The sequence below is a fragment of the Peromyscus eremicus genome, chromosome 17 (genome assembly GCF_949786415.1).
Source record: "Peromyscus eremicus chromosome 17, PerEre_H2_v1, whole genome shotgun sequence".
Lineage (NCBI taxonomy): Eukaryota > Metazoa > Chordata > Mammalia > Rodentia > Cricetidae > Peromyscus > Peromyscus eremicus.
Genome location: NC_081433.1, coordinates 26,668,355 through 26,740,443, shown reverse-complemented (window position 1 = coordinate 26,740,443; position 72,089 = coordinate 26,668,355).

Here is a 72,089-nt window from a genome sequence, read left to right as displayed (position 1 = left end):
CCCACCTCATAGTAAGCACTGGCCCATTGGTAACTGCGATTTTCATTGCTAACAAAGTCAAATTGCCCTGCCTGTAATAAAGACTCATGGTGTATAATAAATACATGAAGGACACTCTCATGGACTTGGGACTTCATTGTTATCATCAATGAATAGTACTAATTTGCAGGAAACAAAATAAGAGTAATTCAGGCTGTACCTACTGGTATACAGAAATCATATTTAACTTCATAAATTGAATTAATCTCCTATTTGATTAATTATTGTAGCCATAAAGTACTGTTTGGCATTATGTGATGCCTGTAATGCCAGCATCTAGGAAGGTGGAAGCTGTGAAATCATGGGTTCCAGGGCAGTTTGTGTTACATCGTGAGTTTCAGGTCAATCTGGGCTATAAGATCCCTGTTAGTGTTCAAGGAATCCAGAAATATCACTGGATATTAGTCTTCTTCCAGAAGCCCTTTTAGACGCTGATATTGGGGGTCACATTTCTATGATACCAAATCAGCAAGCAGCAAGAACGTTCCAATGTCAAGTTAATCAAGGATGGATGGAGCATTTCCATGGTAACAAGGATGGGTGGGGCGTTTCCATGGTGACGAGAAGAAGAGTATTCCACTGGAACACTGCAGAGGGGACTGGAGGGCTGGGAAATGGGTTGCACGGATGACCTTAAGTAAATTGGGATTCTGAATAAGCACAGACCCTGAGATTCCAAATGCACTCTGCAGGTCACCAGTGGCCGTAACAGTTCTTGACTTTTGCTTAACTTTCTTTGGTCTTAGAGATCACACATTAAGTAACTGACTCTATGAATCCATATTAGGAAGAATCCCCCAACTCGTTCATTTTTCAGGTTTCCCTGGGTGTGTTGTCTCGATACTCAGTTCCCTCCTTGTGGGAAATACCTCTCCCTGGTTTTTTACAGGAAGATAGCAGATGCTTCTACACCTATCCTGAGAGCTGCAAAGTCAAGGTGAGTGGGCACCAGTACTTTGTAGGCATGAATATTTTCAGAGCTACCATGTCCAACCTACCAGTGAATAACTTCCCGTCCACATAGGAGGGGGAACGGATGACTGCTAGGCCTGTGCACTTAGTGGGACTGCTAGGCCTGTGCACTTAGTGGGACTGCTAGGCCTGTGCCTTTAGTGGAACTGCTAGGCCTGTGCCTTTAGTGGGACTGCTAGGCCTGTGCCTTTAGTGGGACTGCTAGGCCTGTGCCTTTAGTGGAACTGCTAGGCCTGTGCCTTTAGTGGGACTGCTAGGCCTGTGCCTTTAGTGGGACTGCTAGGCCTGTGCCTTTAGTGGAACTGCTAGGCCTGTGCATTTAGTGGGACTGCTAGGCCTGTGCATTTAGTGGGACTGCTAGGCCTGTGCCTTTAGTGGAACTGCTAGGCCTGTGCATTTAGTGGGACTGCTAGGCCTGTGCATTTAGTGGGACTGCTAGGCCTGAGCCTTTAGTGGAACTGCTAGGCCTGTGCATTTAGTGAATCAATGCCAGTTCCAGGCCTCGGGGGACTGTACTCTTAGATGCTTCGTTTGGATTGCTCTAATATTGACATGGCCTTGGAAACTTGGAAAGTGCGCCTCTTCAAAGACTGGAAAGAAACAGGGGGTTTAGAAGAACGTTTACATGAAGCTTTCCCTTGGGTCCCAGCTGCCCAACTGCATTAGCATCAAACCCTGGCCCTGGCATAGGGCTGTGCGAGTTGATTTTCCTGGCCCCACACAATGACCACAGTCAATATGGATGCGGCCTGGTTTTCATCTGGAAGAAATTTACATTTGATCCCATACCTCTGCTTGACTGGATCAGTGAGGCCCACATATTTGTACAAACGCCTCCACTGTTCTTTCCCCTGATGACTTGGCCATTAAAAACTCCCTCCCTCAACATTTCTTCCCTCCCATGCAAACCTCAGTTTTTGAGTTCAAACTTGGATCCATAAGGAGTTTGAAGGAAAAGGCTGAGTGGCAAGAATTCATACTCAAGAGTAAACATCTGATCGGTAGATGGTGTGGTCCTAGCTTGTTTGTTTGTTTGTTTGTTTGTTTCTTTGCTTCTTGTTGTTGTTTTAATACAAAGTCATCATAGCTGGACATTTGAGGGTATAAAGGTCAAATGAGGCCAGCAAGTTAAATCAACAGGTATTGACATGGCCTTGGAAACGAGGAACGTGAGCCTCTTCAAAGACTGAGAAGAAAAAGGAGGTTTTGAGGAACATTTACATGAAGGTTTTCCTTGAGTCCCAGCTGCCCAACTGCATTAGTGTCAAACCCTTGCCAAGCTTGATGACCTGTGTTAGATCCCCAGGACTCATATGGTGGGTGCTGATGGCACTGATTGTCTTTTGACCTACACACACACACACACACACACACATACACACACACATGCACGCACGCACGTACTCACACAACACTAACATATGCACACACACACACACCTAAAATAAATAAAATTTAACAATAATCTTTTGTTTCATTTGAGACAGGGTCTCTCTACATAGCCCTGACTGTCCTGGAATTCACTATGTAGATCAGGCCGGCCTCGAACTCACAGAGAGCCCCCTGCCCCTGCCTCCTGAGTGCTGAGATTAAAGGCGTGCACCACTGTGCCTGGTTACCATTTTTTTTTTTAAGGTTAACTGGGCTAATTGTTTGAACTGCTTCACTATGACAGAGGACAAGGAAGATGGGTACACCTTGTAAGAGGTACCTCCTAGCCCTTGTTTGTTATACTGTGCCTGGGAGGGAACTGCTTGGTGGTAAGAATAATTGTGCCTGGAAACAACAGGCAGCATTATTAATCTCCAGATGGCCCTTCCAGAATGGCTATAAGAATGGTGGTATTGGTACTGTCCCTGTGGGCTGAAGCAGACTACTATTCTCAAGCCTGGCCCAGGGTTACCTCTGATCCAGCCAGTGTCACGACTGAAGGCTGCATATGTAAAGGCTGTTGATATGCGTCATGCAGATTTGTGTTGAGGCTTTCTTGGAGGACAAGATAGGCTTCAATGTAAACAATGTGTCTGTCCTGTCTAACTATAGCCATCATGAACAGGGGCTGTGCCTGTCATTGGCCCCACACAAGTTGGGTGTGCCCAACAGTCAGCTATGGATGGCAAAGGGGCTCACAAGGTCTATATTAGTTAGGGTTCTCTAGAAAAACAGAACTGATCAAACAAATTTATATATATACATATATATATGTATGTATATATATATTAAATTTATTAACTCAGCTTATTCAATATAGTCAAAATAGTAACAACAGATGTCTCACATCTAAGAGACCGAGAAACCAATAATAGTTGCTCAGTCCTTTTTAGCAAGCTTTCTTGTTGGACTATCTTTGGACCGCCAGCCTGCAAATAATGACCCAGAGACTTATTATTAATTATGAAATCTTGGCCTTTAGCTCAGGCTTGTCTCAACTAACTTCTTCTTGTTGTTGTTGTTGTTGTTATTCGAAGCAGGGTTTCTCTGTGTAGTTTTTGTGCCTTTCCTGAAACTGGCCTTGAACTCACAGAGATCCACCTGCCTCTGCCTCCCAGGTACTGGGATTAAAGGCATGTACCACCACCACTTGGCTCAACTAGCTCTTATAATTTAAATTAACCCATATTTTTTTAACCCATGGGGTTACCTTTTTTTCCATCTTGCGCCTCCTGTCTCCTGTCCATGTCTGGCTGGTGACTCCATCTTTCTTCTTCCCAGAGTCCTCTCTGTCTCTGAAAGTCCCACCTAACCTCTTCCTGCCTAGCTATTGACCATTCAGCTCTTTATTAAACCAATCCAAAGAAGCCTTGGCAAAGACACCTCTTCACAGTGTAAACAAATATTCTACAACAGTCCTTGATGCTGGGTATCTCAGTAATCTCAGTGTGGCAATGGAGACCTGGGAGTTTTCTAGAGAGCTGCTGGTCTTCTCAGTCAATGATGGAAGCTTGGAAATACTGATTCTCATATCAGCAAAGGGAATCAGCAGCAACAGGGTAAATTAGCTTGGTGGCAAGAGAGGTCAGATAAGCAAAAGGCAAATAATCTTTCTCCTTCCTTGTCCTAATCTGGGCCACTGCCTGAATGTGCTGTTGGCATTAGCAGTAGGCAGGTCTTGCCACATCAATTAAGGCAATCAGGACAATTCCACAGCTGACGATCCTGCTCTGGTTGATTCTAAACTCTGGCAAGCTGTTACTTAAAACCAGCAGCCACAGGGCCCTGCTACTTACTGCTGAGCTGTTGGCTGCCAGCAGACTTGAGGAGTGATTGAGGCACAGCATCCAGTCATAAGCCCACTGGTAAACCCACTCACCTCTAATGGATAGTTCCAAATCCATCATCACACGTATGACCCTATTTATACCATGCAGGACACAAAACAAAACAACACGTCATGAATGTGGGAAAGAGGCTAAGGAAGAAGAAAGGCTGGAGGAGGAAGGGGATGGAGGGAAATAATAGAGGGAGTGTGTGTGTGTTGGGGGAGTAATGAGAATGCATTATATCTATACAGAGAATTTCCAAAGACAACATTTATTAATAAAAACACAAGAATGTTTCTGTCAAAGACGTTCTTTGTGGCAACATGCTGGTGTCAGCAGACATGATCTACCAATCAACAGAAGTATCTGGCTTCACTGCTCAATGACTATATGGAACAATCCAAGTCAGTGCTGCTGTGACTCTGCTGGATTGTCACACAGCTCACATAGCCTGCAAGTTGGCCAAGCTGAAGAAGGAGATGCATCACCATTCTGGTAAGACGCTGGAAGCTGGCCCTCAGTTTTGAAAATCTGGTGGTTCCTCCATCATTGATAATGTTCCAGGCTGGCCCAGATACATCACGAGCTTCTCTGGCTATCTTCTGGGTCATTCTGCTCTTCATATTAGACACACAGTTGCCATAGGTGCTATCAAAGCTGTGGACAGGAAATCTATTGGAGTCGGCAAGGTCATCTTTCTGCTCCCCAAATCCAGAGTGTAAATGAATCTTAGCCCTAAGACCTGCCACCCTAGGCTGACCAGCAGAGGAGGAACAAGACTAAGCCATCAGTCAAACAGACTGGTTCATGGTAGCAATGCACTATAAAACCTCCAGAAGGGATGGAGAATGCTCTATGGACGTGTGTGTGTGTGTGTGTGTGTGTGTGTGTGTGTGTGTGTGTGTGAGTTTTAAGTTGTTAGTTTTTAAAATCAGTATTTTTTTTTCAGAGCTGAGGACCTAACCCAGGGCCTTGCGCTTGCTAGGCAAGCGCTCTACCACTGAGCTAAATCCCCAACCCTAAAATCAGTATTTTTTTAATGAAAAACAACTTTACCAAAAATCTGCCGCAGAATTTTGAAACTCACTAAGACAAGGTTAATGAGGAAAAAAAAAGTTACCAAAGATTCACATTCAGAGTCACCATGGGAACTTCAGAAAGGACATACAAGAAGCGCACCATTAATGTTATATATTTTTGGTCTGCCTCTTCCTGCTGCTGGAACTTGGCCTTTCTGGGTCCTGGGGATTCTCAGGAACACTCCCCACCCCAGCTCTTCTACTTTCCCAGCTTTCTCTGCCTCCTACTGCCAGTGTGGATTGGGAGCTTTGGGCTCTGGGAGTTGAAAGGAAACTCCTTTAGGGTGGAGTTCTAACATATGAACAGTAAATGTGAGGGTGTCTTGATGTCTTCCTATGTTCTGTTACTGTTCTGAGCATTTCATTTATGTGTCTGTTGAGGGCATCCTACATGCCCGTCATTTCTGAATGCTATTTTTTTCATTTATCCAATGCTTCTTCCCTCATGTGTCAAGTATTGTTTTAACTGCTTTCAACCATTCATTCAGAAAGAACTTACTAAGTGCCTATGTGTTCGATGTATTTGTTCCATTATTAACTTAGTTGCCTGTCAATGGGCATTTACTGAGAGTTTCCTGTGTGTCATACAAATTTAGGATCTGGAGATAAAACGTGAGCCAATAAGAGACTCTGTCTTTATGGAACTGGCACTCCATTGGTGGTTGCCAGGCAATACAGAATTAGTCTATAGTATATTAAATGTGATTAAGTTGTATGGAGAAAAAGAAAGTAAGTGAAGGGAACACATATCAGATGGTATAAGCTGCTGGTAGTTACTTGTTTGTTGAGACGGGGTCTCACTGCGTAGCTCAGACTGGCCTGGAACTCACTAAGTAGCACCAGCTGGCCTCAAACTCAGTCTTCCTGACTCAGCCTCTCAAGTGCTGGGATCATAGTCACGTCCTCCTTGCCTGGCTAGTCCTGCTGTATTTAGGCATCATCAATGAAGTGGCATTTGAGCAGAGACCTGAAGGAAATCAACAAGCAAGCCAGGGCAAAATCAGGTTCAAGAAACAGTTTGCACAAACCTGCTGGAGTGTGGGCACACCAGGTGTACCTGAGAAAGAGCAATTGAGGAAGGTGGTCATGTGACCAAGGGGCCATGTGGAGCATGAGAACAGGCACAGCTAGGAGGGACATGGTGGTGGGCCATGGAAGACTCTAGAACACAGGCTTTTATTCTGAGTTGGATGAGGAAGACACATTAGAGCATTGTGACCCTAGGAATTAAAAGCCTTTAAAAAGCATCCACTAGTGATGGATATGATAATTATCTTGATCAATAATTTTACAATGTACTCATATATATATATGAATATGCATGTATCATGAGATTGTATCAAACCCATCAATGCATGCAATTACTGTTTGCCAATAAAAATGTTAGCTAGTCTTTTGTTGGTGTGTCGCAAATAGACTATGGAAGAGCAGATGAACACCAGGGGACCAGTTAACTAGCCACCGCAGTGCTGGTGACCAGAGGAGAGGGAGGTAGTCAGTATCCAGTCACACTCTGAAGATCCAAATTTGTCGATGGGCTGGATAGGGTACATGAGAGGTAAATGGGAGTCCAAGATGGCCTCAAGGATATCGCCTGAACAATTAGTAGAATACAGTTGATGTTTACTGAGGTGGGAAAACTGCCTGAGGAGCCACTTAAGTAAACAGGCACAATGGGAGTTCAGTCCAGTACATTTTTAAGACCAAGATACTTCTGACCGTCTGCAAAAAACCTTGAGGCAGACATAGGTCAGTCTGTAGTTCATGTGAAAATCCAGGCTATACAGAGGTGGGTATAACATTTAATGTCTTAGGACCGACAGACGGACCACGTTTGGAGTGTGGTTGAAGACGTGTCCACACTGAACTCTGAGCTTTGCTACTGTTTAGAAAATGATGGGACACCAAGAACAGAGCTAAAGATGGAAGAAAACCACTATAAGCTTTTTCTGGAAGCCAAGTGCTGTGGTCTCACTGTGTCCTCCAGATGTTCCTGTGTTGAAAACTTAACTCTAAACTCAAGTATGAATGGTATTTGAAGGTGGGGCTCTAGGGAGATAGTCAGTACTAGATGAAGTCATGAGAGAGAGGTCCCACAGTGGCATTGCTGGGTCCGTTAGTGGAAGTGGGACCCTCAAAAGCGTCTGTCTGCCTCGGCGTGTAGTGTCCTCCAGCACGTTATAATGTAAGTTTCTCCCCACGTGTTAGGTAGGCTTTGGTGTCATGATCCTGAGCTTTTCAGCCCCCAGAACCACAACCAAGATAAATCTCTGTTCTTCAGAAATTTCCAGACTATTGAGTTATGCTATTCAATAACTGCAGCAGAGATTGAGTGGGACATCAAGCAAAGAATTGAACAAGAGAGAGCGGGACAATCAACCACACCAAATGTCACGGATAGCCATTTCCAAACTGGCAGTAGCCTTAACAGCTATTCCAACAAGTGCTAAGAGGGAAGATGGGTTATGTCACGTCGGGAAAGACACACTTTATGTCCTTAATTCTCAGGGCTGTTTGATGGGTGGAGAGAAGTATGGCATGGGAAGGACTGAATGCCCCTGGAGCTAGATGATGTGGCTTTCTTCCTCCATTTTCCCCTTGTAGGCTTATATTTCCCAAACAATAATGCAAGAGCTGGACTCGTGGCTGAAACCTGTGATGACCTTAACATCCCCATGGTCAGCAGGCAGCCTGCGAGAGTCAAAGCCACCTTTATTCTGGATTTGCCAGGACTTCCGACAAGATGGGGACACCCAGTATACTGGGGGTCGCTTACCTTGCAGACTTGGGAGACAGGCACTAGCTCACCAAAGTCCCTGGCCGGGGCCCCTCAGTCCAGAGTTATTGTCCTGGAGTCAGTGAGTTCTCCCTGTGGTAAGTCAGTCTGGGGACCTGGGCAGTTGTTAAAAAGGTCCCGCATCATCATGGTGAACACATGTGTGATAGTTAACCTCGGCTGTCAACTTGACTATATCCGGAATCAACTGAAAGCCAAGCTGCTGGGCACTCCTGTGAGGGAATTTTCTAGATTGGATTCTTTGAAGCAGAAAGACCCACCCTAAATCCGGGCCACCCCTTCCAGTGGCAGCTCCCATAAAAGGACACAGAAGAAGAAACTCTGCATTTTGCTTGCTTGCCTGTCACTCTTGCTGGCAAGTTTATCTCTCCAATTTCTTCGGGATTCCAGCATAAATGGAAGACCATCACAAGCCCTCCGGGAATCCCCCAGGACCCCAGCACCAGACTGAGATTGCTCTGACAGGCAGCTTCGTGGGCTGAGCCGCAACCTTATTCTCCACCCTTCCGTCCCGAGACGGCCATTGTTGGACCACCGAGACCCACATCCTGTAAACCATTCTAATAAACCCCATTCCATGTGTCCATCCATCCTGTCTGTTCTGTTCCGTAAGAGCGCCCCAATATCACACACATGTCACAGTGATTTTGTAGAACAGTAAGAGTGGCCACGCATGCAAATGATGGACCTCACAGGATGTGCCAGTGAGCCACTCGGTGGGGATGCTGTTGAAGTGATGAGTTGGAGGGTCGGAGGGACAGAGGGGGTAGAGAAAACCTCAGTGCCTTCTGCCCGATTTTGTTAGGAATCCAAAACGACTCTAAAAATTACAGGCTTAAAAATCCTCTTCACCCCCAGCTAAGGAGTTATTGGCAGTTGATAGCTGCTGGGAGAGGGAAAGCCAGCTTTCTTTAAGATGTAGCTGCTGGTAAGTCAACCACACTCCAGTGGAAGACCACACGGCCAAGAATATTTGGGCAGCACAAATTGGGCTTGATTTTTTTTTTTTTTTTTAGAAAAGGACACAGAGTTGGCTGGGTAGGGAAGTGGAAATGGATGTGGGAGGAGTTGGGGAGGGTGCATATGAACAAAACACATTTCATGATAGTCTCAAAACTAGTTTTTCAAAAAGTAAGGCTAAACAAAACAGACACAATCTTTCAGGATCTGCCCAGATGCTCTTTTGACCTTTTAGCCTTAGCTATCCTGCTCAGTGCTCATCCTACACACGCACAATGTAAGGATCTTGCTTTCTTCGTCTCCTGCAAGAAAAACTTTGCAGGAAGGGAACGTAGTTTCCGAAGTCATTTTGAAATAATTTCAATTGTTAAGTAAGTATTAATGATGCACACAGAGCATCTCCAGGAGTCAAAGTGAGTATAAAACCAGGGCTCAGGCTGGGAATACAGGTCTGTTGGTAGAGTTCTTGTCTAGCATGAAGGAAATCCTGAGCTTGATCCCCAATACAGCATAAACTAGGCTCAGGACTGTAATTCTAGTACTCTGGGGGTAAAGGCAGGAAATTCAGAAGTTCAAGGCCATCTTCAGCTACATAGTGAGTTCCAGGTGGCATCGTCTCAAAACAACAAAAAGCCAGGGCATTATTTGAAGCAGTTGAGGGTTCTATCAACCTTTCTCTTCTCTGTTCTCATCTACACAACATTCTCAGGAGGGTTTCAGCCGCACCAGAGTACCCCAAACCAGAGCTCTGTAACCCTCAGCACACAGAAGAGCCATTTACTCTGCCTGCTACTCTGTGGCTGGACACTTCAACTGCAAGTCCAGCGCTTCCGCTGGCAGAGAAAGAAGCAGCAATGGTAGCTGGGAGGAACTGTCGGACTCGCCGTCCGTCACGGAGCTCATTTTAGGAAAGACTAGTCCTCCTTACCCCAAGTTATTCACTTTTGCTGCTGTGTACCTCAGATCAGTGCCTGACTGTTCTCTATGCAGAAGCCATAAATGAACGAGTGGGGGCGGGGCCGAGTTCAGATCACCAGCATCAAGTGGGTGGGAACATGTGAATCCGGGCATTTTAAAGGACCGAAGAGCTGGTCTCTGAAACTTAAGAGAAGGGAGAACTTGCTTAGACCTTTAAGAAAATGTGGATCTGATCGATCTAAACAGCAGAGCTGGGAACTGTTAGGAGAGGCCCAGGGAGGCTCAGGAGACCCAGGAGTCCGGGAAACCCAGACCTTCTTTCCATAAAGCCCTGCCTTGACAAATCGGTGCTTCAAGGGAAATTGTTGGAAGATGGAATCTGTTCCTGCTGCTTAGAATCCCTTGGTTATTTCTTCTAAAAGACGTTCTACAGTGGGTGTAAAGATTTGGATGTTGTAACTTACATACCTGTAGTTTAGGAAATGGCCAGTGTGTCATGGGCCCTAAAGTTTTTGCTGAATGAATGCAGGTTGTTTGTGATGAATTGATATACTGATAATAAATTTAAGTGAAACCAAAAATCTTCTAGGTGCTATATTGGGCTAAAATGAATGAATTTGATTATAATCATTTATTCGGTTAAAAGAAAAACCAGTTGGGGACAGTACGGTAGCCTCTCATTCCAATAGCTTTCTACATGAAAAAGTCTTGGGAATTTTAGTTTGTAAATTCAGTAAGAGCCAAGTGGATGGCATGGAGACTGTTTTAATAGATTTATTGATCCTCACTGGGCACCATTACACTGTGTATTCTTAAATGTTCATATTAGCCACCTTTCTGTCACCATGGCCAAGCCTGTCAGAGGCCCCTTAAAGTGGATAGGCTTCTCCCTCCCTCCCTCCCTCCCTCCCTCCATCTCTTTATTTAAAGCTCTGTCCAGACTCACTTCCACAGTCCTGACTGGCCAACTCTTTGTTTCAGAGTCTACCCTTGCACCCTCCTCAGCCGTTGGTCCTATCTTGTCTTGTCTCATGGTTCCCATACTCCCTAAAAACTCAGGTATGAGCCCCTCTGCCATTGACCCCACAATCTCAGGTGGACCTCACTCATTCCTACCCTGGACTTGTCCTGACCTTCTTTCCCATACTTACACACATTCCTTCATGGAGAGGGAGGCCCACGGAGTGACCTTGGGCATGCCATCCTGCAAGTGAGAGCACTTTCAAACCGTGAAGAGCCTGCCTCTGCACAGTAACCTATCATTACAAAATAGTTTCGTTTTTTAAAAGCGCAATATATTTTAAGAGAGTATAAAACTAAAGACATTATTTTAGGGGAATATAAGTGATGTGCCCTTGGATTTCAAAAGTATTAAAATGTTTTCTAAGAAAGAAAGGAAAAGTGGTCTCCAGGCATACCACCCTCAGTGAACATGATCTGGTCTCCTCCTGGAAGCTAAGCAGCCTCGGGCTGATTAGGACTTGAGTGGAGAAAGAAAAGTGTGTCTGAGAATCGAAGAGATGCAGCTCTGTTTTAATATGCTTTCCACCCACTGGGCCCCTGCCACCTCTATTGTACAGATGGTGGGGTAGCCTGTGTTTGGTAGGACAAAGAGGAAATAACGTTGTTTCTCCCATGATGCCCTCCACCCCAACCCCATTCCGTCTGCACTCCATTCACCAGCCCATGGTCTCATTTGGGGTAGTACTTCTGGAGCTCTGTTCACTTTTCTATGTTGTAAAGGCCAATAGAACCCAAAGCAAAGCTTTGCTCTGTCACGTAGCACAAGGTCTCCTTCCTCTCCTACCTGTCAGCCGGCTCCAGTCAGATGCACTCGGTCTTTCTGCCCCTGCCCTTGCCCAATCTCTCAGCTGAGTAGTCCATCCGGCCCTGGTCTTGTTCTGGTAAGCATGTGTAGCTTGAGTTTTCCTGCCTGGCCCACAGTCAGGAAATCTCTCTCACCTGCCAGTCCCACAGCCGCTCAAACCCGACCAAGTAAACACAGAAACTTATATTGGTTACAAACTGTATGGCCATGGCAGGCTTCTTGCTAACTCTTCTTACAGCTTAAATTAATCCATTTCCATTAATCTATACCTTGCCACATGGCTCGTGGCTTACCGGCATCTTCACATGCTGTTTGTCATCGTGGCGGCTGGCAGTGTCTCTCTGACTCAGCCTTCCACTTCCCAGCTTTATTCTCCTCCTTGTCCTGCCTACACTTCCTGCCTAGCCAATGGCCAATCAGTGTTTTATTTATTGACTAATTAGCAACACATTTGCCATACAGAACATCCCACAGCACTTCCCCTATTTTTTTTTTCAAAAAGGAAGGTTTTAACCTTAACAAAGTAAAATTACATATAATTTGGGAATTTGGGCGTAGCTTCTCTTACTACTTCCTGCTGGAGGGGGGCGCTGCATCTTATGGGGACACAAAGAAAATTTTAGGATTATGGAATAGTCCATGAGGGTGTACCGTCTGAGCCAGTTGCCTTCAAACCATTCTGGATGTTGGATCATCTGGGCCATGGTGTCATCGGAGACCTTTCAGGAGGTCTTGGTTGGTCAAACCTGATGTATCTTAATCTGGAACAAATCCATAGCCTCTGGCTTTCTGTGGGAACAAAAGCAGAGTCTCCTTTCCAAAGCAACATATCCTTACATCCAAATTTTGAAGTCAAGGTATCTTTAAAGTATACATATTGGTTTAACTCAGCATCTTTTACTATCAAATGTTTTTCTGCAGTTAAAAATCCCAAAGACAACACAATCCAGATTCTCTGTGTAATATTCATCTTCACATGGCTTATTTTTTATATTAATTTTACTGTCTCTTTAAAGACTTTAATTTTTTAAACTATGTATTTTTTTCTATAACTGTATATATCACCTTTTTTGTCTCTTTCAAGCCTACATATATTTTACACACATTGTAAACTATTACACCTGAATCTGTCTTATTGTGAATCTATTGCTTTAAACTGCAGCAGCTGTGGCTGCTGGCTCCACCCACCTCAGCTTCCCAACATAGCGGTGGTACGTTTACCACCAGCTCTGGGAGCTATCGTGGGTCTCTATGCTTTTATCCAAGCAGCGTGTAGCACAGAAACCTCTTTTTTTGTTTTGTACTAGCAAAGGCTAAATCCACCACGCAGCTTAATGTGCCACTTGCAGAGGCCTCATTCCTGCCATACTGCAGGTCGAGCACGCACGCCAGGAACCCGCCAGTAGCTCAAACCGGCAGCTGCCGCTCATTTGAGAGAGACAATTAGGAACTGTTTTTAGCTCCATTTTAGAATCTTTTTTCTCAGTTTTTAGGTGGAAACTCTTGCCACCACATTGGATGCCATTTGTAGCTAGAGTTTTCCTGGCTGGCCCACAGTCAGGACAAATCTCTCTCACCTGCCAGTCCCACAGCCATTCAGACCCAACCAAGTAAACACAGAGACTTATATTGGTTACAAACTGTATGGCCGTGGCAGGCTTCTTGCTAACTCTTCTTACAGCTTAAATTAATCCATTTCCATTAATCTATACCTTGCCACATGGCTCGTGGCTTACCGGCATCTTCACATGCTGTTTGTCATCGTGGCAGCTGGCAGTGTCTCTCTGACTCAGCCTTCCACTTCCCAGCTTTATTTTCCTCCTTGTCCCGCCTACACTTCCTGCCTAGCCAATGGCCAATCAGTGTTTTATTTATTGACTAATTAGCAACACATTTGCCATACAGAACATCCCACAGCAAGCATGGGTTTCTCCAGTTTTGAGTTTTATTCTCTCTCTCCTCTCTCTCTCTCTCTCTCTCTCTCTCTCTCTCTCTCTCTCTCTCTCTCTCTCTCTCAATGCTGGTATACACATACTGGAAATTTCTTATGGGACCCTATTTAAATTCTTTCGGGACACCTCTTCCCCATTATTCCTCTCTGTACATCACATACAATACAAACATGTATATTCCTGCATGAGGACATATCCCCAACAGAGGCGGTACAATTTTAGGTGACGTCTTAGGATGCTGCCCAACTCTGCCTATCTGCAGTTAGCTCCTGGGCTCATGCACCCTCTGTGGGACTTCCTAGCTGCAAGTCTTTCCAAACTGGGGAATTAGAGGATGCTCACACAGCCATCTTCCTACCTCCCCTGGCCACCAGTGAGAATTTGGCAGGTCTCTGCCTTCAAGAAGCTTCGTGTGTGTGTGTGTGTGTGTGTGTGTGTGTGTGTGTGTGTGTGTATGTGTGTGTGTGTATGTGTGTGTGTGTATGTGTGTGTGTATGTGTGTGTGTGTATGTGTGTGTGTGTATGTGTGTGTGTGCGTGTGCGTGTGCGTGTGTGTGTGTGTGTGTGTGTGTGTGCGTGTCTTTGTAGTCTGTATAGCTCAGCCCACCTCTGGCTGGTGTGTGAGACACCATCTTTCCTTTTCAGCAGACAGTGTCTGTTTGCAGATGTCCTTCTTCGCCTGTCCCGGTAGAAATTGGAGGAGTCTGGAGACGGGGAAGATGAGAAAGGCCACAGTGCTCAGTGCTTCTACATGTTTGGAAGAAATCTTTCTTTTTGTCTAAAAGCACGAGCCTCTTGTGCCTCGTTGGTTTCTCCCCAAACCTGGACAGCGCTCTTCCGCCTAGATCCAGGCGTCTGGCTCCCAGGTGACTGTGCCCAGCCCATCTCATTAGAATGTGGAAGATGCTTTTCCTCCATTATCCCCAAACAACACAACACGGGTGTCTTGTTTTGCCTGCTTCACTCAGTGGGTTCTACAGACCGACTGACATGCTGCAGTTACAAAGATGAACAAAACCTACTCCGGACATTCAAAGAGTCAGAGCTCCTGGAAGGACTCCACAGGATGAGTTAACCGGAAGTCAGTGGAGTGCTGTGGTTCAAAACCACATCTGCATCCCCGGTGATGGGCTTGGAACTCTCCCTTAGCCGTTTACTTACCGTCCGACTCTGGGAAATCTATTTTAACTCTCTGCACCCCCCTTTCTTCCTCTGGAGTGGAGGTCGTTGTATTATCTAGGTTTTGTGATGACCAAGAGTTCAAACGCAAGTGCTGAGGTTGGAGCCCTACACTCAGCACCAAATCCTTGCAGCTTGCCGGCTGAAGCTAACCTGAACTTCACTTAAACACACACACACACACACACACACACACACACACACACACACACACACACCTTCCTCCTACAGGCATGTGGTCTTCTCCATTTGACTCATGTTCATATCCTTGTAGCACCCACCTTCATACAAAAGATGACCATGGGGCTTTCTTTAAAGACCCGCCCCTTTCACTTTTACAGACCTATCCCTTTCACTTTTGTAGACTTGACCCTTTCACTTTTGTAGACCCGCCCCTTTCACTTTTGTAGACCCGCCCCTTTCACTTTTGTAGACCCGCCCCTTTCACTGTTGTAGACCTGACCCTTTCATTTTGTAGACCCGCCCCTTTCACTTTTATAGACCTCACCCTTTCACTTCTGTAGACCCGCCCCTTTCACTTTTGTAGACTCGCCCCTTTCACTCCTCTAGACCTGCCCCTTTCACTTTCGTATCAGCATATTTACCAGGAAAGTTGATGTTTCTTAGTGCTTTGAACCCTGCTATTGAGCTTTGTCCTCTGAAAGTTCATGTGGTGTGGTAGAAACTTAATTCTTCAACTGATGGGTACAGGATGTCTGAGTCAGCAGGGCTCATAAATGGCTTCATGGCTTTTTCCTGGCTAAGGATGATGGGAAACTGTCCCTTTTCTCTTTGGCATTTCCCCACTTGCCTTTCCACTTTCCACCCTAACTGAAGCAACACAAGATTTTCACCAAAACATGGCTGTTCAATCTTGGACTTACCAGTTGTCACAGTTAGGTTTCTATTGTTGTGACGAAAACATCATGACCAAAAGCAACTTGTAAAGGGAAGCATTTCTTTCAGCTTACAATTCCACAGCACAGTCCATCACTGAGGGAAGTCATGCAAGGAACCCAAACAAGGCAGGAACCTGGAGGCAGGAGCTGACACAGAGGCCACGGAGGGATGCTGGCTTGCCTCTTGAGGCTTGCTCAGCTTGCCTTCTTGTAGCACTCAGGACCACAGCCAAGGGGTGGCACTGTCCACAATGAGCCAAGCTTCCACAGCAGTCATTAATCAAGAAAAAAAAAAAAAATGCCCTATAACAGTGGTTCTCAACCTGTGGGCTATGACCCCCTTGGGGATCATATGTCAGAATCTTGAATATCAGATATTTACATTACAATTCATAACAGTAACAAAATTACAATCATGAAGTAGCAATGAAATAATTTTATGGTTGGGAGTCACCACAGCATGAGGAACTGATTTAAAGGATCGCAGCATTAGGAAGGTTGAGAACCACGGCCCTATAGACTTGTCTACAGGCCAATCCTGTGGAAGCATTTTCTCAATTAAGATTCCTTCTTTGAAATGACCCCAGCTTGTGTCAAGTTGACATAAAATGAGCCAGCACACCTGCCTCCGAAACTATAAGCCAAAATACCCTTTTTGTAGTAAATTGCCCAGTCTCAGATGGTCTGTTCCTGCAACCAGAAACAAATGCGCGCAACGGCCTTCCCCTTTCCTGTCTCCCTGTGGGTACATGTTAAATGTGTGCTTCACCTTTGGAAACCATCACTCCTAAAGCCCAGAGAGCACATCTGAACATGCCCCAAGTTTCCTCCTGAGTTCTCATACGAGGTCCAGAGCAGTTACCATCACACCATCACTGTCCTCTCCTGAGAAACACACTTGTGAGTAAAACTCATCAACCGGTAACATATTTAAGTTCTGGATGCTCTTCAACTACAAAGGAAACTCCAACATTGCCTAACTTCTCTGGTGGTCCCCTAAGCCATAACGGTGAAGACATAGTACAACCATCATTCTTTCTGCAAAGTTTAGATGAGGTTGTAGATGGAAAGCTGGTAAGCACTCGGAAGGAAGTGACCGAGCATCCTTGTGGGGCCAGCTGCAGGTGGCCCAGAACTTTTCTGCCACCCACCTCAAGAGTTCAACAGAGGAGTCTGGGAATTTATTACTAAGGGAAGCAGCTTGGCAAGGGTTAATTGAAGAGGTTGGCAAAAGCTGGGTGTTCCCACTGCTTGCTCTCACTACTCTGGCACCGGGGGGGGGGGGGGGGGGGGAAGGATGGAAAGGGTAACTTTCTGTTGACTTCAAACAAGGGGAGGAAGGCTTCAGAGGCCACTCAGAGAGCTTCACGTGTGTGTATGGGGGTGGCGGGGACTGGCACCTGCCTTCCATTTGCAAAGCCCCAGGTAAGAGTGTGGTTGGCACCAGGAAAGAGTGTGATTGCCAGGAGCATTGCAAAGATGAAGGCACCTGGCATAGGGCACCTCTGGAGCCCACAAAAGTACTGTGCACAAGGAAGAATCGGCCTGTCACCAACTGGCACGGTGACAACCAGGTATGTTCTTTCATGCTCCCTTCCTTCGTCTCACCCTTTCTCAGTTCTGGAAGATCTGGAAGTTGGGGCGCAGTGAAGAGAGGGATGAGGCCCGCTGTGACTCCCTACCCCACCACTGGCTCCATGGCTTGGATTGGGGCCAATGTGTTAGGGCAGAAGGGGTTTAAATTGTATGATGAATCTGAGTTCGGGACTGAACCGGACATTTTTATTACGTGATAAATGAGGCTATTTGTTAATTTTGTAGGACCTGCCTGGGAATTCATCCAGGATCCAAGCGGCAGCGTTGGATTTAGCACAGAAAAAAAAAAATGGTAACAATTACTTTTTGCTTGGACTGTATTGGGTCCAACTCATTTGATGGAGCAGAAACTCGGTAATGAGGAAGTAGAGTCTGTAACCTTCCTAGACGGGCTGGAGATCCCTGGGGTTGTTGCTTTGAAACAGTCTTACTATGTAACCCAAGCTGGTCTTGAATTCACGAACCTTCTGCTTTGAGCTTCCAAGGAAACTGGGATGAAGTGCTACCACGCCTAGCTAAACACATAATTACCTAGTATTCCTTGACAGTTTAATCCAGTTCTACGCGAACCCCTGTGCCTCTTTCTTCTGACTTTCCAACTTGTTATACAGCCTACATTGCCCTAGAACTCAGGGTTTTCCTGCCTCAGCCTCTGGGATGTTGGGAGCGTGGGCATCTATGGACTTGGAACGTGGGGGTTGGGGAGGGAAGAGAGGGGGAAATAGGAAGTAGGGAGAATTAGGTCTGAAAGGCTAGGAGCATTCTGTGGAGGGTTGCCAGACCCAACAAAGCTGAGTACACACAGCCGGTCCCCCTTTGTTTTTTCCAGCTACCATTCCCCCAAAGGTCTGTTGGAGGGGGAAAGAGGAGCAGAGTAACATTTTCTGTTCCATCTAGTAGAGTCATCCAAAATGAAGAGAAGGAAGCTGTGGACGTAAAGGTGTACACGTGAATGCTAGAGAGAGAGAGATTGATGCTTTGACAATTCTAAAATGGATCCGCTGTTGCCGCCAGGAAACTCGGCTATGGTAAACACACTGCATGCTTTGGGGATGGGAAGGTCATGAGAGATGACAAATTTATATTTCTTTCTTTAAAGAAATGTGGGCCTACACCAGGATGATTGAGTGATTAAGGCCCTGGACTTTTAAAAAAATGTGGCTTAGATAGAATAGTGGAAAGCATATTAGAAAGTAGGAGCATTCAGACTTTAACTTTTGAACCAAATAATCAGGGTGAATTTATTCTTGGTGCAACACATAATTTTAAGCTTTTATTATGCAAAGCTGACAGTTCAATTTAAGTCGCGAGAGTTTGTTTGTTTGGCACGGTTAATTTTAATGATATTTACCATTTGCCGGATCTCCTTAAATGCAGAGCATCTTGCACAATTTGCTCAAGTTAGTTCGAACCACTTTTGAATCCTTACTGTCCCAGAAGAGTCTAGGAGCCATCAGCAGAGGCCTTCGGGAAACTGACAGGCACGGTGCTGAGGTGGTGGCAGGGACAGAAGAGGACATTTTCACATCAACAGATCCATGCACTTCATGATGGAAGCATCTGCTGCCATCTCCGGGGTCCCATCACCAACACCTCCCAGCTGTAACCATAGAAAGCCAGCACCAGGTACGTCCTTACGGCAAAACGACATGCCTTGTTTCCTCAGTGTTGGAAGGTGTAAGGTGATGCGTCAAGTAGGGCCTTCATTATCCCCACATTGTCCCATCTCAGGCGAGCTGTGAGCACCCTGGGGAAAGATGCTGAGTATTCTCCGATAACAGGGATGAATAAATCAGTAAACACTCCAGAAAGCAAATGCAAATGCCGCAGTGAAGGAGAGAGGAATATATCCTGGGCAGCTAAACAGAAACCGGAAGACCAGACATATACAGAGATTTTCACAACGTGGATGAGACAGGCTGAGAGGAGTTCTTAAGATCTGGACCTTAGGCAAAGCCAGATTTTGAGTGAATCTTAACATCCGATTTCAGAGTTCAGGTCCTGCTTTATTTTGATGTAGAGTTTTCTGAAACCTTCCTTTCGTTGGCAACAGTTCCTTAAATTTTAAGATCTTGCATGAAAAATAGAAAATGTTGATTGCTTTTGAAACTCCACCCTGGGAGTCCCAAGCCTCTGGCTCTTCACGACTCCAAAGTCACTGGGTGGGGTACTTCTCTCCGTAGCGGCTTTGTCCAGCCTGGCCTGCCGCTCTTGCCCTCTCTTACACCCCAAACCCTCTGAAGTAGGGCAGAGGTCGGGAGAGCAAGCCTTTCTCCTTCACCCACACGTCTTCCTTTGGAAGAGACTACACCTTGCTCTCTTCTGCTTGGGACCCCACGTCAGGTCAGGAGCCCACCTTAGTCAGCCCCGTGCACCAGCCTGGAACAGAGAGGCCCTACACTAGGAAGTAAGTGCCCACGGAGGCAAGAGCCATTTCTTCCGTTACAATGACACGTAGATCTGACGTTTGTCAAAGTCTGGGGTTGGGGTCCTAATATGAAAGAAAGTAAGAGGACTTGTAGGTGGGGGAAACCACCCAAATTCTGGTGAATTGGGCTATCTGGCAAAGAACACACTGGCTGTTGATCACCTCCTACACGGGACTCCTCACTACTCCCTGTGGTACTCTGGGGGTCATTCACATTCCCATTTCCCTGTTTGGTTCCTCTCCTTTTCTCCTTCCTTCCTTTCAGTCTTCGTGTTTGGTTTTACAGTCTAGTTAAAGGCTGGATCATGCAAGCACATGGGGAAAAGGGGAAAAAATATGAGAAGAATACATCAGAATTCTTCTTCCATGCTGTCCCTTCACAAAAGCTCCTCTCTGAAGAGCCAGCCATGGTTTCATTTCCTGGATATCTTTTCAGAAAAGTGACAGTCCGACCCCATCAATAGTGTCTGTGTTATCAGTAAATGCAAGTAAATGCTTTCACACATTAATAACTACTGCATGATAACGCAGCCCACACCGAGGCTGCTATATGTCCAGCACTGTTTTAAGTAAGTCCTTTATACATTCAGACGTACTGTTACGATCCCCATTCTCTAGGGAGGGTGAGGTCCTGAGTAACGAGGAGCCTCTTCTGCCATGGCAGAACTCTCTCCGGGTAGAGACAGTTCATACCCCAGCAGTCTGGTTTGGAATTCATCTTCCCTAACATCAGGCTCCACCACCTCTTCCCAGCTGCAGTAGAAGGATCTTCAGCAAGCTCCCTGTCAGGGCCAGGAACCGATGACTCACTGTCCCAGAAAGCACGCTTGCATATCAAAAGCTGATGGATGATAGGCAAATCCGTGCCTGGCCTGCCCTTGGCACCCCTTTTGTCTGGAAATAACAATTTGCAGAGTTTAATTAACAGCACACTTGCAGGAAGGCCAAGAACAACAGGAGCTCCGTGGGTACATGCCTTGGGGTTGAAAATCAGAATTGAAGGCCTTGGTTGCCACCTTTCAGACGACAATGATTAGCAGCAGGCGGAGCCGGGCTAGCTCGGTCTGGGCAGGAGAGGGGTGTAGATTAATTACACAGATGGATCGCTTTGCTCAGAAAAAGCCGGTGATGGTTTGAAGGAGTGGCTTCTGCAGCCATAAAACCAGGAGATGGATGGCTCCCTCTGAGCCAAATGGGAGCCCTGAAGAAATTGACCTTATGTCCAAAAGCGAAAATGAGCTGGATGCATTTCACCAGGTGGAGGGAGACTCCTCCTGATGGGCTCACACAGTGATTCCTTGCCAAAGACGCTGGACTCAACTGTCAAACCAGGGAAGAGTTCTCTTGACAGACTGCCTGTGGAGCTGTGGGAGAAGCACTGGTTTGGGACACACAGAAGATTAAAATGGGGGGTCAATACCTTGAAAAAGACCTTGGTGTACCCGAGTCTTAAAGGGGAAGTCTGTGGAGGGTGTCTGTTTAGTTTCTAGTCAAGATACACCTTTGAGCCGATTTATCTCATGTCCTTTTCCAGAAGCAAGCTGTGAGCTGCTCTGCACCGTGGGGGATTTGAATAGACCTACTGGGGATGCAGAAAGGTTACTGTCCCTAGGGCCAGAGCTTCTCTCTGGCATTAGCTGTAGGTGGAGTTTTCCTGTCCTGGAAAATTCAGAGTCTTAACATTAATTATAAATGCTCAGCCAATAGCTCAGGCTTGTTACTTACCTAACTCTTACACTTTAAATGAAGCCATATTTCTTATCTACCCTCTGCCACGTGGCTCATGGCTTGTTACCTCATTTTCTACACGTCCTGTTTCCTCTGCTTCTGCTGGCATCTCTCCTGACTCCGCCCTTCTTCATCCCAGCATCCTGACTTTGGTTGTCCTACCTATACTTCCTACCTGGCCAGTCTGCTTTTTATTAAACCAGTTTGAGTTAACAAATCTTTCCAGTATACAAAAAGGATTATTCCACAGCAGTCAGCCTTACCTGGATTGCTGGGAACGTGCTGTGATTTTTACAGTATGTACGGAGGGCACTGACGTGGGGCATTAACTCAGATGCAGCTCTGTGCGAGTGAGGACCCGGGTGAAGGCCACAGCTGGCTCTTCTACTGCGGAGTGACAAGAACTCAATGAGTCAGAGCCTCTGAGCCTATTTAAGTCAGGTTTGTTTTGTTTTTTGTTGGTTTTTCGAGACAGGGTCTCTCTGTGTAGCTTTGCGCCTTTCCTGGAACTCGCTTTGTAGATCAGGCTGGCCTCGAACTCACAGAGATCCGCTTGCCTCTCTCTGCCTCCCAAGTGCTGGGATTAAAGGCGTGTGCCACCACCACCACCACCACCACCACCACCACCACCACCACCACCACCGGCTTAAGTCAGCTTTTAGGAGAGGTAATAATCTGCCCCCCCCCCCCCCCGGCAAAACATGATATCAAGATGGAGACAGAGATTGGATGGCGTTTGTAAGCCACGATGCATGCAAAGTCATTAGCAGAATGTTGGGGCATAGCATACCTGATATGCGTCTTCTGCCTCCAGTCCCACACATACTCCTTCTGGATTTATTGTTTGTTTTTGCTATGCTAATGAACATATGTTCAACAATGTTTAACACTGTGACCGCCTTTTCACCCGTGGCCCAGCCAGGTCTTGTCAATTCCGAGAAAGATCACATAGGAACCCGAGTTTGTAGCATTCCTGTCACCGCATTAAAAATTATTAACATGTGTTATGGTTTGACCATGAAACAACCTGGGTAGGCTAGTGTGCTGAACTGCTGGGCTCTAGCTGACGGCACCATAAAAGGTGATAGATAGTTTAGAAAGTGCAATCTGGTTGTTGGAGGAGGTAGGCCACTGGGGGAGGAGCCTTTGAACGTGCTTGTCTACAATCCCTACCTCTCTCAGCTCACGATGTTCTCCTCAAATGCACGGGGCCAAGAACCAGAAACTAAAACTTTGGAAACCATAAAGCAAGCAAACTTTTGCTTTTTAAAATCTTGCTCTTTAAAATGAAGTTTAAAAATTTGTGTGTGTGTGTGTGTGTGTGTGTGTGTGTGTGTGTGTACGTCTCTGTGTGATAAGCCATGTGTCCACACGTGCTCACAGAGGCAATCAGAGGGCATCAGAACCCCTGGAGCTGGAGTTACAGGCCGTTGTGAGCTGTCTGATAAGAGTGCTGGGCAAGGCGGTGGTGGCGCACGCCTTTAATCCCAGCACTCGGGAGGCAGAGGCAGGCGGATCTCTGTGAGTTCGAGGCCAGCCTGGTCTACAGAGCAAGTTCCAGGACAGGCTCTAAAGCTACACAGAGAAACCCTGTCTCAAAAAACAAAACAACACCACCAAAAAAAAAAAAAAAATGCAGGAAACCAGATCCAGGTCCTCTGGAAGAACAGCAAGGACTCATAACCACTGAGCCACATGTCCAGCCCCATAAACTAGTTCTTCGAGGTATTTGGTCATAGCAGCAGGAAAGAATGACTGACAAAGTGCTTGCTAATTGTCCAAAACAATGGTTTGCATCTGATTTCAGACGTGTGCTCATGTTATATTCACTGGCACTTCATTTCACTCTCTTTCCTCCCTCCCCACAGTCCCTTACCTCTTCTGTAATAGACTCCACCCACTTTCACATCATCTTCGTTTATCTATTTTCCCTCTAGATTCCACATATGAAATAACAGTATAATATTTATGGGAGTCTAGCTTACTTGCCTTATATGAAGGCTTCCAGTCCAATCCATTTCCCTACAAATGGTGCCATTTTATTCTCTGTTGCTCAACAATGCTGCGTGGTCTGCCCATTCATCTGTGGATTTCATCACTTCAGTATTGTGCATCGTGTCACAGAAAGTGTGGGTGCTGTCAGTCTCTCTGCTATCTCGCTGACTTTGAATTCTTTAGGGATACACCCAGGAGCAGCAGAGCTGCATAGTACAGTAGTTCTATTTCTAGCTTCTTGGGAACCACCCCACTGGCTCCATAGTGGCTGATGTACTTTACATTCCAACGAACAATGTAGAAGGCTTCTTTGAACCCCCATCTCCTACATTTTTCCAGGATTGGTTGTTATTTATTTTCTATATTTTAAAACGATTGCTGGAATGTGTGCAATTCTTAATATTTCAAGAATCTGTATCTTCAAAGATTTATTTTTAATTATGTGTATGTGTGTGGCTGTGTGGGGATGTGGGCTTGTGAGTGACGGTACCTTCAGAGGCCAGGGAAAAGCATTGGATCTCTTGGAGCTGGAGTCATAAGATGTTGTGGGCCACCCAGTGTGGGTGCTGTGAACTGAACTTGGGTCTTCTGGAAGAGCAGTGTGCTTTCTGAACTACCGAGCCATCTCTCTAGTCCCCCATTTCTTTCCTTTATGACAGCTGTTTCAACGGGTGACATGGAATCTCAATTTAGTTTTTATTTGCATTTCCCTGACAGTTAAAGAATTCGAACATTTCTTTACAACAGTGGTTTCAACCTTCCCAAGGCGGTGTGGCCTTTAATACTGTTCCTCACACTGTGGTGACCCCAGCCATAAAATTATTTTCATTGCTACTTCACAACTGTAATTTTGCTGCTGTTATGAATGTAATGTAAATACCTTCTATGTGGGATAACTGACATGTGATCCCTGTGAATGATTGAGAACCATTGCTTTTAGATTATTAGATTATTATCACTGTGTGTTTCTTTTGAAAACAACTTATTCAGTTCATCAGTTCATGTGCCCATTACTGACAAAACTGAGTTTTTTGTTTTGTTTTATTTATTTATTTATTTATTTATTTATTTATTTATTTATTTATTCATTCATTCATTTATTCATTTATTCATTTATTCATTTATTCATTTATTCATTTATTCATTTATTTTTAGTGCTGTACTAACTATATATTTTGGATCTTAAGCCTCTGTCAGTTAAATAGGTAGGAAATTTTTCTCCCATTTTTTCAGCAATCTTTTCACTCTGTTGTTTTATCTGCTGTGCAGAAACTATTTAACTAATGTAACCCTAGTGACCAGTTCTTACTATTATTTACTATGTTCCTGGAGTTCTACTTAGGAAAATTTTTCCAGTGCCAAAAGTTTGATGTGTTTATTATTTTCCTGTAGCACGTTCAAAATGCCAAGTTGTACACTAAGATCTTTGACCCATTTAGTTGATTAATGTGCAGGGCAAGAGTATGGATCTAGCTCCCATCTACTATGAAGATGTACAGATTTCCTACCGTCTTTTGTTGAAGAGCTCCAGTGTGTGTTTTAGGGACCTCTGTCTACAGACACACTCGTGACTGTAGATGGTGAGTTTATTTATTTTTTATTCTATTGCATTGTTTTAAATGTCTTTTTTGTGTGTCCCAGAACCACAATATTTTTGTTATTACCACTCTATAATTTGAAGTCCAGAGCATGAAATGTATCCAGGATTATGGCTATTTTTTTCTCAGAATTGTTTTATCTGAGTATTTTATTTATCTTTGTGTCTTTTATGCTGCAAAAGCATAAATTTTTTTTTCCAGTTCTATGGAGAACTTAATGGGTTTTGACGGATCTCACAGAATCTGCACATTGTGTCTGGTGGTGTGACCATTCTAACAACAGTAATTCTGAGAATCCATGAACATGGGATGCCTTGCCATCTCCGATTCGTCAAAATCTTTCTTCAGTGCATTAGAGTCTTGTCAGTGGAGATCTTTCATCTCTTTAGATATGCTTGTTCCTAGGTATTTTATTTTAGAAAGGAAAATGGTTATACATGGGGCTTTTAAAAGTTCTAGGTAATTTCATGGTCAGTGTATTTTTTGAAGTTCCGGATTTTTTAGGTTGATGACCTTTACACAGTGTTTCTAGGTGTTTCCTCTCTAAGTGTTTGTAATCATCTTCTACTCAGAAGATCATATCATCTGCAAACACAGATGTTTTAACTTCTTACCTTTGTATTTGTATGCCCTTTTGCCTGGTTCTCTTGCCTGATTTCTCTCACTGAATCTTAACTACATAATCACTGTTAAGTCTACAATTCCACGACACTGAGTGTCTTAACTGTATTGTGCAGACATTACTGTTATCCACACCCAGAACCCTTCATAATTCCTAACTGAGACTCTGTAACCATCCAACAATAGCTCCACCTTTTTTTGTTAGCCACTATTGAACCATCTGTGACAATTTTCCTGTGCAAACACCTTATATTAGTGGGATCATATAATATTTGTTTTTATATGCCTGGTTTATTGCATATATTATGTTTTTTCAAGGTTTATCTATAACATAGCATGTATGATAATCTCCTTTTAAGGCAGCATAATATTCCATTGCATACACAGAAACAGAGGGAGATACAACTGTGTGTGTGTGTAAACATGTACATACACATATACAGACTTTTTTTTTTCAGCTACTCAACTATTGCTGGATACTTACCTTGCTTCCACCTTTTGGCTATTGTAAATAATGCTGTCAGGAACACAGTACAAGGAATCTGCATGCATCGCTCTCTAATTCTTCTGGGTAACCAGGAGTGCCAGATCGTATGTTCATCGCTAGATTCTATATTTAACTTTTGGGGGAACTGCCAAACTGTTTTCCAAGCAGCTGCACCATTTCACATTCCTGCCAGTGATGCACAACTTCTCCATACTCTCCGGACCAGTTGTTAATTTCTCTCTCCCTCTTTTTTTTTTTTTTTCCTTTTGAGAATAGCCATCTTAGTGGGTGTGAAATAGCAGCCCCATTTGTTTGGAAGGATATCAGATACAGCTCCATGTGCTAAGGTACACAAGAGTAGATGAAATGGGATGCTTACAGCTAGACCTTGAGCACATTAAGAAGTAGACTTGACTGGAAGTTGTTTTTGCAAGACCTTTCTACAGAATAAAGTGCTTTTCTAGAGAGGACCCGGGCCCTGCACCTGGGAACGTACACATTGACAATTTTAACTATGTGGCCAATTATCAATCCATTTATTCTTTCCCTCATCAATGAGTCCACATTTATTGAGCACCTACTTAGGGTAATAATAAGTAGGGGGGGGAGTTTATTAAATACTGTGCCAACATCATTGCCTGGGTTCCTCCAAAAGGACCCTTAGAAATGCTCTTGTCCAATGCCTGCCCTATTTGGGGACGTTTTCTAAACCTAGAGAAATAGAAATAGGATCCAGGCTTCAAAATCAGCAACCAGTCAGAAAGGATGTAGCCCAAGCCAGGAGACAAAACCCATCTAAGTCATGGGGGGATGAGTCCAAACAAGGGCAAGCTTTTGCAAGGTGGCTCTCTTTTCTCACAGCTCACTCCATAGTCCAGTCACTTGATCAGACAGCAAGATTTGAATGCAAGGAGAAAAAAAAAGTATCAAGTAGACCTGTTCAGATACTCCCAGAGCACTCACTCAGACATTCCTCTGAGATAACCTCCCACAAACATGTGACACACAAACATGTGACTGCATGGAAAGGGGGGTACCACTGACTTGGAGTTTGAGAGCTGTGTGCAAGTGTATTTGATTTCATGTTGTGGAATAAGCTTGTTGTATACTGTGAAGATGTGTCCCTCTGATTGGTTTAATAAAGAGCTGAATGGCCAATAGCTAGGCAGGATTTTCAGGCACAGAGGATGCTGGGAAGAAGAAGGGTGGAGCCACAAGAAGACACAGAGCAAGCAGGATGAGCAGTCCTGAGATGAGGTACTAAAGCCATGAGGCAGAAAGTAAGTGAATAGAAATGGGTTGATTTAAGTTATAAGCGCTAGTGGGACAAGCCTAAGCTATAGGTTGAGCTTTTGTAATTAATAACAAGTCTCCATATCATTTTTTTGTGAGCTAGAGGCCCAAAGAAAAATCCGTCTACAATTTCATTCTGGGAAAATTCCAAAGGACAGAATTTGGAGGATTTATGAATACCGTAATGTCTTTGCAATTAGATTTCATCTAGAAACACAGACTCATTTTCTGGCTCATGCTAGGATCTTTCAATTATATTAAGCGGCAAAGAGAAGGAAATGGAAACGGTGGCTGGAGAGCCATTTAGAGATAGAATTTCCACATATGTTTACTTTTTTCTCTGGGTTAGTGCTCAGACCCGAAGTAAACTGGACTGACAAGCAGCTCCATTCCCTAACGTCACGTTCTCTTCTGATGCCTGGGAACATTCCAAAGCCACACAAGGGAAGAAGACCGACCCCACCCACTGCCATCAAGGGGAGAGTTGCATTTTCCTAGAGCTGGGTGGGGACCCGCAAGAATTCTCTCTCTCTCTCTCTCTCTCTTTGCGTGAGCCATGCCAGCATCTGAGATGACAGCTGGAACATAAGATTAAGTACAATTGCACTGAGCTTTCTGTAGCTTGGATGCCAACAGTCTCAACTCCCATCCCATCTGTATTCTCGATGCTCCATCCCAATCCATATTTTAATGTCACTTTACGTACCTGGAAGTACTTTGCAGAAGTAATTAATGTCTTCAATATATGTAAGGGCTTCTGCATAAAGATTATTATGCTCAAGATTTTTTTTTTTTCTCGGAGTGCTTTAAGACTCTAGCAGTGTGCCAGGACTTTGAGGGAAGCAGTGGGCTGCAGATCAGTCAACAGCCGACGTCCAGGCTAAGTGCATCATCACACAGGTCTCTCTGTGTCGTCGTCGTGTCCTGCATCCTGGCTCGGGGCCCCATTCGGAAGCCTTTCCCATCCTCCGTCTTGTCCCTTTCTTAGCGATCTGGATCTGTCCCTCCGATGGGCTCTACCTGGCTTCCAGGTGCAGCCCCACCCAGCAGCTCCATGGCAACCCTGCTCTCATCAGCTTCATCCAGTCTCAGGTTGACCCCACTGCAAGGGCTGATCGAGAAGAGCCCCGGATGCCTTCTTTTGCACAGTGACGGAGCCTACATACTTTAGAAGTATTTACATTTAAAACAATGAGTCTGCCAGTGGCTAAGCTTAATATTAAATGAAATACAACCCTGATGGAAAACACCCAGCCGATTGAGATCACTGTCTCTCAACTAATGCAGGATTCAGCAGGCTTAGTAGAAAGCGGAGCAAACACATGAAAGCAATTGGTAAACAGCTCTTGCAGGGGAGTTGGAGATTGTGTAATGCGATCTAACTAGGGGTCTGATGCTTGCTATCTCCTTCAGGATCAGGAGCAGGGGGAGCAGTTATGATCTAGCTCGGCCAGTTTGCAGCATGCAGAGGCAGGTGGGGGCCAGTCACTGAGCCTTGCTTACATTTGAGACCAGGGCCATTCTGGGAGGGACTGCTGTTCAAGGCTTAGGAAATTTCTGAAATAGAGGTGAATCACTTGGGAGCCTGGGACATGCCGGGAGAACTTTGGGGTGCCCTCTTGACCTGCACAGGCAGGTTTCTTCTGGTGTTGTTTCTCAAGATTCGTCTCTTAGCCTGGAAAACTCAGTCCTGTGGCAGTGGTGGGAACAGTGGTATTTGGAACCTAATCTATGGAACCTAACTGCTTTTTTTTGTTGTTGTTGTTTCTATGCATCTCAGAAGAGTGTATTTTACAGCCCAAGAAAAGATCCAAGTGGTACCTCTAGAAGGAAAGAGAAGAACTCAGAAGATAAGATTGTTCTTTCCTCTTTTGGATGGTTCTGCGGGATTGGACCCGGGACCTTGAACACGTGTGAGGCAGGTACCCTGACACACAGCCACACACTGGCTCGCACACACATCGGCCACATGGAGCTAGGCACACGACAGACTGATTCAGGCAGGTTAGTGATGGGTAAGGCTCGGGCCTCTGACCCTGAGGCCATCCATATTGATTCAGAATCACAGAAGAAGGGCACTTTGTCAGGAGTAATTACACAACAGATTACATCACTCTTTACTTTGGGAGTTCCCTGGACACCTCGTGTCAGCCATTTTGTGCTGGCTCAGAGTCTCCCTCCCCCAGCCTGTGTCAGTCACATTTTAGCTGACTCACATCCCATAATCACATCAGCACCATGTGGTCTAAACATAAATTGGCCCTTAGGTCCTCCTGTTTCTACAATACGTGAGACAAGTGTTCTCCCACTGAGCAGTGTCCCGGCCCTCTGAGGGTTTCATGCTTTGTCCCTGTATTTGTATTCCATGGAGGAGAAAGCTCACTCAAAAGACTCTCCTCTCTCTCTGTCTCTCTGTGTCTCTCTGTCTCTCTGTCTGTCTCTGTCTGTCTCTGTCTCTGTCTCTGTCTGTCTCTCTGTCTCTGTCTCTGTCTCTGTCTCTGTCTCTCTCTCTGTCTCTCTCTCTGTCTGCCAGCCTCCTCTGTCCTCGCTCTCGTTCTCAGGAGGGAGTCGCCTGTCTGGTTACAGCCTAGAGAGGACCAAGAGCAACCCTGTCTGGATGGGCTGGCTCAGCACCAGATGGTTTCTTCTGGCTGTAGGTCAGCCTTCAGGCGGAGTGGACCCTTCCTGCCGCCCTGGCGCTGAAAAGGGGATGCGGCTTTGTAGAGGAGGATTGGCAAGCTCCGGCTTTGCCTAGAACTGTGCCGATCCTGAGGGGTGGCACACTCAGCTGCAGATCTAAAGCCACACGCCCTAGCTGGCGGAGTGTTCGTAAAGCCGATGTGCTGATTACCAGCTGTTGGCTGCTGGTTTCTCCTCTCTGTATTCTGAACTCAAGCAGTGGGAATGGGTGTTGTATGTAAGCCCCCTAAGTGTGAAACAGCTTCAATATTCAGAGGAAATCATTTCCCCTTCTTTATCCAAATCAGCCTTCAATCTAGTGCAGTCACACATAACATATGCAGCTCTTGGGCCCCTACCTGGTCTAACTAGACTGTGTGACCTGTGGGGGCTCTGGGCATCTTCACACTGAGGGGTACGATGTCATTGCTGTAGCCGCTGTGGATTATGCCCTCTCTCTGATAATAAGGGTGTGAATTCCCCATTGCCCAGGCAGACAGACTTCAGGGAGCCTTGCCCTCTGCTGAAGGTCCCGGGCTCTCTAGTCACACCCTCTCTGTGAGGTAGCTGTCCTCATTTCTATTCAAGCCCTGTGGGCCAGTTACCTTAAGCCTTGGTGCTGGAGCTCTGATCTGCCGGGGAGGACAGGGCAGCTGCTCATAAAACAAGTATCTCCTGGCACGAAATTCAGCACCTAGGAAACAAGACTGGCTCCTAAACCAGGTCGGTATCGGGTGAGATAATCACAGCCTGGAATTTTCAAGTATCTCCCGGGTGGGTGCCACAGTCTTGTCTTTTTTTCGTGCCGAAGGAGAGGCTGGGGCCCTGTTAAAGATAGGATGTTACTGCCAGAGTATATCTCCCCCCGCCCCGCTCCCCCCATGATGGCGTGCCCTGTTTACACACGCCTCCTGACACCAAGGTCTGCTGCACTCCTTCTGATGTTGAGGCCCAGGGGAGCCCCCAAGGGACACCTGGCCTGCATTTCCTTGGCCCCTGGCAATGAGAGCTGCCAAGAGCTCCGGAATACACGGAGGTTTAAGTGGAAATGCATCAAAGGGTTTCCAGATGCACTTGTACCTGGTGTACTAGGTGGTGACACTCAACGGAGTACACAGTGCGACAGCCCTCGGGTGACGCAGGGAAGCCAGCTGGCTAGGGAACGCTTCCTTGAGGAGTGGCCCTACAGCATGATTTTGGCACGGTTGTGCAAATCACCTGCTTGCAATGTTTAGCCACATTGTCAGGAGACTAGAGACTTCCCTTTAGTAAAGGATCCACTCTAGCTGTGTTCACATTGGGGCTCCTGGAACTAAAGGTGAGAAAATACAGCAACCACTGGATGTGGCTGATGGGTGCTAAAAATGCATACCCCATGATGTCTCTAGTTCTGTAGTTGGCCTTTTACAGGTAACCACATTGTCCTAGTTAGGGTTATTATTGCTGTGATAAAACACCATGACCAAAAGCAAGCTGGGGAGGAAAGGGTTTATTTGGCTTATACTTCCACATGGTAGTTCATCAGTGAAGGAAGTCGGAACAGGAGTTCAAACAGGGCAGGAACCTGGAGGCAGGAGCTGATGCAGAGGCCATGGAGGGGTGCTGCTGACTGGCTTGCTCCTCATGGTTTGCTCAGACTGCTTTCTTATAGAACCCAAGATTGCCAGTCCAGGGATGGCACCGCCCACCATGGGCTGGACCCTCCCCCATCAATCACTAACTAAGAAAATGGCCTACAGCCAGATCTTATGGAGGCATTTTCTCAATGGAAGTTCCTTCCTTTCAGATGACTCTAGCTTGTGTCAAGCTGACATAGAACTAGCCAGCACACATATCTTCCTCCCCCTCCCCCCACTTCCTTCTGTCTCTCTCTCTCTCTCCCTCTCTCTCTGTGTGTGTGTGTGTGTGTGTGTGTGTGAGTGTGTGTGTGTGTAGGTTTGTGTGTGTGTGTGTGTGTGTGTGTGTGTGTGTGTGTGTGTGCATGTGTATGTACAGATTCAAGCCATGGGACATGTGTGCAGGTCAGAGGACAACTTTTGCAAGCTCCCACCTTCCCCTTGTTGAGGCAGGATCAATACTGGTTTTGCTACTGGGTTGGGTTCTCCAGACTGGCTGGCCTGTGGGCTTCCATCTGCTGCTGGGTTGGGATCTCCAGGCTGGCTGGCCTGTGGGCTTCCATCTGCTGCTGGGTTGGGTTCTCCAGACTGGCTGGCCTGTGGGCTTCCATCTGCTGCTGGGTTGGGTTCTCCAGGCTGGCTGGCCTGTGGGCTCCCATCGGTTCTCCTGTCTCTGCTTCCTTTCTTACTGTGGAAGCACTAGAACTGTAGATGAGCATGACCACATCAGCATTTTACATGGATTCTGAGTATCAAAGTAGTGTCAGGCTTTCCTGGACAAGTGTTTTTACCTACTCCACCATCATCTCACCAGCACCCACATTCCTTCTTAAGGCCCCATTGCTACTGTGTCTTTCAGGACTAGAAGCTTTCTCTCTTAGGTAATTTCACTTTTCTCATCTCGATTTACTAAGGGGATGTTTTATCATGCAAATTCAATCTCAGATTCTCTGGATGGCCTTGAGGGATCCAGTTTAACACCCCCAAAGGGAAGAAACTGATAAAGTCACCAACATCCCTGATTGTCCCCACTGACCATAAGCAGTGAACACCAAGTTCTCCCCATGTCCTCTTCATTGACAAATGTTACAGTCTCCAAGGCATATTACAAGCCCCTCCCCCTCCCTAAGGAAACCGCGCTGGACCACAGCACCTTCAACTGATGGCTGAGGTTTTACAGTACTTTGAAGTATCTGCGACAAAACACAGCTTAAGGTATTAATTGGATGTTGATTAGTATTAATAAATCATCAGCTTTGTATGTCCTTTTCCATCAACTGAACTGCAAGCCGCTAGAAAATATATTTCTCGAACTCCCTCTGGCCCCATCAGGTCTGGTGTATTGAAAACACTTGAAGATATTAGGTAGAAAAATGTGTATTAACAAGCCTTAGAGCCATATGTGGTGGCTAATGCCTCTAATACTAGGATGTGGGAAGCTGAGGCAGAAGGATTGCCATGAGTTCAAGGTCCACCTAGGCCTTGCCTTCTCCAAATACTACCTGCATTTTCTATGTCTCTCAAAATGTTGCCCTCTAGGAAATCTTCCCCAGCCGCTGTGGCTCACATGGATTTCTTCTGCCCTTCATGACCACCCATGATTCCCTGAGTCATGGAAGTCACCACTGAATTATGCCTTGTCTGAATTTATATACTGTTTCATACATGAGTAGCCAGGGTTTCCTGAATTGGGAAGGGGCAAGGCCTTATCACAGACTGGCCACACGAGTCTTCACAAGTCCTTCTTGACCTGAATACTACACTCCACAAAAATCTGGAAAGAAAATGGCCCCCAAAGGGAGTGGCACTATTAGGAGGTGTGACTTTGTTGGAGAAAGTGTGTCACTGTGGGGGCGGGCTTTGAGGTCTTTTTTGCTTAAGCTTTGGTCAGTGTTGTGGCCAACTTCCTGTTGCCTGCAAGATGTGGCACTCTCAGCTCCAGCACCATATCTGCCTGCATGCCACCATGCTCCCCATCAAGATGATAATGGATTAAACCTCAGAAACCATAAGTGAGCCCCCTCAATTAAATGTTTTCTTTTATAAGATTTGCCTGGGTCACGGTGTCTCTTCACAGCAATAGTAACCCTAACTAAGACAATCACCTTTTCCACCATGGCTACGATTATCTGTTGAAGGGCAGACCTCTGTATCAGAAAGACCTGAGCATGAGCATATCATTTATAAGGTTCCTGCAGTCAACACTTTACCTAAGCCACCGATGGGAGGTAGGGACAAGAATAAAGCCACCGGGCAGAGAAACATCATCTGTAATGTGGAATAGGGGATAAGAACGGATCCTCTGTATCAGACTACGTGACCTTGACCCATAGTAACTTCTTTCCCTAATCTAGTCTCCTTATCTGTAGAACAGGGACATGGGGGTGGGTGGGTCTCGTGGGGTTTCCATGGAAATTCTATCAGATGACAGGTCTCGATGGATGTGGATGTGCTGACAGTGTTCAGGTGACCCCAGTCATTTTCACAGGGCAAGTGCCCAGTCAGTGTTACCATGCTGGGAGTTTGGGGTCTCTTTGTCTCCTTTGCAGTTGGTGAAACTCTTTTCCCACATCTGCCATCTCTACAGAGCACAAGGCAGGGTTTGCAGCCACATCAAATTCTTCTCAAACCTTCCAAGGCAGGCCTAGAAAACAGGCCTCAGAGTCCCTAGTGAGATAGTTTTCTCTCAGTCCTCCAGCCCACAAGTTACCCTCATCTCCAGCTCATTAATCCTACAGATGAGCCATGATAAAGTCTCACCTGAGAGTAGCATGTAACAATTTATAGTGCTATTAAATCTGCAAGCCTCCTCCTGTAGCAGGAATTTTGACAATAGCACCTTCCCCAAAGCACCATACCGAAGACGCCTATGCTAAAAGAAAATTTCTCTCTCTGAGAGAAATTCACTCAAAATCCGACAAAGCTCAGCTTCCATGTCTGAACCCGGGATCCACCAACTGTTTTCACGTGCTAATGGTCACCTTGGTCTTTCCACAGATAATCCAGGTAATTGTTCAGAGGATAACAGACTGTACTCTGATTCTAGAACATTCTCTGACCTTTTAGCACTTTATAGCGTATAGCCAACAGTGACGCCCAGAAATCAAAGTGCTGCATTCAAAGCCCTTAGGTTGAGCCCTGTGGTATTTAACATCTGAAATCTCCCTTCAGCTTCTGTCCCTTCTGGTATGTTATTTAATTAGTACTGGAGCCATTTAAATTATGATTTTAATGCAACCAAACAGGTGCCATAATTCACCCCTCTAAGAAGCCCGAATTTCTGAAATGATAAAGAGATTCTGCCATATTCCACGTTCATCACGTTACCGCGTACTCCAGGTGAAGGGAGAAGAATCGGGGTGGGCGGCTATTATCTCATTGGCGCTCATTCTCACCGATTTGGCTCTTGGATTTTAGAGAAACAAGACCATTTACTTATGTCAAGGGCACAACCGGAAAAACTGAAACAAGGCTGTGATTGACTCGGCGGTGGGGAGAAGCAGCAAGCTACGTTATTACAGGGATGACTGTATGATGTGCCCTTCCCCGCCCCCACCCCACCCATGGCTGAACGTAAGAATTACAAATCCAGCGGGAAGAGGTACCTTTTTAGATGTCACACGTGAAGCCCATGCTATTGAATGGGATGATGTCACCGTAAGTCCCAGGCATTTGAATACTTGGTCCACAATTGGTAGCTGTTTGAGGATGACTGGGACATGTGACCTTGCTGGAGGAAGTGTGTGGTCACTGGAGGTGGGCTTTGAGGTTTCCAAAGACCCATGCCATTTCAAGTTAGTTCTCTCTGCCTCCAGCTCTCAGTTGGAGATGTGAGCTCCCAGCTGCTGCGCCAACCACCTGCCCCTGCTACTCCTTTCTGCCACCATGAACTATTATCCCTCTGGGACCATAAACCCAAAGTAAACCCTTGCTTCTGTATGTTGCCTTGGTCACGGTGTTTTATCACGGCAACAGAAAAGTCACTAAGATGCATGCTTAGCTGTAGATAGAGGAAGGGATAAAGATGACATGGAATCCACAGATATTCCAAAATGCATTTACATATGCCTGTGAAATACAGTCATGCCCATACTTGGGTCCTCAGAGCCACAGAGCAACATTCATTGCTCACAGAGGTTTCTGTCATCCCGAATGTATCATTGAGCTACAGTCAGCCTTGGAAGTAGTGTGGGAGGCTGGTGGAGGAGGTCTGGGGTGCCTCCGCCCATTCTGAATTTTAACAGACACCCCAAAGGTTCTGCAGCAGATGGTTTGTGGACCACACTCTTTGATGCTCTGGAACAGATTATGCCAGGGCCTGTTAGCTGTATAATACATATACAACCTCAAAAAAAATTCCGTTTGTATATATCCTGCATGCCTGGCCTGCGCGTGTCTGTGCAGGTAGACTATACACCATCTGTCTCTCTCCTGAATATATGGAGTCCACATGTGCCTCACTTATAATAGAACAACTGAGTTTTGTGTTTTCAGCAAAATCAAATAAATACTGTGTATGCTTTTGAGTGTTTTCATCTCTTACTTGGCCCGGGAGAATAATTTAATTTATAGGAGATGACAGGAATCCTTTGAAAACTAAACACAGAAGCATGGGCTTGACTTCAGCTACAAACAAACACGGGGTTCTATCTTTTTTTTGGGGGGGGGGTCCTGATGTCTCCCCCACCCCCTTTCCTTCTTAAACCTGGGCTTCTACCTTCAAAGTCAACCTCTTGGTGAGGCCTTCAGCACCAGGAAGTTGTTGAACTTTCTTGGCCTTGCCTCCACTAAGTAAAAACGGATTCTTCTTGTGCTCTGCTCATCGCAAACCTTTAAGGGCTAACAAGTCTCAATTCACAGGAATGTTGGAGCTGTAGCGCAGGAATGGGTGGACAGGGCTTATGAAGCACTACATGGCCTTGGATGAAGGGATGCTCTCTGGATCCCTGTTGGGGGGAGGGGCATTGCTTCCCTGTCACCTACCTGCCAGTCCAGCCCTGGCTCACTCCTACGAAGGTGTACCCTCTAACAAAAACCATTTCAGAAAGCGGATGTTTGAGAGCAAAGGGTTAACACTTCTGACTTAATCTTACGTTTGTCTCAATAGCTTCCTTCATAATAAATCATCCATCCAAGTGGGGGTTGCAGCTGTTGGTGGACGCAAAAATGTCACCCCCTGAGTCTCATTCTTCCAGGTGGCCTGTTCATATTTGCAGTAGAGCCCTTTTCTGCCTAATCCAGATAAACCTTGCTAACACTAGTGTCTGGAATGGAACATGAGAAATTAGGAATCCTGTGCCAGGTGGCTGGGGGCTTGGAGGAGCAGGCAGGCCATGCCTATCTCCATGCTACTCTCTCTCCCTCCCTCCCTCCCTCCCTCCCTTCTTCCTTCCCCCTCCGTGTGTGTGTGTGTGTGTGTGTGTGTGTGTGTGTGTGTGTGTGTGTGTGTGTGTAGGTTAACGTCAAAGTGAAATCTTGCATGTCAGTCTCTGCCTTCCACCTTGTTGGAGACATGGTCTCCTGTTCATCACTGCATGCACTAGCTGGCCAGGGAGCTTGCAGGGATTCTCCTGTCTCTACAGCCTGTCTAACTGTAGACATGCTAGACTCCAGGCACATACTACCACATCTGGCTTTCTGTGGGATCTGGAGATCCACAGTCAGGTCTTTGAACTAGAGCTGAGATCTGAGCACAAATTGAACCATCCCTTCCAGCCCTGTCCCTGCTTCTTGGTGACATTCTCCAACCTCCGGTGACTTGCACACAGAGATGCCCTGCTTTTGTTGGACCTAACCTACGCATTTGCTACATTTGCTGACCCTAAGTTTTATGTGCTCATGAACACACACAGGACAACGAACTCTTGTGCACTATGAAGTGTGTGACTCTTGCTCCCCATTATGAGAAGCCCGCTGGGAACAGATCACCCGAGGGATCTCAGACTTCTTTTGGCAGGAGGAGGGGAAAGAAGGAGGCTTGAGGGAGGGTGAACAAAATGGAAGTGCATGGCCGGCACTGAACTTCTTTGATATCAGACAGGCTGACTGACGGTGAGAATCCAGATAATGGTGTAACGTGGAAGACAGAGAGCATGGGAAGCCAGCTCCGGCTGATCAAGCTGAAGCAAAGCAGTCTGTTGCCGGGTGGAGAGTGTTCTCCAAGCATTCCTGTTGAACTGTTTTGCTGTAGAGAAGAATTAAGATGAAGACAATGCTTGGAGTTTTTAATTTAGTGGATCTCATCTGAGACCAACTGCATCCGACAGCAGCCTGACTTTTTAAAATGCAGACGCTGCGCTCAGATTTATTAATTTTTATGTTATGAATATTTAAATACCACCATCCCAGTGGTATCATTTTACATAGCGCGAATGCACTTACATTTTTAATGAAATGAGTAGTCAACCATTAAAGATAAAATATGGGTGTGAACTGTTAGATTAATTGATTGGAGGAAGAAAGTTATTGTGCCAGCAATCAGAGAATTTAGAAAAGTGAATCGAAGTCAAATGGCCTAATTATTGATGGCCTTTGACATCCAGAAAGGCACTGTCCAGGGCATCTCCATTCCTTTATGAGAAATTGCTTTTTAACATCTCCAAAGAAAATTATCACTGCAAATCAACTTGTAGGAAATGTGAGCCCCAAAGTCAGCAGGAGGAATTAACTGTTCAGCTCCCGCTGGGGGAAAAAAAATCAGAAGTGGATTGTTTTCTCTTTCCTATAGGTCTCAAACCTGCTGTTTTCAGGGTTTTTACACAAAATGCAGTAACTCAAACTGAAGGTAAGTCACCCCTAAATTTCAAGATACGGGTGTGCTTCTCAGGATGTGAAGAAAAGTCATTGTAAAGTCTCCTTCAAGATTCCCAGCTTAAAGACCCCCTTGAAGTCCTTCTAAGTGGAGGAATTATGGGTAAAGCAAACCCTGGCATTCATTTCCTGAGTGTCGTTTTCTGTGTTTGATTGTCTTAAGTGAGGCACACACCTTCCTTGGCATCAAAGGCTTAGGCTTAAGTAGTGAGGACCGCTGCAGTTCTCAGCCCTTTTTGAAGCTGATAGAGCTGTAAAAACTGTCATTTCCTATCTGCCGTTGGCTAACAAATTCCTTCCTTCGGTGTTGAGTGAACTGATCAAGAGAAAGAGCAGATAGCACTGTGGCACATCTGACAGACAGCTGAGTTCAGATTTCTCTTCGAATATCCATCCCATGGCAGTTTGATGTGCAAGACACGTACGGAAATCCTTCGAACAGGAGGCTTCATTGTATGTCCGCAACACGCACAGTGCCAGGGACTCAGAGAACAGTGAGAAAAGGGTAGAGGAGGTGAACCTTTGGCACCTTGTAGGCAGGAATGGAGCGCATAGGAGCAACAAGATTGAGGACACAGGACAGGAAGCAGTTAAAGCAATGCGCTAGGAAAGCTGGGGGATGCAGGAAGAGGCAGGCATATGGGAAGCAAGAATGGTGGGCGGGTGGAGGGGGAAGGATGAAGACTGGACCACTTAATGTCACTGACCGCAGCACTCTCCCAACTCCAACACCATGAATCATGCATGAGGATGCAGAAGTGTGGCAGTGCAGACTGATTCAGTGGGCCCAGGGCTCGGCCTGCAAAGTCTGTATTTCCACAAAACTCTTTAAAAGGTGGTGTTGCCGCTGGTGGGCCGGACCACACATTGAGTAGCCAGACCAGAGGATCCTGGTTTCATCCTGTGGGAACGGGAATCATGTCTGCAGCAACAAATGAATGATTGATTCTCAGCTGTGTACCTAACAATCTGCTCAGCACTATAAAGAGTTCAAAGGACTCTGCACACCTTCTTGTCCAGGCACTTAGTCCCTGATGGGAGATAAGACATGCAAACACAGACCCACTAGAGCGAGACTGAGAAGGCTGTGTGTTATAGGGTCTACGTGCGGCCAGAAGGTTTGGGGAACAGGGGAGGACCTGCCTAAGCACGCCGGAGCTTAGGCATGCAGAAAAAAAGATGGGAGTGGCTTTAAGTGCAAAGTGAACATGGGGGATGGTAAGTTCAGGAGCCAAAGAACTCAGAGACCTATGTGAGCCTTAGTACTCTGTCACAAGCTATACAATCACCTCTCCGGGGCTGAAAAGGCTATGTGTTGTCATTAGGCATGTGTTCTCATGTAGTCTCAGCACCTGGCACATTGCTAGTTAACCATCATTCAGTGAGGCATTGACTTGTCAGAGCCATCCAGTGAGCCATGGAGTGACTCTACGTGTTAGCTAGAACTCTTCAACACAGCCACTTGGGTTCCAGAGATGAAAAATTTAAAAATAAAATAAAATAATAAAACAGACTCCAAGTATAACTGTGCGGGGGGGGGGGGGGTTTGTAATCATGACTGTACCATGAAAATGTGTGTAAGATATTCACTTCTTAATACTCTTGCTGCTAAATGGATCCCGTTTGAAAGTAATGCTTCCCCATCCCACTGTCCTCTTAAAAGAACATGGTGCTAAGTTCAGATTCTGGACTGCAGAGGTTGTGTAGAAACGAACCTTACCTCAGCTTTGGGAAGAGCGAACCCATTATAGATTACTCAGAAGTTGCCAGAGGGCTTCAGTGACAGCATGGGCTGGAGCTATGATACATCAGCCATATTACAACATGATGTGTTAGGCATGGCTGCCCTAGTCAGCGTCTACTGCTCTCACAGGACACTAATTTATAATCAGAAATTTATGTGGCCTAGGGCTCGGGAGGCTGGGAAATCCAACATGAAGGGACCACCCCTGGGAAAGGAGCCTTGGACTGGGTCATAACACAGCAAAAGCATCAGTGTGCACTCCCTGCAGTGAACAAGGGGAAAAGCCAAACTCATTAGCATAGCAAGTTCTCTCTCCTGATGAGGCCATTGCCTCTGTGACCACTGACTCATGGGCTAGGCAAGCTCACTCTCGTGATGACCACCGACTTTCAACCTCACTGTTATAATCTCTGCTTCTGAAGACAGATGTCTCAGGTCAATGGTTCCTTTGAAGATGGATCAGCAAAAACCAGCTGGATCTATGATGTCTGTCAAAGAAAGCTTCAGAGGACCTCAAACCTCACTACAGTCCCATTTTCATCCTAAGGGTACACCTACCAGTGCCCATGACAGAAGCCCCCCAACTATAAAAGGCACAAAAAGAGGTGTTGCCTGTGTTCCAGAGACTTGACAAATATTCCAGAAAATCCATGAATATGCTCCCCTTTCCCTAGCCCATCCTTCCCAGCCCATTTCTTTTGCTCTGTGCTTGAGTTCCTCACTCTGAGAAGTTGATTTGCAAGCCAGAAGTCCCTAACTTCATTCTTTGGCTACCAAATAAACTCTTTCTGTTGGTCCCCAGCCTTAGTCTTTGGCTAAAGGCCACCAAGTGGAAAAATATAACAACCTTTTTAAGAGTTCCTTTTTTTTTAGGGGAGGGGGTGAATGAATTCTGTTAAGAATGATTGGCCAGGCAATGGTGGCACATGTCGTTAATCCCAGCACTCGGGAGGCAGAGCCAGGCAGATCTCTATGAGTTCGAGGCTAGCCTGGGCTACCAAGTGAGCTCCAAGAAAGGCGCAAAAGCTACAGAGAAATTCTGTTTCGAAAAACCAAAAAAAAAAAAAAAAAAAAAAAAAAGAATGGTGACATCAGTGGATTCCCAACAGCAGACTTCTCACAACCCCCCTCCCCCATCACCTCTTGATGGGAGAGCATGCTTCCAATAGAGCCAAACCAGGGCACTTGGTAACTCAGCCAGGCCTGGAAGTAATAAATATTTCTAGAAAGAGGAGATTCTTTTCACCCCACCCCACCCCCTGAGAAGAACAGATTCCTTAGCTGGGCTTTGAAAAGTCAATAGGAAGCTGACAGGTGGCCCCAGGAACATCTTCTAGGAGGCAACAAACCCTGCAGGCTTGTGAGAAAATCCTTGTGTTGAGGAAGAGGTGTGCAGCAACCCTGCGGTTTCACACAAAGTCTCATAGCTCACCCTGTAAGTAGCTGGGCCTTTGTATTTTAATAGTATTTGTAATTTAATAATAAGTTTAATAACAATGAATTATTATCTTTATTATTAATTTTATACTCATTAATATTTATCACAAAATGTTTGTTTAATTGAATAGTGAGTGATTGATTTATTCTTTAACTAAACAAACATTTATTATTAAACAAATCATTAATGTTTGTTAAATATCATTATAAAAATGAATAATAGCATTTGTAATTTAATAATAATTGGAGACACAGTTTAGGATTTCTTGCACATCCATTTGTTTTCTCTTCCTTCTGGTGAAGATTGTTTCCTCCGCTTCAGTTGTGATCTCAGTATCCAGGTGTCCCAAGGATGTTGAGATAAGCGTCACAGGTGCTTCTCAGAAGCCTGGACAAAAGCAGACAGACACTGAGGAAGTTGACGGACAGGTTCTGCTGGTTCGTATGAAGAGGTTGTCTTAGTTAGGGTAGAGACACCATGGCCATGGTAACTCTTACAAGGAAACCATTTAATTGGGGGCGGGGGGAGGGAGCCTCGCTTACAGTTTCAGAGGTTCAGTCCATTGTCATCATGTGGGGAGCATGGCGACTATGCGGGCAGACGCGGTGCTGGAGCTAAGACTGCTACATCTTGCAGGCAACAGGAAATCAATTGACACAGCCAGCGGTATCCTGAGCATAGGAAGCCTCAAAGCCTACCCCACAGTGACACACTACCTCCGACAAGGTCATACTCACGACAACAAAGCCACACCTCCTAATAGTGCCACTCTCTTTGGGGGGCTATTTTCTTTCAAACCACCACATTCTACTGCATGGCCCCCAAAAGCTTATAGCCACATCATAATGCAAAAATACATCCAGTCCAACTTCAAAAGTCCCCATGGTCTGTAACAGTCTCAATATTGTTTCAAAGTCCAAAGTCTCTTCTGAGACACATGCAATCTCTTAACTATAATCCCCTGTAAAAAAACAAAACAAAACAAAAAAAAAAGACCACATACTTCCAACATATAATGTCACATTACCATTCCAAAAGGCAGGGGAGGGAGTATAGTGAGGAAATGCAGGACCAAAGCAAACCCGAAAACCAGCTGGGCAAATTTCACACTGTGCAGCTCCATGTTTGATGTCAAAACACTCTCCACATCTCCAACTCCATTCAGCTTTGTTGACTGCAACACACTTCTTTCTATTGGACTGGTTCTACTCCCTGTTAGCAGCTCTGCTTCGCAGGTATCCCATGACTCTTGAATCTCTAACATCTGGGGTTCTCTAAAGCAACCCAGGCTTCAATCTTCACAGCTTCACACAATGGCCTCCCTACTAGGTCTCCATTCAGGGACACCCTTGACACATGCCTGGCCTTGGTGGCATTCCTAAAGTGCAGAGGCAATTTCCATAACTCATTTCTTCTATCCTTAACTCTAAAGCCAGAACCATGTAACTAAAGCTATCAGCTGCTTACTGGGGCTGGAACATGACCCCCTTTTTCAATTACATCTTCAAAAGCTTTCTGTTTTCCAACTTCAATTCCTAAGCTTGGCTGTTCTGAAACTTGCTTTGTAGACCAGACTGGCCTCAAAACTCACATATCCACCAGTCTCTGCCTTCCCAGTGCTGGGATTAAAGGTGTGCCCCACCATACCCAGCTCTAAGCTTTTCTTTAGTTCCTTTTCACAAGTAGGAAACTTAACTGGATGGGATCTTGCCCTGAGGTCACCATTCCTTTATTCCATTTCTTAATCCATTTATTTCCTTGAACACAGAATTTAGCTCCCTTCCACTTCCTGCTGCTCTTTTCCTCCTCAAAATTTACATTTTGTAACTTACCCTGCTTGGCTTGCTCCTTATCATTATAAATCTTCATTACAGTTACCACTAACATCCACATGACAGAGTCTACACCAGGCTCTTTTTAAAGATTTCTTCTGCCGACAGAATTAATACAAGACTCTTCACTTTAGCCCCAGGCAGACTCTCCAGACGAAGGCAAAAGGCAGCCCCTTTCTTTCACCAAAATATCACAAGAATGATCTCTAGGCAGCATATTAAAATTCCTCTCCTCTGAAACCTCTTGAGTGAGCCCCAGACAGTTCAAATAACTCTTAACACCACTGTCTTCCATGCTTCTACTAGTATAGCCCATTAAGCAGTGCTTAAAGCATTGCACTGCTTTCATAACCCAAACTACCCAATCCCTCCAAATAAACACATGGTCAGGTCTATCACAGCAATCCCCCAGTCCCTGGTAACAACTTCTGTCTTGGGATTTTTATTGCTGTGAAGAGACACCATGACCACGGCAACTCATATAAGGTCTTTAATTGAGGGTGCTCACGTATAGTTTTAGAGGTTCAGCTCATTATCATCATGGTGAGAGTATGGCGGCTGGCAGATGTGGTGCTGGAGCTGAGAGTGCTACATCTTGCAGGCAACAGGAAGTCGAATGACACACTGGGTGGTGTCCTGAGCATAAGAAGCCTCAAAGTCCACCTCGGCAGTGGCACACTTCCTCTAAAAAGGCAACACCCACTCCAGCAAAGCCACATCTCCTGATAATGCCACTCCCTTTGGGGGCCCATTTTCTTTCAAAACACCACAGAGGTTTTGACATGTGTTTGCTTTGAAAGAAGTGTTAGGGAACTTTGGGGTCATTCAAGATTAAGTTACAAATGATATTCTTTAAGAGAAAGTCTGGTGACCTTAAGCCCCTAAATAGGCTAGTATAATGTGGTATCAAAAGGTTGATCTCAGTCCTCGGGGGAGGCTTTGCCCTGGAGGAGGTGGGAATGGGGGGTGGGCTGGGGGGAAGGTGATGGGGGCGGGAGGGGGGAGAACAAGGGAATCCATGGCTGATATATAGAACTGAACTGTATTGCAAAATTTAAAAAAAAGTCTTAAAAATTATTTATACTCTTTAATTGAATAATTTACTTCTAGGAATGCACTTCAGGGATATAATTTTATATAATTTATTTAATTTTATGTTGTATGCATTGGTGTTTCGCCTGCATTCATGTCTTTGTGAGGGTATCAGATCCCCAGGGGCTGGAGTTATAGACAGTTGTGAACTGCCATGTGGGTGCTGGGAATTGAACCCAGATCTTCTGGAAGAGCAGCCAGTGTGCTCTTAACTACTGAGCCATCTCTCCAGCACCTCCAGGGATATAACCTTAAATACAGAAACAGAAGCATGTGAATGCTCACATCAGCATTCCTTGTAATTACTTAAAAAAACAAAAACTAGAAATAATTTGTTCAAACCTTAGGGGAGTGTTCACAAAATAAAATACTGTAGAGCAATTAATTATTGTTTATAAATGACTTCAGTGGAACAAGGGTTTGTTCATATAACTTTGATGAGGACAAAGTTTGAAATAATTTAGACAGTGTGACCCCAACACTGTAAAAACTGCAAAGAAGATGGGAAAATACACAAAAATACTGACAGTATTTTTCTGTAAAAAGAGTGTAATTGTGAGATTTAGAATAATTTTACCCTTTTCTCTAAATGACCTTAGGCTGCCAGCCTACAGAGTGGAATGAACACATGCCTGCCACTCCAGTACCTCAAGGGGCTGAAGCAAGGGAGGTGAAAGTTGGAGGCCAGCCTGGGCTACATAGTGAGACTATGATTTGAATAAAGAAGAAAACGAAGTTCTTTGAAAGTCAGTCTACTACTAAAAACTAAAATGTTAAATCAGGAGAAAAAATATGTTAACTAATAAAAAGAAGGAAGGCATTGTCCTGGTTGGGGTTTGTTTGTTTGTTTTTGTTTGTATTTTGTTTTCTGTTTGTTTGGGGTCTTTTGTGTTGCGTTTGTCAACTTGGCACAAGCTAGAGTTATCTGAGGAGAGGAACCTCCATCAGATGGCCTGTAGGCAAGTCTGTAGATCATTTTCTTGATTAATGATTGATGTGGGTAGGTCCAGCCCACAGAGGGCGGTGTCAGCCCTGGAAATGTGTTTGGTGCTGGGGTTGTATCCTAAGCAAGCTGAGCAAGGCAGTGAGCAGCATTCTTCCTTGGAGTCTGCTGCAGTTCCTGCCTTCAGGTTCCTGATTTGAATTCCTGCCCTGACTTCCCTTCGCGATGGACTGTAATGGGAAGATGAAGTGAACCCTTTCCTCCTCTGATTGCTGTTAGTCATTGTGTTTTATCACAGCTATAGAAAGCAAACCAAGACAGGCACTCTACTGTCACAGGACACAAAAATGCACAAAGACCTTTTCCTTCAAGCAGGTCAAGTTCTAATAGGGAAGAGAGTTACAAATAATTGCAAAGATGGTGTAGTAAGAAATATGTTATGTGTGCTGGGAACTGTGGCATGTGCCTATAATCCCAGAACCTGGGAGACTGTGAAAGACTGACTCTGAAGTCAGCCTAGAGCACAATGGAACCCTGTCTTAAAAAATAAGAACTAAAGCGAGGCGTGGTGGCACATGTGTTGACCCCAGCACTCGGGAGGCAGAGCTCTGTGAGTTTGAGGCCAGACTGGTCTACAGAGCAAGTTCCAGGACAGCCAAAGCTACATAGAGAAACCCTTTCTCAAAAACAACAACAAAAAGGGCTGAGGCTGGAGAGATGGCTCAGTGGTTAAGAGAGGGGGCCGTTCTTCCAGAGGACCTGGTTTGGTTCCCAGCACCCAGAGTGGCTCGAAACATCTGTAACTCCAGTTCCAGGAGATCCAACACCTTTTGCTGTCTTCCATGGGCACCAGGCAGGCACATAAGTGGTGTGTAGGCATGTGTACAGGCAAAACACCCATATATGTGAAATAAAAATTTTAAAGTGAGAGCTGGCATAACTCAGTGGTTGAATGCTTGCATAATGTGCTTAAGGCCCTGGGCTTAATATTCAACACCACAGAAAAGGGAAAAAAGACAGGAAGGAAGTTATGTAAGGCAATAGCTGCCATTTTTTTTAAATTTATTTATTTTATATATGAATGCTCTGCATGTATTCCTGCATGCCAGAGATGGCATCAGATCCTATTATAGATAGTTGTGAGCACCATATGCATGCCAGAAGACAGCATCAGACCCCATCATAGGTGGTTGTGAGCCACCATGTGGTTGCTGGGAATTGAACTGAGAACCTCTGGAAGAGCAGCCAATGCTCTTAATCACTGAGCCATCTCTCCAGCTCTGGCAATAGCTGTCCTGCATCATCTGCTATCATTTGAGTCTGAATTATCCCGTGAAAGCCTACACGCTAAAGTCTTGGTCTCTAGCCCAGAGCACTCTTGAGAGGTGGTGGAACCCTTAGGAAGTGGGGCAAGCAGATGGAAGTTACATCATTGAAGGTGTGCTCTTGAAGGGAATGCTGAGATTCAAGGTGCTTCCCATCTTTCTGTGTTCTCTGTCTGATAGGAGGTGACAGAGCTTCTTCCACCATGATGACCATCATGACCCAAAGCAGCAGGACCGAGTAATCATGAACTGAAATCTCTGAATCCATGAATCAAAACAAACCTTCCTTCCTTTTAGGTTGACTGCCTTGAGTGTTTTGTCACGGCAGTAGGAGGCTGAGACCAGGCCTAAAACGTTGTCACAGAACAAGGAAAGGTGTTTTGTCTAGAAGGGTAACTGGCTGTACAGACAACCTTGTATGGTGATATTTTATTTGTATTAAAATGTTATTTGTATGTTAATAAATAAAGTAGCCCAGGGGTCAGAGCTATTAGCAAGCCATAGGAAAGCAGGGCAGTGGTGGCGTACGCTTGTAAAACCAGCACTTGGTAGGCAGAGCTGGGTAAGTCTCTGTGTGTTCAGGGATACAGCCATTATTGGATACACATGCCTTTAATCTCAATACTAATCATGGAAAACCTGGAGGTCTATACAGACAGGCCGTGACAAGGCAGTCATGTGGTTGGGTTTACAACCAATGAGAAGGCAGAACAGGAACTCTATGTAAAGACTTTAACACAGGAGTAGCTCTGATTCGGAGAGATAGGACCACTGCAGGAGGAAGGGTAAGGTTTTAGCTCTTAGCTCTGACCTCTTGGCTTTCTTCTTTGCATTGGTTCTGTGTTTCTTATTTAATAAGAAGGTTGGTTACATCTACAACCTTGTTTTGTTTTCAATTGTTCCCTGGGTATGGAAAACTGGTGGGACAGCTTTGGTTCTGGGGGTTTCTATCCCCGTATTTTATCTCTCTGTTCAATCATCTGATGTAGTGAGAAGCAACACTGGAAAGCTGTAGCTGCAGACACTTGGCCAGGAGAACAAACTCAAGGCAGATCCACTTCTTCTTTAGAAATTTGGGTCCCAAACAAACAATCAAACAGTGCAGATCTGCAAATTCCATAACTCAGATTATAAAACACTGGGTTTCATCAAAGTGTCTAAGAATCCATCAACTGTGGGAGACCCGCTCCCACTTTTACCCCAGGGTACTCTTGAGGAGGGAGGAGTGAGAAATATTTAGATAGAATTATAGAGGGGAGAGAGACAGATAGAAACACAGGATAGCCTCTGGAGGGCCTGGATCCTCATCCATCGGCCCCTTCTGTCTCTTCTAAAGGGTTTTTTAAAGGAATACCAAGGGGCAGGGCAAAAAAAACCTCCCCTTGCTAGATCAAAGCACACCGCACATCCAAGTGCAGACCCTTCCAAACACCTGGTAACCACACATGTGGTCAATCCATCCCTTTATGCAGTCCTGCTGGGTAAAGCGAACTCAGATCTCACTAGGAAACCTCTGTGGATTCCCACAATCAATTAGCCATATATCCAAGAGAAGTGAACGAATTCTGTCTGCCTTCTTACACTAGCCAGCAGCCTTGTAAAAACTCAAGGCCTGGCCTCCTTCCCCACTGCCTTCCTCAGTCGGAACCATTCTGTCTTCTTACTCCCAGCCCAAAGATCAGTATCTTAGCAGCAGGGATTGTACAAGGTGTCTTACACACAGGGGGATCTTCGACAATATGATGATATTTCTCCGCTTAAATCTGTTGGTGGCTGAAAGCCCGTGGCCTTCCCAGCCCCCTACCCCCACCCCCAGCCTCTCTTCTGCCAAGACTTGGAGCCAAGCCACAATCAAGACCCAGAGTTGATGAGGTGACTGATGGCCCAGAGAAGCACGGAGTCATTTGACTCCGTCCACAGGCCACTCACATGGACAGAGTCCCTGGGTCTGTCAGCTCCAGGCCCTTGGAGAGTTCTGTCTCTGACTCTAGGTCACCCCACACAGTAGAAAGCAAGTCCCTGGTCACCCCAGCTGGTTCAGCAATCTGCTGGGAAGGAGCCAAACTTGTTTCTTTTCTAATGATTCATGGCTACACAGGCGAACACAGGCAACTTCAGCCCAACGGGGAAAAGAAAGCACGCACGCACTCTCAAGGTGAGAGGGTTGGAGGCAAGCTGTTCCGGGGAGCCCCCTTCCCCAGCTCTGTTCGTCTTGGCAAACTCTGACCATTGCTCTTTGCCCTTTACTCTGGGCACTGGACAGTCTCAGCCCGGGGGCCTATGCGCAGTAAAGAGACTAGAAATGTCAAGTTGTTTTCAAATCACAGGAATTGTCAGGGGCCTGGCTCTCTTGTGGAAAGCAAATTTTATAAGCCAATAAATCCAGTTTCCCATATGTCCGTACTCTGACCCCAAGAATTTGCCCCAGAGGGTGCTGCCCTGGACAGGGACTTGGGTGCTGCCTGGTGGGTGTCCTTCTGCTGCAGGACACCCTGAAAGTTAGAAGCTGGGCAGGGAGAGCCTGTGAGGCCAGGGCTTCCCGTCAACATTCACCTTGACTGCCATCTTTTCTTTTCTTTTTTTTTTTTTTTTTTTTTTTTTTTCTTTTTTGGTTTTTTGAGACAGGGTTTCTCTGTGCAGCTTTGTGCCTTTCCTGGAACTCACTTTGTAGCCCAGGCTGGCCTCAAACTCACAAAGAGCCACCTGCCTCTGCCTCCCAAGTGCTGGGATTAAAGGCGTGCGCCACCACCGCCTGGCCAGACTGCCATCTTTTCATGTAGCCCAGCTGGGGCTGCAGCAGGACCCAGGACTGAGTGATGACATTCATCCCATCGTGCCACCTCTGCCCAATGGCCAAGGACACAAAAGCAAAGTGTGACACCCCTGGGCACTGCCCCCTGCAGGGAGAGATGGTAGATCCAGGAGGGCTTTTCGTCAGCATCTTAGCCGTGATTCCCTGTGAGTGGCAACGTTCTCCGGTTCTTTCCTTTCCTTTGGATATTTTTCTTGATTATTTGATAATAAACCTAAACTAGTTAATAATTGGGAAAGAAATATAATACCCGCGACTGTGGTTTCCTGCTCTCTCTAGAGACCTCAGCAAAATGCAAATGTGGGTTCAACTCATAACAAAAGAAGAGGAGACTGTAGGAGAGTGGTCCCTGTGTCTGTAGAAGAGCGGGAGGAGACTGTAGGAGAGTGGTCCCCGTGTCTGTAGGAGAGAGGGAGAGAGTAGAAACTAGTTTCTGGATTTGCAAATTGTGCCAGCACAGTCTGGATTCAGGGGATGCAGGGACAGGTTGCAGGGGGAGATGTCCAGTTGCCTGGGGAAGAAATGACCAGTGGATGGGGCCTACATCCTCCCCTTCCATCCATGAGTTTGGGGCCTTCATGGCCAGCTCCTAGGCAAAATAATAATAATAATAATAATAATAATAATAATAATAATAATAATAATAAAATCAGAGATCCCTGCTTTTTAATATATTAATTAACTTAAAAAATTACAAGCATTGCTTTATGAGAATTCAAATGTCTAGATCCCTGTAAACATTTGGGGGTTTCCTGGACAGAGACCCCTCTCTTCTTCCACCAAACCAAGTCTGTTGACTCAACACACCCCACCGGGTGCGATGCACAGTATCTGAACACTAAAGGAACGTGATGGAAAATCCACTTAACGCACACACTTGTGACACCCATTGTACAGTACCTCAATGTTTACGAAAAGAAGGAATACCCTTACTTCCCTCATTTGACACCTAATTTTGTGCATGTCCGTATGCTGCAGATTCATACTGATCAGTACTGATAAACACATTGTGCACTAACGGAATCAGGGCAATCATCATGCCTTCTCATCATTTCTGTGTGTGTGTGTGTGTGTGTGTGTGTGTGTTATGTGTGGGGTTACACATGTGTATACATGTGGGTGTATTCCTCAATCACTCTCTACTTTGTTTTTGAAAAAATGTCTTCCTGAACCTGGGGCTCACCAGCTTTGTCCAGATTGACTGGCCAGTGCAGTCCAGAGGTCCCTGGTCTCTGATGCCTCACGTCACAGCGCTGGAGTCATAAGCACATGCTACCATGTCCAGCTTTTACATGAGTGCTGGGGATCTGAACTAGGATCCTCCTGCTCCTGTGGCAAGCAAGCACTTCAAACACTGAGCATCCCACAATGCTTCTTACCATTTCCTCAGGCTTGGCACCTTCTGGCTCCCTTCTAGTTTTTCATAAAATACACAATAGCTCGTTGTCAACTCTAGCCATACTATTGCATTGCAGAACATCAGAGCACGATCTTTCTCCCAGGTTGATGGATGCCTCTAGGCTTTAAGAGCACTACAGCATCAGGCATGCTCAGTCAACACAGATAACCCAGGAGATAAGACTTCCAAGAAAGCTTCTGCACTGGAACCAAAAATCAGGCAGCCAAGAGTGAGAACAAGGTAGACTTCATGACTAACTAAACTTTTCACATCCTAAAGATGCTCCTGCATCCCCTTGACCAGACCATTTAACTTTGTCCAGATTGACTGGACAGTGCAGTCCAGAGGTCCCCTGGTCTCTGACTCCTCATGTCACAGTGCTGGAGTCATAAGCACATGCTGCCATGTCCAGCTTTCATATTATGTGTAGAGTGAGGATGATATTACCTCTGCTTGGAGAGGATTAACTGAGAGCATGTCCATAAAGACCAGCATGCTCCTGGCTTGCTAGAAGTGAACAGGTGAGACCCCCTACCACCTTTGTCTTTCTGCTACTCCTCTTCCCTTTTCGACATCTCTGTAAAGACAGACGCGGTGATGGGCTTGGCAGAGGACCACTGTCCTAGTTAGCTGTCTGTTGCTGTGATAAATACCAGGACCAAAACCAACTTGGGGAGAGATGGGTTCATTTGCCTTATGAGTCCGCTCACAGTTCACTGAGGGAATTTAGAGCAGAAACTCAAGCAGGTGCAGAGGCAGGAACCATGGAGGAACACTGCCTACTTCCTTGTTCTCCTTGGCTTTCCTCTGCAACCCAAGCCCACCTGCCCAAGGGTGGCACAGCAGGCTGTGGGATGGCCCCTCCCACATCAGTCAAGAAAATGGCCCCACAGATGTGTCCACAGGCCAATCTGATGGAAACACACCCTCGATGGAAGTTCCCTCTTCCCTGAGAGACTAGTTTATGCTGGGAAGACAAAACTAATCAGCACAATCACGTGTAAGAGTGAGTTGTGCTGGGTCGACAATACTGCTGCTCTGCTAGGCTGCTCATCAATGTTCTTTCCCAGCTGGCCTCTAGGATAGTGGAGACATCTGGCTGCCAGGGTCCCTTAGGACCTAAGGTATTAACGTTTTGAAATATAAGAATTGGTAGGGCCTTAGATATTAGCCAGTGCTTAGCCATAATTTGCCAAGAGACCCAGAGCTTGAGATGCAAAGTAGTTAAGTTGTTTAGTTAATATTACATACCAGCTAGTGCATTTCTATCCATCATTCTTCTGAAAAGAAAAATATTCCAAGAAGGCTCAGTTTTGGCGTCCAAAGAATATGTCATACAGTAAAACCAGCTTGGAAAAGATACACAATGAAAAACACGAAACTAAAAAAAAAAAAAGGCAGGTATTTTTAAAGGCTTTTTATTTTAAAATGTAAACACAGTAACACTGTGGTTTAGTGCCACTATACTCAAAGGAAAGAAAAAAAAAACCACCCAGGCATCAAAACCACTGACAGAAGGTGAAATCATAGAAAAGTACCCACTGAGATCAGGTGTGGCGGTGCATACCTAAATCCTACATGAGGAAGGTAGAGGGTAGAGAATGGCAAGTTTGAGGCTAACCTGGGCTGTAGATGGAGACTGTGTCTCAAGAGGGGAGGGAACTCAGAGGCAAAAGAAAGAAGATGTTATATTTTCTCATAAAAAATCTCCCCAGGAAATAACATAAGGCAAAAATATGGGGCTGGAGAGATGGCTCCACATGCACGCATTCTTGCTGCTCTTGAAGAGGACCTGGGTTCCATTCCCAACACCCACATCTGGCACTTAACAACGACCTGCAAGTCCAGTTCCGGGAACTCTGATGTCCACTTCTGGCTTCTGTGGGCACTCCATGTCCATGTGAGCATAAGACAATCAAGTAAACACACATACAGATGCAGACACACACACCTACATACATACATACATACATATATACATAAACATAAATAAAAAAGTAAATAAAACTTTAAAAAGAAGGCCTTATTTGATAAGAAAACAGTAAAACAAAACAGTTTTCAAATTGCAATCGCTTGGACATGCAGCCTTTTGTAAGACAGGAAGGCACTCTCTGCAGAATCAAAGAGAAAAACTGGCTTATATGGAGAAAGTCCCCAACAAGGTTCCCAATTAGGTCCACCTATGCAAATGACACATGCAGGCTTTCTCAAAGCCAATTGGTGAGTTTTATGTAAATGAGGGATGCAATTGTGTTCATTCCTGATTGGTTGAGATTTACATACAACTTTAGGCTTCATAAGTCATATCCAAGCAGCTGATGGCTGTTTATCTTAGCAGTTGAAGCAGGAATGTGCCCAGGAAGGGTTGTGAAGTCATTCTGTGATTCTTCCAGGAATCCAGTCACCTGGGTGACCCCACAATCAGCAAATGGCTCTGGGAATCAATTCTGAATTCTAACTGGCATCCTTCACGGAGACTCGGTTTTACTTGAAGCTCACAATCCCGAGTGGAAATAACCAGAAACCTTGTCACTTGGTGTGATGACTACATCACTAAATATCTACAGCATATGCTGTGGACAAAGGGTAAGTAATTTCCAGTGCTCTATGCCATAGCTGAAGAGCTAGATACTTATGTGTGCGTGGAGTTGATTGGGATTCAGGTTAGAAGAGCATTAAGGTAAACAGAGTATCAGGTTGGCTTGCTTTATGATGCCAGAAGGGTCTTGCTAGCTTGGTCACAGATTGGTCAACCTTAGCACAGTTAGAGGCCACGATCTATGGCCTACCAAGCACTGATGTCAGACTTATTAAGAAATTTAGTAAGGCAATATTTGTAAGGGCATAGACCTTAAGCCCACTCCAGCATTCTGTTCCTCACCCGCGGTTGTTTAGTGCTAAAAGGTTAGGGCTAGAAAATGTCAAGGATACAGAAGCTCACACAGAGCTCTGGATGGGTCACTGTGCGTGGACTGCCAATGGTTCTGTGGTTGGCATAGCCCACTGAAACACAGCTCTCTTCTACTATGTTTCATGGACATTTGGGAATATCCACTGAGGAAGTTTAGCGCTGGAGGGTGTTTTGAATTGTTGAGATTGACTTGTTCGTATGTTTTCATACAAAATCCTTCAACTCTCTTCTCCCAAAACTGGACCATCTGCAATAAACTTTGGAATACATTTATTTTGGAGGATACTGGTAAGAAATGTAAGATTCAATTACTCATTTCTAAAGAAATTACCTCTAAGAAACTCATTTTGTCGGGAGCAGTCAGGGTCACCTCCCTATGTGGGAAGGAACTCTCAGAAATGAAAAGGAAATAGCTTGAATGACATTCTTAAAATTGTCAATTTGAAAACTGTACGGCAACAAGCATATTTCAACCACAGTGAGGAGGAAATAGTACTTGCGAATTTACCTTTATCACTTCATCCTGATGGGATAAAGGAAAAAATATCAGTTGACATTGTTGAAGGTAGACAAGCTATGGAAAATGTACTGCGACAATATTAAAGTAACAGAGGTCTCAAGGTGAAGCGCTCCTGTCTGGGTTCAGAGCACACACCCTCAGAGGAGACACTAACATCAAATACAGAAAGAAGGACCTTAGTTTCCCAGGCTTATATCAGAAAAGAACTGAACGATAAAACATTTTATTCATTCTGTAGTCCTTGTGTCGAAGATAATCAATAAAACACATATTTACATCTAACTTTCCTCCATGGGCAGTCAATTAAAAGCTAAAGCCTATATGTTATAAATTTTTCCTCTTTTGTTGTTTTTTATTTGGGGGAGGGTTGGGGGTTTTTGTTTGTTTTTTGAGGCAGGATTTCTTTGTGTAGTCTTGGCTGTCCTAGAACTAGCTCTGTAGACCAAGCTGGCCTTGAACTCACCGAGATCCATCTGCCTCTGCCTTCTGAGTGCTGGGATTAAAGTCATGCACCACCACGATCTGGCTTTGTTAATTTTTCTTAAATTTACTCGGTTTCACTCATCTCCATACCCCTGTGCTAGGTAGGGCAGTGACTTTTAACACTTGGACTTGACTCAAAGGAAGACTTTCTGCTGGCTGTCATAGAACCAATAGCAGGGCCGCACATGCAACCTCAGGAGTGCATTCTGCTTGTCCTGGGCATTGCCACTGAGTGAACAGGTATTCTTAGACTGTGGCACACCAAGTTTTGTCTGCATGTCCTGTGACCCAGACATACTGAGACCTTGGATGACTATGGGAAATTTCAATTACTCTTATACCTTGTCTTTGACACCTTTGGACTGGTTACCCCTGAGACACAGGAATATTATTTAAACAAGAAATGGCAGCCATCAATAAGGAGATACTTGGTTTCCTACTTAATAGGACAAGTAGAAACTAAAGCCCCTGGATGAAACAATAAGAGATTAATATACACTTCGTTATATGCTAAAATATACAATAGACCTCAGGTCTATAGAATTGGCCTCACACAACTCTTGACTAGGGAACACCTTCATCATGGCTTTCTTTCAGGGTGAGAATGGGTGTGTTTAGTTATTTGGAGACATGAGTGCAGCCATAATCCAAAAGCATGCTGGAGAATATTGAGGTCTAAGAGAAGGGGAGATGGGATGAATGATGGTAATATCTGCTTCTTCCCAGGTGCTGTACTGTACTGCTCGCAGACGCTCTGTGTTTAACTCTTCCAAAGCTGTCCCAGGCAAACCTACTTGCATTTCACACCCCTGCCTCTTATACCCAGTACTGTAAACTGCCTGGTCCAAAATAGAATTGCCGTTGAGTGACAAGAACATTTCGGAGTAATATTCTCAGGTGGTTGGGTGGTTTGATGTTGGGCAACTTTCAATTTTCACAGCTGAACTTTAAAATCTCATTAAAGCAGCTCTTTGTTGCTATTTGCTGGGTTTAAGTCAGCAGCGATTCGCCAAATGAGCAGGTGCAGCGGGCTGTCTCTCCTCGCAAGCCTAATAAACACCTACAAAAACCATGATCAAGACGGAAAAGTGTGATTTCAGAGCGAAAGCGGTGAGCTCCTCTGTGAGAATTGTCTATATCAGGCCTGACTGATCTTTATAGGTGGGTAACTCTGAAGGCAAGAGATGCCTTTCTTCTCTCCCATCAATGGGAGTGTTTGCATTGGCGAAAACCTTGGATGGGCAAATTACTAAGAAGTTTGGAAATTTCAGTGTCTGATGCAACCTGGTGTCCTGAATAACTTGAAAAAAAAAAAACTGGCCTGTAAAAGATCTTTTGAACTCAGAGTGACTCTATCCCTGCTGTCAACTTACCTAGCATTTTCAACGTTTTTCTTAGCACCTGCCTAGAGGAATCATGGGGGAGTATAAAGTGGTCCCTACTCATGGAGGGCTAGGGCACTGTTTGATGCTGCTGGTGAATCAGATAGTGGCTCCGAGCCCCAGAATCCTCACAGAAGGAAGACAAGTCGTGAAGACACTGGACTGCAAAGAAGAATGGGGACTGCGAAAAGCATGAGGCAGGAACACATCCTACAGAGAAGAGAGCTAATCTTCGGATCTGCATCCTACAGAGAGAGCGAAAGAATGTGAACAGGGACATGCAAAAGGGCATTTGGGCCAGGAAAGAGAGAAATGGAGATAGGAAGGCACAGGGAAAAGGCTGGGTGCGCAGCTCAGTGAGTAGTGTATTGGCCTACCATGCAGGGAGTCCTGGGTTTCATCTCCAAATCTCATGAACTGTGTGTAGTGCCACATACTTGTAACTCCAGCACTCGGGGGTGGGGTGGGGGGGTAGGGAGGTGGAGGGTGGGGTGGGAGGTGGGGGTGGAGACTCAAACACCAGAAGTTCAACGTTGTCCTTGGCTATGTAATGAGCTTGAGGTCAACTTGGGATGCAAGAGAGCTTTTGGGAAGGATTAAGAAAAAAAGGAAAGAAAGGGGCATAAGGTAGAAAGAAAAAAGAGAGGAAGGAAGGAAGAAAAGGAGGGAGGGAGGGAGGGAGGGAGGGAGGGAGGGAGGGAGGGAGGGAGGAAACATACACGCCTTTAAATGACTGTGAAAAGAGCAAATCTGAGGAAGTCCTGGAAGGCAAGAGCTTCCGGCAGCCAGGCCCTTCTGGGCTGCATCCTCTGCACTGTTCGACTCCCTTTACAGTGCTCGCTTGGGAACTCCAGGCTTTCCCCGAGTAAGCAGACGCCCCCTCAACTTAGAGACTGGCCCTCACCCGGCTTCCTCCGTTCTCCTCTCCTCTGTTCTTCCCTGGAGCCATGTCTGTACATAGAAGGACTCAGTTGACTATCTGCTGCTAGAAGGGCCTGTCTCTAAGAATAGGTATCCGTCCCGTTGCAGCAGACCAACACGGGAGAGATTCAAGGACTAAGAATTTTAGGTCCCTTAAAGAGTCTACAGTACCTTGTTCCGACTCCTGATTTTGTATTAGAGCTTATTAAATAGTCTTTGAGAGGCAGGCAGCCTAGTCTTGGAATCTCCTGTCCCTCCTTCTTCAAGGTGACTCAGAACCCACCCTGTACACATCTTGATTTCAGGACTCTCCTCAATAGCATCCAAAGACATCAGGCAGAAGCTCGTTCGCATTAACTGATACAAAACCCCTGTTCAGCCCTGGGGCAGCGGTGGAGGCCATCCCCAGCGTCTGTCAGACCTTGCCTGGGTTGGTAAGGAACACAAGCCACTACTCAGCCTGGCCGGCTGTTTATGTTGAGGACAGAGTGCTGCACACTGGCTGCTCAGGGGCTGCCGCGGGGAAGCTGCTGACAAGCTCGGTGGTGGATAATGTGAGCATTCATTCACTCCAGCTGCTGTTTGTATGGAGGTGAGGGAGCAGGATAAGCAGGCAGAGAGATGGAGGGCCATGAAGGCCACTTGTTGGAAGCGAGCTTCCCAGCTGTCCAGGCCACCCTGCAGGTAAGGTCACTCTGGAGAGTTGAGACACAGGGTCTGCTGGGCAATGTGAACTTTTGTTGCCCAGCTTGCCCAAGTCTATAATAAGGCTAGTTAAACATTTGCAGCATTTCCAAATATTCCTCATGATATTCCCTCCCCAATGAGCGTCTTGCTAAGAAAGGGTGGAGAGACCCAATGCCCTCCAGTCGGTTTGGATGTGGTTCAGCCTCTTCTGCCTCCTCCAAAAGAGCTGGGTCAGTCACTTTTGTCAGCCACCCCCCTCTGCCATCTACTGATAAGAGGGCCAACTAGGAATCGCTGACCCATTCCCACCTTCACCGGCATGAACGTGACCTCGGGGCACTTATGTAACTGTTCTGGTCTTCTGTTGCCTCACTTGGAATATGGGCATGATATCCACTGCCCCGCCTCCCAGGGTGACTGTGAGAGGGAAGGGAAATGAACAAACAGCCACCCATCTCTTCATATGGCAGTCAGGACATCCCCAGGGTGGCCGTCGGCAAACGTTTATACAAAGGGCCAAATAGTGAATACTGTAGACTTTGGGGGGCACATCAGGACTCTGTTAAATGTTCTTCTTTTTTGTTTTGTTTTGTTTTATTGTATACTCCTTGAAAACCCTGACAGTCATTGCCAAGATCATGGATGGCACACAAACCCATAGGCTGGACTTGACACACAGCCTGCCACCGTCTCCCAAGTCTGGCTACCGGGGTCTGTAGTGAAGCACAGCAACCTGGGGAGAGCGCAGAGTGGAGCTGCTCACCTGGTTGTGGCCAGGAAGCAGAGAATACCAGGAAAGCATCAAGAACAAGGTGTAACTTCTTAAGGCACTTCCCTCAGGGACGCACTCCCTCCAACTAGACCCTACCTCCCATCAAACACCATCAAATTATGAATCCATCGATGGATAAGTCCTCTGAGGAGGTCAGAGACCTCATGATCCAGTCACCTCCCAGTGACTAGATCCTCCAACTGGGAACCAAGCCCTCAACTCCTGAGCCTTAGGGGACACACTTCATATCCAAACCATGACAGCCATTTTGTTCCAGGAAACCAGACTAAGTTGCTGGTTTCTAAACACTTCACCGCACAGATCAGAGCATCTCTAAATCAAGTCTGGAAGCTAGGCCTTTGGCCTCATTTGGCTAGTTCTCATTCCTAAGAGGCTCACTGAGTCCTCGTATAGATGAAGCTCCCAATAGGCTCTTCTAGACTGCTTCTGGTGCTGTAGTAAACACCACGACTGAATCAGCTTGGGGAGGAAAGGGTTTGTTTCAGCTTTTACTCCAGATCACAGTCCATCTCTGAGGGAAGTCAAGGCAGGTGCTGAAGCAGAATTCTGGAAGAATACTGCTTCCTGACTTGCTCCCTGGATCACGGTCAGCTACCTTTCTTAAACAGGCAGGCTTACCTACGTATGTGTGGTGCCACACAGTGGGACCTTCCTCCACCAGTTAGCACTCAAGAAAGTTCACCCACAGACTTGTCTTCAGGACAACTTGATGAGACACCCAGCTTCGTGGACTGAGCAGAGGTTTCCAGCCTCCCCAGTTTGCAGACGGCCATTGTAGGACAACTAAGCCCATGTCCTCTAAGGCAGCCCAATAATGTCTCTTTGTAATATAAATTAACTCCACAAGTTCTGTTCCACCATAGAGTTCAGCCTAACACACACCGAAGCCAGTATCCATGGTTGCGTAGGGAATGGTTCCCTCTGTCTCCTATGACAAGTCTCCTGCTTCACTATATATGTCTCTCTTTCTTCCTGCCTCGTTCCTTGTTTTAAGATATCAAAAGAGCCACAGCACAAATCTCTGGGTGAGTATGGAAAATAACAAGGAATGCTTATTTCATTCTCTTTCCAAGTATTTCCAAAGAGAATGAGTGGATCAGTAACTCTTGTCTGGACTAGAATAATGAAAGCAGCCTGATGTCACACACACACACACACACACACACACACACACACTCATACACACAAGGCAGTGTCACCTGGATATACCTCTTGCCTTGGCTGACAAGCACTGAAATACAGTGCAGTAATGCAGCTAAGGCAGAACAAGGTTCTGAAGTGGCAAATGAGCTCCTGTCTTCTTTTGACAGAAAGGATTATGGGAGTTAGAAAGGATGTGCACTTTTCAACAAGAGGGCCGGGCCTAGCGTGCAGGGTCCCATTCATTTTCTATTACAGCCTCCTCTTGCCCAGAGGGTCAGCGGTCCCGAAGGTCACATGATTCTTCTAGAGCCTCCCTTGTGTCTTCATTTCATCCTCCGTGACAGTGATTCCCAGCCCAGATGACCAGCGCTATTTTTTCTATTCCAGTATGTTTTCTCTCTGGGTCATGGTGCCGTTTGCTTTACTTCAACTTAGCACGTAAGGATAAGGCCCAGAGCTCAGGGCAAGTGTTTCAGCATCATGCAGAGCACAGTAGAGGAAATGGATGGTGTTCTGGCACAGGCTGCACCTCCAACATGAGGAAGGATCTTGTAAATGCCTGGCCCTGCTCACAAGAGGGAAGTCTAGATGGATTAAGGTGTCCGGTGTCCCTCCCAACCAGAACAACCAGAAGCACCCATCCCAAAGAGGAGAATCATCCGCACTTTTCCCTCAGGAGAAGGAGTACCTTGTAGTGGGTAGCTGTTCCAGCTTTGACCTGGAAGTACTACCCCTAGTGAGGCTTCTGGTAACTGCCACGCCTACCTATGACAAGCCCCTGGGGCGGGGCCTAGACAGGAGCCCTTAAGACCCAGACTTGCTGGCCTCTTGGTTCCTTATGATTCTGGATGCTGGATGGTAGACCAAGCAGAGTTCTGCAGAGAACCCTGCTGGACTGCACCTCACCTCTCCCGGATCCTATAACCAACCCCTTTACTGGCTGTAAGTTACCCCAAAATAAACCTCCTTTTTAACTACGTGGAGTTGCCTTGTTCAGTTCCCCACAATAGTACCTCAGACATGAAAACCCAGCAACGGCGATGCCTGGCAACCATTACTCACCAGACGGGTTAATGAGCCTCCAAGATAAGTGTGTTCTCTGGGAATACTGCACAAACATCAATTTCTTAATAAAAGTACAAGGAGAGAAAACGGATGGCAGTGCCTCCTTCCCCGGAACTAGGGAGATACAGGTTAACAGCCCCTTAGGAAAGAGCAGGGTTTGACACATCCCTGACTCACACTAACTTCGGAATGAAAGCTGAATGCAGGGACACAGTGAAGAAGGTCCTCTGTAATCTGGCCTCAGCTTTCCTCTCCAGTTCTTGTCTGTGTCACTGTATTGCATGTCCCACCTGTCTAGTGACCTGCTGGTACCTTCCCAATACACTGCCTCCTCTTCCTTCCTCTTTTTTCTTCTTTCTCCTCCTCCTCCTCTGTGCCTTTGCACTCCCTGCACTAGAAGGCCCTTTCTCCTTCCCATGACATCGTAAACTCCTATTCTTTCAACATGCAGTACAAACTGGCCCGGTGAGGCCTCTCCCGACTCTCACAGGTAGTTACTTCTCTCTTCTATGTGCACAAGCTTCTGTAACGAAACATATGAACTCTTTGGGAGCTATTTTATGTGTTTCTCTCTTCCCCTAGACTGAGCTCCTGATCAACTGAGGTTGGGCCTCTTTGCTGTTAGCTCCTGAGCCTCGCCCAAGGCCGGAACACAGTAGCCTCTAGGAAATTTTGAATGGGTGAATGGATGAACGAATGAACGAATGTGGTAGTTTGAATGTCATTGACCCCCATAACCTCATAGGAAGTGGTGTGGCTTTGTTGGAGGAAATGTCTCACTGTGAGAGTGGGCTTTGAGGTTTCCTATGCTCAGGATACCATCCAGTGTCTCAGTCAACTTCCTGTTGCCTGTAAGAAGTAGGACTCTCAGCTACCATCTACCTGCACACTGCCATGCTCCCTCCATGATGATAATGGACTGAACCTCTGACACTGTAAATGAGCCACCCCAATTAAATGTTTTTTCTTTATAAGAGTTGCCATGGTCATGGTGTCTCTTCACAGCAATAAAAACCCTAACTAAGACAATGAGTAACTTGGAACCAGATCTCAGAGGGGATTGAGAGCCCAGCCAAATGACTGGGTACTGTGCTCCATGATATCCACTGCGGAGTCTTTAAAATGATCTAGTGGTGGTCAGGGAGAAAATATAACTCCTCTTCACATTTATTTGTCACATTACCCATGAAAGTAAGCTTTCCTTATATTTTCTACAAACAGATAGAGGCATGTGTTCTTAGTCTATAAACAATGGATGTGAATTAAAAATGGCAGACCACAGTTATAAAGAAAGGAGATGGATTCAAGGAGTCCAAACAGCAAAAACATGAGCTAACAAGAGGGTGAGTCTTGTAGGCAAGGAGATAAAGACATCAATCCAGAATGGAGAACTAAAGGTCATGCATAAGGGGTAAGAGACTGGACAAGTATGGGCAATAGGAATGAAGGGAAATGAAGACCTACTAAGGAACTGCTGGTGTGGGGCAATAGGTATGAGGGGAAATGAAGACCTACTAAAGAACTGCTGGTGTGGGGCAATAGGAATGAGGGGAAATGAGGACCTACTAAGGCACTGTTGGTGTGGGGCAATAGGAATAAGGGGAAATGAGGAGGCACTGCTGGTGTGGGGCAATAGGAATGAGGGGAAATGAAGACCTACTAAGGCACTGCTGGTGTGGGGCAATAGGAATGAGGGGAAATGAGGACCTACTAAGGAACTGCTGATGTGGGGCAATAAGAATGAGGGGAGAGGGGGGAGAATGAGGGGAAATGAGGACCTAATAAGGAACTGCTGGTGTGGGGCAATAGGAATGAGGGGAAATGAAGACCTACTAAGGCACTGCTGGTGTGGGGCAATAGGAATGAGGGGAAATGAAATCTACTGAGGAATTTCTGTTATTGTCTCCATTATTATTACGCTAATGGCCAGCAGTTAGGAACGCAACCGAGACTCTCAAAGGCTGTTATTAACTAGGAAAGAGGCTGAACCCAGAGGTAAAGTAGACCACTTTACCCCAGGCTTACATCCCATTGCGTCCTCTTAGAAGTGCTTCCTTGCCTGTTTGAAGGGCAACAAATCAGGACTCTTCATCAGGCCTGCCCAAGCCCAGCATGCAGCTTCTTGGAAAAGTCTATTTATAGCTTCCCGTTATTGCAGCATACTGTGCAATTGCCCTGTAGGTGGCCCGCCAGCCTCTGGAAACCACTGCTGGGTGAGTGACCATCTCTGGCTGCCGCCTGTTAGTTTAGGAAGCAACAAAGCAGGTGGATTTGTTTGCCAGTTGAGCAACCCGCCGATGTCCTACCTAGCCTGACTCTCCCTTTAATCATTAATCACTTTTTAAAACCTGTGTTTTATGCTCAAGGCCGGGGGATGGGGGAGGACCCAGAGAAGGAGGGGAGAAGGAAACAGAGAGGGGAAGAGAACCTCTAACAATAATTCATCCACTTCACAGCATCTGCTCAGTGTCCCTGGGCTCTGGGAGCTGGGAGATTTCCATCCTCAGAGACTGACCCTCGGTGAAGGAAACGCATCAGACACGTAAAGAGAAAAAGAGTGGGGGCATGTCCACTGATGTCACTGGGCCTTCTTCTGGGCCCCTTTGCTCTACAAAGAAAAGGTTTAATGGAGGAGATAGAAAAAAAAGAGAGAGAGAGAGAGAAATCTGAAAGACACCAGGGTCTTCATTCCCAGGGTAGTGGGATCTTAAACTTTAGTGAATGAAACAGACTCAAGGGAACTAAAGGCTTTGGGGTTGCTCACTTGGTACATGTCAAGGCTGAGATTCTGCCTGAAGATCTTGGGGTAGAGCCCCAGTTCTTCTTTGTCCAGCTCTCTGAAAGATCCCAAGGCTAAGTGGTCATGATCACAAGGCGGTGCTGCTCTTCCAAAGTAGGTGGACCGGAGCTTAGCAACCCCCAGGGACAGAGGACAGGAAGCAGGTTGCTACAGAGGACTGGGGGGCAAGAAGTGGGACAGAGACAAAACTCCAGCTGCAAAATAGAGAAGGTGAACAGTCATTAATTACCAGAAGCACTGGAGTCATGACACTGGCTGGGGGATGTGGTTTAGCCTGCTTCCTGGTCCTTAGCATGAAAACTATGACTTACCTAAACAAGCACACGGCTGTCTGAAGGCAGACTCACTAGATAGAGCGTTGGAGAGTCACTACCTTTAGGAACCATGCCTCCCCTCTCTTACAGACCTCTTGGATGATCTCCAAATTCCAGAGTAACTAAACCCCCAGGGTGTGGGAAGGGAAGACATCTTGGCCCTCGTTGTCTTCCAAAGCATCCCTGGTTCTTCACAGTTCTGTCACCATTACCCAAAGGCTAGTCACATCCAGCTGGCTGCCAGCTCCCGTGAAGAGGAGCTCTGATGGCCACTAGCAACCTCCCCCTTGTCGTCTTCAGACCTTGTTCCATCCTCATTGCATCAAAACAACCGTCTCTCTTCAACTGGACTTAAGACACGCCTCTACCCTCGGGACAGGTGCACTCCAACCCATTCAGTTCATTGTTAGCACCCGGTGGGATGCGCCTGCTAAGTGCTCCCTTTCTAAGGCTCCCTTTCCGGAACCCCCCTCACCCGCATCCCTCTTCCCTCACTTTCAAACACCTGCCTGTGAGTTCCTTCCTTGTGAATTCTTCCTTTCTTCCATTTGAAGTCTTTATCTCATTTTTTTTTTCTTCTCCCATTAAAAGTCTTGACCCCGCGTGAGTGATGGTGGTTCAGGAGAGTTCCATCCATCCCACTCCACGTTCTAGGGGTGGCGGTCTCACTTAAGTCTCCTGAGCCTAGTGGTTAGGAACCCCACTAACCGGAGTCAGACTCTACCAGCTCCGCCACCATGGCCAGGATCCTTCACTGCTCCAAGTGTCCGATTCCTCACCCATAACGTGGGAAAAGAACCATCCTTACTACGCTGGGTGAATAAGCTAAGACTTGCCCAGCACATCAAGCATACCCCTCAGCGAATGTTTACTCTTCTCATTATGAATATTTATATCCTCACTTTCACTCTAATCCCTATGGGTTAAGTCCAGTGGATGCTAATAATGTTTATTGAATTAGCAATTAAGATATGTAACTGCATCTATACATTAGGACGTTTTAAGAAGGTTCATGGGCGACTCAATATAGCCATTCACACATAAATACTTTATGCTGTTTCCTGTCTGTGAGGATTCCCGTGGAGTGGAGTTAATCTCAATAAGCTCAGGAGGCCTCCTCACACCCCCTCTCCCTTTGTGCCCATTACTTTAAGCTGCTTTTCTCCTTTCTGTCGCCATCTTTATATTTGCTGTCTGAAGAGCCAAACTGGAACGTGGCGGCTGTTTCAGAGGACCTTAAACCATGTCCATCTGTCCCCTAGAGGAAACAGCTGCAGGATCCCACCCAGCGCTTTGCTGTGTGAGCTTGGCTACCTTCCTGTCCATCTCCGCCTTGTGAAACGGGGAGAGGGGGACGGAAGACTAAATAAACTAGTCCCCTTTAGTCACGATTTTCTATGATGGATCATCTTTGTGTGGGGCTGAATTTCCAACTTTTACTGATATAAATTAATTACTGCACACGGTTCTGGGTTGCAATGATTTGACTTACGGTTTTTCTATTTTGCTGTAATACAAAAGCAATGTGCATTCGGGAGACACCATCCCTCAAAATTTGAATGGCTCTCCCAGGAAGTCGGGTGGGGCAGGAAGCCTGAGCTCCTGACAGCGTGTCAACCCGAAGGGAGCAAAGGAGACTACAGCGAGCTGGTTGCCAGGCGAGGTTGCGTTTATAGGTTAACTGCACGCAGTGAATTGTCAACTTACCATGTTTTCAGGTGACTTTAGTAGGTTTATTGAGACCAAGCCCTGTTGTTAAGTCACTGCTGTCCTAATTCCCCGGTGAGGAAAGTCTGGGAAGGAAAATCCATACCACAGTTCCTGCGTGCCGGCTGCATGCTTGTCTTTACAGCTTACCCAGAATTCCTAGAGGTTGATTGCAAGGCTGGGCCACTGGAAACTGGGCTGCCCTGGCTTTAACTTCAAGAATTTCTGAGAGAAGATTAACAAGGGTGGACTGAGCTCTGAATTTAAAATAAAATAAAAAACAGAGAGTTTCACTAAATAATAAAAACTCCAGTATGAAGGGGAGATGTTTCATTGGTGTAGGTGGTAAATTAGTCATAAAGCATCTGCTGTTGTTGCTCCTTCTCAGAGAAAGCAGCTGTGAGCTTCTACCTATCCCGAGAGACTGCAGTTTGGGGCAGCCTCCAGCCTGCTCCTCGGCAATGCCATGAGACAAGAAGAGCATCTTGTAGTTCTGCCCCGCCCCCTTTGGCCCCCTCATCCCTCTCGCATCCAGGGTGCCTTAACTTGGAACCCATTCTCTCTTTTGGACCACTGTTTCTCATCTTTTAGTTCATGTTAGTTCAGAAAAGCTTTTTTTTTTTTTTTTTTAATTCACATCTGCTCAGTTTCCCTAAGAGATTGTGCAAGGCACCCACCCACTGGGCCCAGACCGGTCTCATCCCACTCAAGGCGGACTATGCCAGCTCTGACTCTGCCCCTCCCACCGTTCTTGATTGATAGATGGTGATGGCTGTGGCTGCGCTGTCCTGTCTCAACGTGGAACCCAGAAACCCGGTAGTAAAAGTATGGGCCACTCAGTGGCTGGTTCATCGTCTTCCTCCTCAGGTTCTGTCAAAGGCCAGGAGGCAGAAAGAGGAGCAAGCCCAGGGACGAGTGATGAGCTCTGACTTAGGATTCTGTTCCCTGCTGCCCCTCCTCGCCGGTAGAAAAGGAAAGGGAAGCCAGGGACAGGCTATACAGAGTGTGCGTTGAGAGCAAGACCCGGAGGAAGCATGGGACTCCTGTTTGGATCTGGAACGGCTTCCAAACCCGTGCATTTCAAGACTTGGTTTCCAGCTTGGTGCTTGGAGGTGTGATGGACATTGAAGCTGTCACTGGAAGCATGTCCTTGAAGGGGAGGTTGGGATCCCAACCTTGCTGTCTTTTGTTTCCCTAGCTGGCCATTTGATGAACAGTTTTCTCTGTCCTGTGCTCTCTGGCATTGGTATATGGCATCCCACCAAAGGCCTAAAAGCAACGGATCTAACTGATCACAGGCTAAATCTAAAACCAAAATCAAAGTAAACCATTTCTCTTTACAAAATAGTCATCTCAAATGCCTGTGATGGTAACAGAAAGATAAATGATACACATGACTTATTAAGGAAATAGCATGTTTTATTCAATGTCCAAGTGCAGACTCTGGCTGGTAAGTGCTGGAGGAGATATCATGAAGAAATGCTAAGCAATTTGGACTTTATCCTGTTGGCAAGATCTATCACCATCAGATAATTAAAACAGAGAACTAAAAAAGTTAATGTGAGTTTAAAGTCTTCCGATCTAAAACAACCCGTTCAAGTCACCTCGCTAAGGGGCTGCGAATGATTGTAGGTTAAACTTGAAGAGACGAGTGAAGGATGCACCCCCAAATCAAACAGTAGGTATAAGCTTGACCCGTGGAAGCTGATGTGGTAAGTGGGGATCATCATCTAAAACCTCCAGGACACTGGACCACTCTAGCACGAATCCTAAACGGTCTTATAATAAAAACCCAGAGCCAGATATAGGAGTAAATGCTGAAAGATCAGAGAGACAAAGGAACAAGCCGCAGCCACATCTCACCTGAACAACTCCAGGAATCCTCAGACCGAATGCCTCTGAGTCCTCAGCAGAAAAGGATTCTAGTTCCTGTTTTTTCATGCCTTATATGCCTTTCTCCGCCCAGCCATTTCACTTCCTATCTCAACCTTCCTCGTGCTGGGAGTAATGGCCTGTGTGCTTCCCAAATACTGGGGTTAAAGGCGTGTTCCACCACTGCCTGGCTCTGTTCTTCTTCTAGACTAGATCAATCTCATGTAGCCCAGTGTGGCCTTGAACTCACAGAGATCCAGACAGAGTGCTAGGATTAAAGGTGTGTGTGCCACCACTGCCTGACCTCTATGTTTAACTCTGTGGCTGGCTCTGTCCTCTGATTTTCAGATAAGCTTTATTCCTGAGATTACAAATATCCCCACAGACCACACTCTCAAAAAGTCTCCACTTGTCAAATCTGGTTTGCTGCGCTCCTGGAATGCTGGGTGTTGCCCACGTCATCATCGTGATGGGAGGCGGTGAGGAGCAGGACTCCTGCAAAACTGCTTTCAAACACAGACGCGCTTTGGCAGGCAGACTGCAGCTTCGTGCGGACATGTGCAGAGGGTCTAGCCAGGAGAAATGTCCACTTAGAGCCTTTCTCCACCGCGCTCTGCAATTTAACGTGCAGGCAGACACAAGGCGAAATGAGAAAGAACAGGCACTAGCAATCGATCAGGGAAATCGGATGCCAGTTTACTGCTGCTGCTGCTGCTGAGCGCACTGACTGAAGGTGTTGAAAGCATGGTCTATGGTGTTCTGGCTTCTTTCTCTGCGTGGCTGCTGGGAAAGATAGGGACGAACTGGTTTCTCTAACCGCCTCGTTTCCCAGAGCCTTTAACACACTGCTATACTGTGGATTCAAAGGAGTTACTTGTACATGGCGTTTCTCAAGCTGATTTGACTACCAAATCCCTGGCTCTTTCCTGGCACACTGTCTGAAGGCCTTCCAAGGCCCTCCAGAACTGCTAGAGTCGGCTCCGTCCTAATGTCAAGGGGGAAATGCCAGCTTCCAGAGGAAGCCGGAGGTAATCCGTAAACCAAAAAGAAGGCGCATGGAGGACTCCGACCACACAGTCTCTTCAGGGCTCCAGTATCGCTTCTCCCCTGAGAAGCCTTGCTGTACAGCCTTCGTGCAGGGGCCCGCTCCCACAGTTCCTAGCCGGGACCTGCCCTCATTCTCAGTGGTCTCTGTTAGCAGCTAGACTGGCCCCTTTGCCTCTTCACTTACTTACTTTTTAATTCATTTCTTTTCAACTTTTGGAGACAGTGCCTTACTCTCTAATCCAGGCTGTCCTCAAACTCTCAATTCTCCTGCCTCAGTAAACCCTGGTTACAGATGTGCACCACCACACCTGGCTCCTTGGTTGTTTGGGGTTGTTTTTTCTACATGTATACGTGTGTATGAGTGTCCACATTTGCGGCCAATGGAGGCCAGCAGTTGAAGTTGGGTGCGGTGCTCAACTGCCCTCCACTTCCTCTCCCGAGGCACCGTCTCTGGCTGAGTGCAGAGCTTATCGATTCAACTTAGTCTAGCTAGCCAGCTTGCCCAGAGGTTGCCTGTCTCGGTTTTCAGAGCCCTGGGATCACCATACCGATCCTGTTCTAAACGGCTCTGAGGATGTGAACTCTGGCCCTCACACTTTCAAAGTATGTACTTTATCCCCTGAGCTGTCTCCCTAGCCTCCCCTTAACACTTCTAACCCTAGCCTCGAGCTTGGTATACGAACTTAGCAAGAGGGGGGCCAAAGCTATGTCTTCTATACTCTCTTGCTGACACAATTTTGCCCTACAAAATAGTTTTCTCTCCTCGTGTTTCTAGGTTTTCTGTTTGATTCATTTTGCAGGGAGGGGTCCTTTCAGTGTTCTTTTTATTCCATGGTCTACCTCTGCTGGCAGTAATTATTTTCAATAGCTTCTGGGTTTTTTGTTTTGTTTTGTTTTGTTTTGTTTTTGTTTTTGTTTTTCAAGACAGGGTTTCCCTGTGTAGCTTTGCGCCTTCCCTGGAACTCACTCTATAGCCCAGGCTGGCCTCGAACTCACAGAGATCGGCCTGCCTCTGCCTCCCGAGTGCTGGGATTAAAGGCATGTGCCACCGCCCCCCAGCTCAATCTGCTTTTCAGTCTTTGTGTTATCTCTCTTGTTTTCATGTCTGGTACTTTTCGTTTTCTGCATTTGCAGACACAGAGACAACTTAATTTGTTTTTGCTTTTGTGTTTTTTATTAAAAGCATAAGTGGGGTTTCTTCTTCTTCTTCTTGTTGCTGCAGTATGATGTTTGCAGAATCATCTGCCCAAAGTGCCCCGTGCAGCTGTTACTTTGGTTTAGGTATGCTTCGTGTGCCCCAGGAGTTCACATCAGAACTGTCGTTCCCAGTGTAATGCTATGAGAGGTGAGGGGGCCTTAAGAGGTGGAACCAAGGACTAAGGAGACAAATCTTGTTTGCAGGCACAAGGACCTCAGTTGAGTTCCCTAATGCTCGTACTTTTAAAATCTGGGTTCAGTGGCGTGTGCCTGTCATCTGAGTGCTAGAGAGGCAGAGGCAAGCAGGACCCCCGGGACTCGCTGGCCAGCCAGCCTAGTACAAATGCCAGGTTTAGTGAGGGATGCTAAATGAGGAAGACACCCAGTGTCAACCTCTGGCCTCTATACACATGCATGCAGATGTGCCCAGGTACACATGAAACACACACACACACACACACACACACACACACACACACACACACACACAACGGAGCTAAGTGGAAAATGGTTAAATCATGACAGGTGCTCTTTGAAAAGATTGACAGTTCCCAGAAGACTCAGTTAGTTCCCGAGTGAGCCAGCTGCTATAAAGAGCAAGACTTGGCCTTCTGGCTTCCTGTCTCATGGTGAGATCTTGCCCCCCCCCTTCCCCCTTTGTGTCTGTATTCTTTTCCTTTTTAAAATTAATTAATTTTACATCCTGACCAAAGTTTCCCCTCCCTCCTCTCCTCCCAGCCCTCCCCTCTACCTCCCCTCTGCCCACCTCCCCCAATCCACTCCTTCTCCATGTCTACTCAGAAAAGAGCAGGCCCTCCTCCCATGGCTATCAACAAAACATGGCCTAGCAAGTTTCAGTAAGACTAAGCACCTTCCCTTGTATTAAGGTGATCTCTCCTTCTTACACAAGCTCCAACCATGACTTCATTTACTAGGATGAATGTGATCACGGAGGCTATGGCAAGAGCCAACATCTCAGCCTTCACGCTAGGAGCTGATAAACCTTTTCCTTTTAAAGTACCCAGACTTGGGCCTTTTGTGATAGTCATGATAAATGGACTCACATAGGCTAAAACAGGGAGGGCAGTGTTCCCCTTTATTGGGAAGAAATATGTTTTCCTTGTCTGCTTTTTTGGAGCTGTGGTCTGTAAATCTCTGAACCTCTAAAGACACTCCTGAGTTCTCTGTGTAAAACAGAAGAACGCACGATTTCTCGAGGCAGCACAATGTGCTTTTAAGTTCATCCTCACTCGAATATGAAACAGCCCTCCAGTTCAAGCTTTTCTTTAATCAATATCAGGTGTTCATTTGCTTGTGAAGTCGTACTAGGGATCAAATCTAGTGTCTTGTGGAGCCTAAGCAAGCAGCTCCAACCTCAGTCCATATTAGCCATACTGAGGTTTTAAAATGTCCACCTAGGTTAGTCTCCCACTCCTAAAATCCTCATTGTTTTACTCAAAGGAAAAGTAAAAAAAAAAAATCTTCATTTTCTTAGCCATTCCCCTGGTACAAACTTCCAGCCTCTTCTGGGGAGCAGAGCCCTCTGTGGGGTGCCTAGGAGCTCGTCAGGTTCAGCCTAAGCACAGAGAAAACACGTTTTCTTCCTCACCATCCTATTGCACTGGGATTCTCAAGTTCTCCCAACATGAAAAAGGCCTCTGCACTCATCGACCTCGCTTAGACTGACAGAGTGTCTCCTTTCTCCTCATTCTGCCAGTTTATGCATCTTCTGCTCCGTATCCGTGACTCCTCTGTGTTAAGTCCTCTCACCCTCTCTTTTCCATGGCCACCGTGTCCTCCTCTGGGCTTTTGGAGAGACTCTTTGGTCAGATCCTTGTAGTCCTCCCATCCCTCTCCACACCTGTTCTCTACTCAGCAGCAGCAAGACAGACTTCATCTTCCAGCAGGGTGAGTGCTCCCTCCCTCCT